The sequence below is a fragment of the Amborella trichopoda genome, chromosome 5 (assembly GCF_054954075.1).
Source record: "Amborella trichopoda isolate Santa Cruz 75 chromosome 5, AtrichopodaSantaCruz75HAP2 v2.0, whole genome shotgun sequence".
NCBI classification, from domain to species: Eukaryota; Viridiplantae; Streptophyta; class Magnoliopsida; order Amborellales; family Amborellaceae; genus Amborella; species Amborella trichopoda.
Window position 1 is genome coordinate 14,259,856 of NC_142340.1, and position 64,828 is coordinate 14,324,683.

Sequence of the window (64,828 nt, forward strand, 5' to 3'; positions counted from 1 at the left end):
TTCGCTAGTAGACATGGATTCATCAGAATTTGTAATCCAATTTGCACCATAGACTGCATTTTAATTCTCATTACTTGGGTTACTATTATATCTACTTAGTTTACCCAAAACAGAGGCTATATCAAGTCTACCATGAGATATTTCATACATTATACATCCAATGCAGTATAATTGGGAAATAGGATCATCTAATATGAAATCTATGTGATAAAATATTTGTATTGAAATTTTCATGCCATTGTTTGGGTGCTTGTTTCAAACTACACAGGGACTTTACAAATTTACAATTGTGGGTTCTTGTCCCTTAAAGGCAAATCCCTCAGGTTGCTCGATATAAATCAATGATGTAAGAATCAGATCGGACAGCTCGGTTCGACTTGTGAATCAGTCTAGTTCGTTTGAGGTCAATATTTGAACAGGTGTGGTATTTGAACTAGCTGTGAACCGGTGAACTGGCCGGTCCAAATACCAAACCGGCTGGTCCACCGGTTTGAAATTGAACAGGCCAGTTCAAATTTTGGGGTATCAAAGATGTTTTCCGCCCCCATTTTTTCGTTTTTCATAAGAAACAAAAGGTGGTTTTTATGTCCTATATAAATTATACAAGGGTAAAGCAGTAAATTTGGTAAGGTTTTCTATAAAAAAGAAAATTTAAGAGAGACTAAGAGGAATTCTATTATTTATTTATAGAAAAGGTTTATATAATGTTGCATCTTTAAAATGTAGAATTAAATATGCACATTAAAAATCTATAAAACAAGGTTGTTTTAATGTTGAAAAACCCTCTAATCGATCATCTTGGCATCGAGATGTATGAGTATGAAAAAAAAAAGAAAAGATATTGAGTCTAAAAAATAACGCATCTTGCAACACATTATCTAGACTGTCAATTTTCAAATTTTCATATGTTTATAGATTTATTTGATTTTAACCATTTTTAGAGTTTAAAATTTCATAATTAGGTATGAAAATCGATTTTCAGATAATTCTAAGATTTGTTTATATCAAAATTATGATAAAATTTGGAGGTGCGTGGATGGTTTAAGGTTGCAACCTTATAAAAAGCACACCCTCTTATTTATTATGCGATAGTTTTTTTATTCCTCTCTCTGACACAACTCTCGAACGGCAAACAGCGGCAGTCGTCCACAGCGATAGTGTTTAAATTTTATGAAGTATTTGTCTATTTGAAATTTTGAAGAGAATGTTCAAAGTTAGGGCGTAGGTCAATGTTGAAGACATGTCTTTCTTCACTGTCAAAAGACATCACAAAAAACCTCTTTCTAAAGCATAATGAATTTAGTTTTACATTAATTCTAGTCACCCCAATATCACTTTCTCAAAAAAAAAAAAACACCAATTTCAACTCAAGGAAATCGTTAAAGGAAATTAATGGAAACCTGCACAATTAAACAAACTCTCATGATAATCTGTACAAATCATGCTAAAACTGCATGTTTAATCTCTTTAGAATAAAATTTTGAGAATATCAGAATAACGAAATCTAAAACTTCAAACCTCTTTCAGACTTCAATAGTTTTCATTATTTTTCCTATTTATTATCATACTTTTCCTTTTTTTATTTTATTATTTTTTATTGATTATTTACTTTCTAAGACCGATCCAAGCGAATTGGTGCCTTCACCGGTTCGATCAGTGGTCTAGTCTTGACAATATTAATATAAATTTTTTCAACTAGTTCATCATGGGGAAAATAAGTTATGGCATCCATTTGGTGAATCTCTAGATGGTAAATCGAAGCTAAGGCACTAAGTACTCGAATGGTAGCTATTCGAGCGATTGGCGCATAGGTGTCAACAAAATCAACACATCTTTTTGTTTTAAACCTTTTATGACCAGTATTGCTTTATATTTCTCAATAGCATTATCTACCTTTATTTTCTTTTTGAAAATTTATTTATCTTAAAGGCTTAGCACGATGAGGTAAATATTATCTAGGTGTCATTCTTCAATATAGAATTTATCTCATCATTGACTACCACTTTCCAAAAAGCAAGTGTCATGTGAGGACATGGTATTTTTGAAACTTCTCTAAAAATCTTTCTTGCTTTTCATGAGTTCTAAGTTCTCAGAGTTCTCATGTTCATCAATTTTTTATTTACCAGGTCATTCTTAGCATTCATTCTACTCACCAATAAATGTGTGCCAAAAAATTCTACATCGTTGGACTTTATAATAACATTACATTCTAGTTCCAGAACTCTATAGGCTTTACGTACTCAACACAACCCACAAAAACACACTTAATAGATCTAGGTCCAAGTTTGGGCCTCTTAAGGTTAGGGAGCCTTACCAAGGTTGTGCAACTCCATGCCTTGAGGAACTTTGAATAAGATCTTTTTTCCCAAAGATCATATAGTGTAGCATTAGATATTAAAAGTGGTACCTCTGTTCAAAATATAACATGCTGACACTAAAGCCCATCCTCACAAATTAGCATAGAGGTTTGAACTGATAAGTATAGCATTCACCATATCTACAAGTATATGATTTTTCCTTTCTACTAAACCATTATATTGTAGTGTATATGAGGCAGTAACCTGGTGAATAATTATATTTCCTTCATACTATCTAGTGAACTTAAGGAAGCAATGTTCACCATCGTTATCACTTACGAAAACTTCGATTTTCAAATTCAACTAGTTTTCAGCTACTGTTTTGTAAATCTTGATCTTCTCAAATAATTCATCTTTGTTGCTACTTAAATAATCATGGGTGTATTTTGAGATATCATCAATAAAACTGACAGAGTATCTCTTCCCACCATGGGTCTGTACATCTCTCATATCACAAACATCAATGGTTATCAATTTCAATAGCCTAGAACTTCTTTCTGCTTTAGAGAAGGATTTCTTTGTGATCTTTGACCATACATATATGCCATGCAGAGTATTTTTCATATTTCTCACACTTGGGAATAAGGCCAAGAGACAATTTTCTCAAAGCATGATAATTAAAGTGACCTGCTCTACCATGCCGTAAAGAATGGGAACACAATTATGTACACAAAAAAGGAGGTATATCTCATTACGTATATTGAGTTTGAACATACCTTCGGAGGCTTGTAGCATCCCTAAAAATATACTATTTTTTGACAAGATATACTTGTCAAACTCGAAGACAAATTTGAAACCTCTCTTGTTCAAGAGGTATGTAGACTCTAGATTTCTTCAGACTTTTGAGGAAAGACTGATCAAATCTTAATACCATTTGATGCAAGTTCATTTGCTACGATTTCAAATCACAGACTCGATCCAACAACAATCCCGCCTTTGTAATCTTTACATTCAAATATATACTAATGAGACAATTCTTTCTTCCAGCATATTCTATATATGTTTATTAGGTCCTTCACAGCCAGCATTCCTGAGTGGAAATCAAAGAAAGTATTACTCAAAAGGATTCAGAATATGCTCTATGCATATATAATCATCTTCGTCCACTATTGTATTTCTTTGACTATCTGATCACTAGCATTAGGAAACGAATGCAAGCATCAGACACCATCTACCCTCAAATATCAATAGCCACATAAAACTTTCCCAATGTAATATCTTTTACAAGGTAAATCAATCACATCTTTAATGCGCACCCCGTGAAGGAAATGCATTTAGTGATGCATAAATATCGGGAAAAAAAATCACTAGGAGTTACTTTGTCTGCCACATGCTGTGTGTAGAGGTTCTTTCACATTTGTCTTGCGCAATTTTTATGCAAGTCCAAAGAGCAAACTGTGTCTAGTTTTTCAGAAGTCTTTCACTACCTATCCATACATCCCGCCCAGTGTTTTAAAATGCGGGATGTGGCCAAAAGTGGTAGGGGGGCCGATGCGGCAATGCGACCTGGATGCGTGTGAATCACGACGATGTGGTCAATAAATGTAAAAAATTTTAAAAAATCTAAAAAAATAGGTTAATGCATAGAAAAAAATATGGAGGTGAGATATGTGATAGTAGGTATTTTAGTTTAATGATTAACTTTAAAATTATTGATTGTCGGAGATTATGTATTCAGTTATCCACTATCCCCTGATAGAAACTAGAAACTCGAAACTAGCTTTATAAAACATTTAACAATCAATAACTATAAGCACAAATTTACACCATAAGCACAAAAGCACAACCATCAATTACCATAAGCACAAAATAGTGATATTACAAACCAAAAATCAAGCTCAAGAAGAGTTAATAGTTAATAACTTAATACAATCATCCATTTTGAGAGTCAATTATGAAATTTGAAGTCAAATTTTCAAATATCAATCAGAGAACTCATCTTGAGAGTTGTCATGTGCATCATCGATATCATCTTCGACGACCTCCGTATATTCTTCTTCCTCAGTCTCCTCTGAGTCAGCTTCTTCCTCCTCAACCTCTGAAGGTAATGTGCGAGTGCGACTAGACCCAGCAGCTCCTCTACTCCTTTGTGCTCTAGTGTTAGGTCGATCTTCTTCATTAGCCCCTGTTGCTAGCTCAACATCAACCCATGTAAGATCCTCACCCGCAAACACACGCTTTTGTCTTGGACCCATGGTCCACTCACTTGTGGAATCACCATCAGCATCATACAATTGAATAGGGTTGAGCTTCATGCGATTTTCATACATCTCCCTAAGCCACTCAATATACCGCACATAAATCAAATCATTCAACTTTTCTGCTCCAACTAATTTCGTTTTTTTGTATGAAGTTGTGGTAGAAAATTAAAATAAGATAAATTATATTTTAGAAATTTAGATTACAAATTTGAAATTCAAGAAATAAGGATTAAGGAATAAAAAGTAAAAGACTTACATGCTCAAATGCACTTCAATTGTGTTCACAACCAGATGAGCTACATGTGAAATTCAATACTCGAATAGCGACACATTGTAGATTTGATGTATCGCTTCCATACAATGCCCACATGCAGCTATATAGTATTTTATAATTTAGATTATAGATAAAAGTTGAGGGTAAACAAATCAATAATAGAACTATACATAAAGTCAGAGACAAGTAAGGTTACTTTTGGCCTTTACTTAGATCTGTAGTATCCTTATTTCGAGTAGCAATATTTCTTCCAAAGTTTCCCAAGGCTAACTTAAACTTAATCAATTCATGACTCTGGATCTCATCCTGGATATCTCTGTCAGGCAACAACCTCTCAAGCACATCTAAGAACTTACTATTTATTACACGATTTGACTTAATGGATGGGTGCTTGTAGTAAATAGATGAGTTTAGAAAGTAACCAGCTGAATGGAGGTGCATGTGAAGCTGGGTATCCCATCTCCTATCAATAATTTCAAATATAGCCTTGTGCATAGTTTTATCATCATTTAAAACATTCTTTTTTTCAGTTCTTGCTCTAGTCATTGCCTCATATATGTAGCCCATGGCAGGCTTCGCATCACCATCAACCAGTCGAAGGACACTCATTAAAGGGCGAGCCACCTCCAATGCAATAATTGTTTGACTCAAAAAAGATGTATTCAAAATAATTTTTTCAATCTTCCATCCTTATGCTTTGACTCTATTGTTCTGAAGTAAACATGGTCCTCAAGGCACTTTTTTGTTTGGCTTGGCTTCTAAGAGTGAGAAATGACGTGGCAAATCTAGTGATACCCGGTCTCACTAATTCTCTCTTCTTTATAAAAGACATCATCATGTTTAGGACTTTGGTGTGATTGTAAATAAATTCAACAAATAGCTCTTGAAATCACTCCACTAAATAAAGATGTTGTACATATTTCCTTAAGTATAAGATTAACACAGCGAGCTGCACAAGGAGTCCAAAACATATGCGTCCTTTTCAAAATCAATAAATGCCCAACTGCAGCGTAATTGGCACCATTGTTAGTGACAATTTGTACCACATTTTTCTCTCCAGCAAACTCGACAATTTCATCCATAAAGCGACATAAGTATGTAGCATCATGTGATTTGTCTTATGCATTAACCGACTTAACAAAAAAATATACATGTTGGGTAGTTAACCAAAAAATTAATACATGTCATTGACTTCTCATCGAACCAACCATCACACATAATAGTGGCTCCATATTTCTCCCACATTTCTCTCTCTGAGAAATCAAAATTTTATTCACATAAAATATAGCATCCTTCAACAAGGGCTCCCTAACCTCATGTAGTAAAGCAAGAACAAGTCCTGAGCCAGATTACCCAATTGCATGGACTATACATGCAAAACTATCTAAAGTTATAGTATTAAAAGGAATGTCGGCCATGTAAATCCACTTTGCAATCCACTTCATACCGACTTCCTCTGTTCTTTCTTGTATTTATTTTCAATTGTAGTTTGTTTTATTTTTTTCTCTCTCCAGAACTACAATTTCGGGGCTAAGGGTGAAAACAACATCTATAGGCCCCTTATAGAGAGGTGTTCTTCTCTCAACACCTCCACCAATATTTATAACCCTCTCTCTTAAGGTGGGAGTATGAGTGCCCATTTGCCTCATAGCAACTTCAGACATATCATCATTATCATCATCAAATAAATGTATTTCATCAAGTAATTTTTTTCTTCTCTTCATCTTTTTTCAATCTATCCAAATATTCTCTAATCTCCTTTTTTATATCATCTGTATCTTGTGAGCATGCTCTTACAATAGAAAAATTCTAACTAAATGCTCTTTTTGTCGAAAAATACCACCCATATAAGTATTTTAACGGAGCAAACATATCACACAACGGCTATCTTTCGATTTTTTTAGTTTAGCATATTTCAAAGCTGGATCCTTATTATTAGAACCTTGATAAGAAGACATTGCCCCAAAAATAAGTATAACAGTATTATTGTACAAGAAGGAATAAAAATTTACCGACTATGTGAAGCCGTGTTCGATTTTTTCACGGCTCTGAAACCCCCGATTTCTTATCACAAATTCACCGTAACATCCCCAAATCAACAATCAAAAGCATCAAATGAACACCAAGTATCAAACAACCACCAAATCGAAAATTTGAATAACAAAAAGTTTTCGTCAAATTTTTTTTTTCCCTCCATTTGATGCAAATAAAGCCACAAAAATAGTTGGAAATCTTCATTTAGGGGGTTTACTACACCCCACCCTAAGTTTTGGAAGGTCAAAAAGACCATTTTGCCCCTCCTCAAGGGGCAAAATCGAAAACATTTTTTGCAAAAGGAGATGCGCAGCGATGCAACCGCTAAGTAAAAAGCGCATATGCACCAGGTTGCGATGTGGAGACGACCACATAACGCATGATCCAACCACATATGCAACGATGCAACCGCATTTTAAAACTGTGATCGTGCCGTCTCGACCTAAACAAATCACCGAAAATCCTTTCTGCCAAACACTGAATAAACTCTCTCTCTCTCTCTCTCTCTCTCTCTCTCTCTCTCTCTCTTTATATATATATATATATATATAGGAAAAAACTGGGATTAACGCAATAACTCATATGAACATATGAGCCCAACAACCCATATTGAATCTGAACCGATTTGACGATCACAAATACCCGATAGTGCTTGAATTTTTTTTTTTTTTTTTTATACAAATCCAAATTACTTGAAATTTTACGTGTGTGTTCTTCTCATCAAAGTGCGCCTAATAAAAATATAAAAAAAAAATTTATTTACAAAAGAAATGACCACAACACGCCTTAAAACTTTTCAGGGGTATTTTGGTCAATTTGTTTCATATAAAATATTTGTTTGATATTTTTTAAAATTCATTTATTTTTTATAAACACACGTCTAAAATTTCAAGTGATTTGGATTTGTGAAAAATAAATTCAAACACTGTCGGACATCTGTGATCGTCCGATCGGCTCAGATTCAATCTGCACCATTGAACTCATATGTTCATATGAGCTAGTGGACTAATCCCAGCTTTTTCTATATATATATATATATATATATATATATATATATATATATATATATATATATATATATATATATATATATATAGGCATTCACATGAACAATTTTTTTAATTTGCCCTTCATTTGAGCACAAACGTACACTTGGCCATGAAATTTAGTTGAACGAGACAAAACACGAGCAAGGCATGGGCGGGCAATACAACCAAAACATAGTAAAGCAAATGGAAGACCTAAGTTCTGTAGCTGAAGCAACCGACGTAAAATCTTTACAGGCAGAATTTTCCACTTAGTAGATCATCACTTAGACAAAGCCAGCAAGTTCTATTCATTAACCAACCCATCAGAAAAAAATACATGGGACATGTTATCGTTTCTGCCTGTTCTGGCAAAGAATCAGAGTCCACCTGATATTTACATTCAAATAAGGGAGCATGTAGTTGCTGCACAATGATCATCGAGACAAAAGTAAAAGGGAAAAAAAAAAAAAAATTATGTATCACTATATACTCAGAAACAGAGGAGCATTTCCGCATGAACCCTTTCTCTACCGGGAGGAACAAAACTCTCAACCACTGAAACACTCTCCTATTCTTTCTGGTTACAAAATGAATTGTGTACAAAACAAAAGCTAATAACACTGTCTCTCTCTCTCTCCCTCAAGTTGCCCTCTCCTCTAGGCGTGTAAATCTAACAAACAAAACTTCATACTTGTCAAAAGAATATCAGGACTGCCAGAACTTGTTGGGGTCATTACTATACAACGATCGGTCTTGGATTTCAAGATTAGCAACATGCCAATCGATCAATCTTGCTTGGACACATTTACACACAAGAAGCACAGTTGGAAACAACCACCACCCACTTTCATCCCTGAGGCAAAATTGAAATAATGAAATAAGCAAATGTACCAATCAAGATATTTGGGATTGGTAGATACTTTTCAAGAAACTTAAACCAGCAATATAATCTGAAGATAACGATTACCCATACATGCTGAAGTTCCAAGGCTGGAAATTTGGGTGTTTTTTGCTAGACTGGGTCTTATAATGGACAAATCCACATATGAAGGCCACAACCTGTGCTTATTGGGTAATAACAAGGAGATCAAGTAAGTCAACCAATTCCTGGAGGAATATTGTATAGCAAATAATGGGACATTAATGGAAATGGAAAAGATGGAAATAAACTAAGAGGAAAGACAACATAATTTGCAAGTAGTTGAAACAAAAAGGTCACATAATACAAAAAAGTAACACAGTACACAAATACTGAAACATACATAACATAATAAATTCTGAAGATTTCCGCTTTAACTCCTAAGCATACATATTAGAAGGAAATACAGAATGCTGCCGGAGTTGCAAAAAATAATGGCTTCATCCTCAATGGATTTTCATATGCAATTCAATCCATTCAAGCAACAGTGTACAAGATCCTTTTCCTTCTCCATTTTCTTTTCATTGAGGGGCACAAATTAGAGTGGAAATTCAACCTAAACCTAATATTTGACACTGAAAGTGCCAAATAAATTGATCTTCAGTGGAAGTCCCATTTGAATGTTCGACTAGAGATGTTAGTGGGCCGGCCGCTGCGTTGGATGGGCTGCAGGAAAAAATTGTCTTCCCCTTATGTAGATTCTATCAGTCTTCTTCAAAGGGGCCCCTTCCCTACTACTTGTTGATAGGATAGGCCCTCTAGACTAGAAAGAACCTTGCTCCACTATGGATTCTTAAAATCCTTTATCCATTGTGTTGTCAAAGCCCTCGTTATTGAGTTTGCTGTTGTGAAGCCCTCTAACGAGTGCATAGCTTCAAAAGTGGACGCTATGCACAAAGCCATTGGTCAAGTCTTGTCAAAGCCCTCGTTAAAGAGGGCTTTTAGCAACTTCCAATTGTTTAGGGTGCTTTGACACCTGTGCTAGACAGAAAATCGCTCCTTTGAGGGCTGCTACCACATTGCTTCCATAGCATAGAATTGTGTTCCAATTATCTAGGGGGCTTTTATGCAACTTCAAATTTGTAGGTGGCTTTTCAAATCGGCCTTTTAAATCCCAGGGCTCAACCATGGACAAGCGGTGGGAACTACTAAAGTTGGAGTACGATAGGAGCAGAGGGAATTTGCCGTGAAGTAGTGAAATGATTAGAGATAAAAAAGAACACCAACAGCGAAATCACTCCGCTGGGCCGACACTGACATTAAGAGACGAAAGCTAGGGAGCAAATGGGATTAGACACCCCAGTAGTCCCAGCCATTTAGGGTGCTTTATTTGCTCAAAAAAAGGCTTTGCTTGTTGCGGAGGCTTTACGCATTGCACCCACGAGCGAAGCTAGGAAGACTTCTAGTTGTAGGAGGCTTTGTTTGCAACATAACAAGCGAGTGCTTTGCGAGAGCAAAAAGCTTACCAACTATGTTCAATGAAGCAAAGCATTCGCAAGAGCAAAAAGCCAACAAACCACAGCTCAAAAGCTACAAAACCTTTACCATTTAGTTTTCGACTTCTTGGGAATATATTGGCTGATGAATTAGTAGTTATTGTTCTTGTTTCTTTAGTCCCTTCATTGGTTCTGATATCTATCATATTCCTCGGATTATTCACAAGTTAGCCACAGCTTATATAGGGGAATCCATGGAGGCTCATCATTGAGTAACTTTCAAAATGAATCACAATCAAAATAGTCATTTTTAAAATAAAAATAAAAATACTTCTCAAAAAAAATAAAAAATAAAAAAGCCCATGAATATTTTTCCAATTCAGGGGTGGCTCAGGATATCCCTTGGGGTTTTGGGGAACATGATGCTTGACTAGCTTAGCAGGGCTTTGCCTCCCTGAGCTTAGTCAGCTACAACAGCTACACACCTTAGCTTAGGTTTTCTTTGCCTTAGCTTAGTCAGCTACAGCAGCTACGCACCTTAACAAGCGAAGCTACAGCGGACAGTTTTTTTCATGCCCTAATTACATGAGTGAAGCACAAAGCAGAGGTGATGCCTGACAGGTATATTAGGTTAGGGTGAGAAACATTTATACCTTCGCTCACTAAGACACACAGTTTGCTTTCGCTTCACAAGTGATGAGCAAGGTTTAGAAGTGGCTTACTTAAAAGCTGAGGTCACCTTGTCGCTTACGTTTTTAGCTATGGAAAGACAAGAACAGGAAAAGGCGACGAAAGCGAAGGTTACTTAGTAGCTTACACCGCAAGGCTAAATTAGGAACACAAACTGAATATACTTCTATCTCGTGATTTATTTTACTTAACAAGAAAAATAAATATAATAAACATGAAAAGATGTATAGTTAATGATGTAATTAAGGATGCTAGTAAGTACTGGTGGTTTCAATTTCAAACTTTGAAGGTCTGATATGTGATTTAGGAGAATATCATTTGAGGTATCAGGTTAAGGTTTTCTCTAGGTGTTCTTTTACTTAAGGTCTGTGTTTTATGAGAATCTCAATATCCTCACTAATAAATAGTAGGATTCCAGGATGTTGAACCGACAATTCCAGAACCAGTTGAATCACAGTTCTGGTTTCTAAGAAGCATCATTACGTTCAATCAAAACCATGATTTCAAAGAGATATTGCTCGAGTATTACAACTAATCTAGGAATGTTTGACAAGGGCGCCAACAATAATAACTAGTTCCGTTAAGTTATCTAAACATAATAATAATAATCGCTAGTTCCATAATGCGTGCTACTTCCATATGAACAACAGTGCTGATGGGCCAAAATCTGTCAAGAGTGACAATGTGCAGAAATCTGAATGAAGGAAACTCAAACTTGATGTACCTTTCTCTACCTTAAGCACCCCACACAAAACCCAGATGGTGCCTGCTCACCGACTCAAATCAGCTTACTAGCGAGTTATCCCACCCACAGCTTTCAACTCTTGAACCTCCCCTCCTGCAGATTTCATGGGGATGGTCTCCCTCATTCACTCATTAAATCTCACTAGTTCTCTATATAACTCTATAGTAGAAGCTTAAAGCACATGAACAATTACAATTCATAGGAATTTACAAATGAGAGGATGACTCCCTTCCTATGACCAAACACCTTAAACCATAACTAGGATGATGCTGATTGGCATCCAACAGTCCTAAACTCTTGTAGATCTTCTATACGCTTGTTTTAGTTCCTTTATTAAAATGTATTTACATATATTACAAAGGATTTTCTCAAGAGTTTTAGAGTCCTCTATCCTAGAAAACTCTAGAACCACCCACACACTTTGGAATGTACTTCATGACTATAAAACCTTTTGCTCCTTTACAGAGCTCTACCACTACAAATATATTTTGGAGCATAAGTTCGCTGCCTTCTAGAGATCTCTATCATTGGAACCTTTCCATCACTTGAAGCCACTCAAAGACATAAGGATATGCTTACAAACAGGTAGTGGAAAATTTTCACAGGATGACCAAGGGTTGTCTTCGCAGCCCTCTAATTCAGGGCAAGTAAATTAGAAGGCTCAAAAAGGAGCAGATGTCTGTTCAGGAAGACTCTAAAGGAGGTTGTTAGAAAGCATTAACAGGTTCTAAATGCAAAGAGAGAATGCCTAACGTGTGTAGGTGCCTCTAGAGTTCTCTAGGGGGTCAACAGAATTCTAGAAACATCTCTTATTTCTTGTAATATGGGCAGGAAAGAAGTTCTTAGAAATGTGAAGGTCTGAGAGAGACTATGAATGTTGGATAGATGCAATTTGGCATCATTTTAGCCATTGGTTCTAGAAGGTTTGCTGTATATAAGAAGTGATCACCTCAACTGTAAAATAATCCCCCAATGTTGCATTGTAACCCACAAGAGTCACGAAGCTCCCACTATTGACTAACCTATTGAGTTCCAAGTGAATGAGTTGGAGCAAGCATCCATGCCAAATCCACATGAAAGGGGTTTAAGAGTTAAGCATGAGCGCTGAGGATGGGATAACTGGCTAGGACAGCTGATTTGAGTTCAAAAGTAGCCACCACAAGTGCCGCATGGGTACTTGATGCAGAAAAGAGTTCGGTTACGTTTAGAAAGGGCTCTAAATAGAGTAAAGCACATCATTCGTGCACATAGATTTGCACATCTACTTCCTATCTGGAATATTAGAATTAAAAAGCAATCATACAAGTCCCCTTCCTCTCTGAAAGTTAAAGAACTGCACCTCTCAGTTGTTGAACTCCTTGTGTAATTCTGTGCCCACTTGAAACAATATGAAATAGCTCCTACAAATTGCTTTCCAAAGTCCTCGCCTCTAGGCTAAAGGGCTGTTCTCAATTGGGCGACCTCCCCTACCTAAGGGACTTTTGTTAAAGACCGCCGGATACTAGATGGTGCACTTATAGCCCATGAGTGCATCCACAAAAGACACTCCTCCAAGGCCCCTGGCCTAGTCATAAAACTTGACTGGGAGAAATCTTACAACCATGTTGACTGGTCAATCCTTGATGAGACTATGGGTAGGATGGCTTTTGGATCCACATAGAGGCAATGGATCCAAGGATGCATCTCAAATCCATTTTTTTCTATTTTGATATATGGTTCCCCCTAAAGGCCATTTTCCTTCTACTAGAGGGCTTCGCCAAGGTGACCCTCTGTCACAATTCCTTTTTGCTATCATGGCCGTAATCTTTAGCTCCTCCATCTCTAGGCTTTACCATGCTGGCCTACTCAGTGGCTTCAAATCCAGTTCTCATGGTCCCATCATCTCCCAACTTCAATACACAGACAACATTCTCTTCGTCTTCGATTCCTCTATTTAGCAAGTCGATATCCTTCTACTCTTCAATAAGTGCTTTGAACTGGCCACAGGTTTCAAGGTTAAATTGGCTAAATCAAAGACAATAGGCGTCTGCTCGGATCCTTATCTAGTGCAATTCCTAGCCACTAGATGGGGTTGTGCAGTCGAAGAATTGCCTTCTACCTACTTAGGCCTACCTCTGTGCCTAGGCATGCCACACCTGTCCCATTGGAGTCTAATTGATAAGTTTGAGAAGAGATTCACAGGGTGAAAGAGACGGTTCCTATGAAAGGCCGGCAGACGCACTCTTATAAAAGCCACCTTCGCTAACACCCCGGTATTTCAAATGCCATTATTCCACATCTCCGTCTCAGTTGCCGCAAGATTGGAAAGGAAGATGCGAGATTTTTTTTGATCAGGGGACAATGGCAGCAAATATCACCTTATTTCTTGGCCGAAACTGCGCCTGCCCAAAACTCTAGGTGGTTTAGGCATTCGCAATCTCATGCCCACAACCTGGCCTCCTAGGTAAATGGTGGTGGAGATTTGCCACCCAACCCGAATACTTTTGGAGGGAGGTAATTCGTTTAAATACTGGTATAGGATCCACAGTTGGACCCCTGCATGTAGAGCCAGCGGCAACATCGCTGGCATTTGGAGGTCGGTGCTTCACTGTCACAATCTGCTCCTCCAACACATCCGTTTCTGCTCGAGGGAAGGGAACTGTGTGATATTTTGGTCTGACATTTGGGTTGGACATGCTGCACTTAGGGAACTTTTCCCTAACTTGTTCCCCCTTGCTCAGGACCCCCAATCTTCTGTGACCTAGAACTTTGTGACCTCAGGTCCTGTGAGAACTTGGACACCTTACTTCAGAAGGCCCCTAACTGATGATGAACTCGTAGAATTCAGGGCCATGGTCGAATTGCTGCACTCGGTATTCCTCCCCCCACAAGATGAGAACAAGATTATTTTGATCACCAACAACTTCAGGCAACTTCTCTGTGTCATCCTTCTTTCGCACTTTCCCCTTTCTCCAAATCCTGCCTCCCCTCCCCTTCTGCTGGCTTCCGAAGCCTAGTTTTCCCTCGTACCACCAAGAAGCCAAGTTTTCTACTGGATTGCCATTCACAAGAGAGTCCTCACCATCGACCACATCCGAAAAAGTGGACTCCCTTGTCCCAACACGTTATGTGTTTGTACGCGGAAGAAACAAACGACCTTCCGTTTATCCACTGAAAACCGGCCTCAGCCTTATGAGCCAACTTGATGCGAATCTTCCAATAGTGTTGGGTGACTCCTCGATCGGTTCCTCACCTCTTCGAGGCCTTCCACTCAGCTTCTTGGCACAAGGCTGATCGTCTTCTTTGGAAAGCCTCTCCGTGGCAGCCACAATTTGGCTTCTTTGGATTGAAAAAAACCTTAGCACCTTCAAAGGAGGAACCCAGTTACTGCATTGATTGAGAAGGTTAGACAGCTAGTTTCCTTCTGGGCCCTGAACCATAAGTTCTTTAACGGTTACTCCTATTTAGATTTCAGTAACAATCGGCACCCCTTAGTGGTTTTGAGAACTACCAGGATCCCCCACTCCTCTCTTTGGAGACCACCGGACGGGGGTTCTATCAAGTTGAATTTTGACGGTTGCTCTCTCAGCAATCCCAGCCCCTCTGGTATAGGGGGGCTGTTTAGGACTAGTGAAGGCAGCTTTTTGTCATCCTACTCGCGACCTATAGGTGTAGCTGACTCGACTCTTGTTGAGGCCCTAGCCCTCCTAGAGGGCATCCACAAGTTTAATCCCCTTTACAGTATAGTGCTTGTGGTCAAAGGGGATTCTAGGAATGTGTCACTTGGACCTCCAACACTTCCTCCTGTCTGTGCAGACTTGACCATATTTTTTAGGAGATCTTGCATGTCTGTGGAAACTTTCAAGTCTCTTGGAGTCACAGCAATAGAGAAACAAATTTGGAAACCAATGCACTGGCTAGGGAGGCAGCTCACTCCAATTCCTTACTGGGGAACTAGGCATCCTTGCACCTCCAACTCACACAGCTTCTCTGTCTTGTTCTTATTTCTGCTGTATAGCATTTTTTGGTCGCCCTTGGGTTCTTGCATATGGCCCCTCCTCTACTGTGCCTCAATTTTTGTAAACTCTCTTATACAAATGAACATTCTAAAAAACCAAAAGAAGAAACAACATGCAATATGAGACCTGACAGTCTTGGTATGTGTGGAAATGAAGGGAACTCATCACAATGCTTTAGATCATATACTTCCACCTCCCCATTCTAAGGCTAGTAATGGGTCAGTCCTGGGCCAATCAGGGTGGGCCTGAGCCCAACCCAAAAGGTAGCTAGGCCCAGTCCTGATAAGAGTTCAAGGCCCCAACCCTTGACCTGGATAAATAGCCAGATCGCCTGACCTGGCCCCATAACTGGACAGGTAGGGCTGCCCTAACTGCAGGCACAAGTGATTAAAAATTTAAGCACCATGCTTTGAACTTGAGACCTAGAATTGCAAAAGGCAACATCTCAACCAACCATACCAAGACCTCTAAAGGCCAAATTCATTTCTTGTTATGGATACTACTCATAATTGTTTAGCATGTGGAAAAAAAATCAGTAGGAGAGTTTGTACTCAGAACTGAGTGTGACAAAAATCGGTAACTTAACCAAACAGGACTAAGCCTGACTTTTGACTTCGAATACCTTTTTTTTTTTTAGTATATAGTACTCATGGTTGTTTGACCTGGGGAAAACAAATCAGTAGCAAGACTTGAACTCAGAAACAAAAGTCAGCACCCTAACCAACCTGAACCAAGCTTGAATCTGGCCTACCAACAACTGTTTTGAAAAGATATATAAATCTGAATGGCCAGGCCAGGAACCAGCCCAATAAAAAATCGGTTCAGACATGCCCAGCCCAAGGGCCCAATATAGGGGTCCAGATCCGTCCAAATCAGGCCAGTTCAAGCAACTCAGCTCATTGCCATCTCAGAACATTCTATTAGGATTTTAACCATAAAACCATGACCTTTATGTCCCCAAGAAGATGCTTTCTATGCTGGATATGATCATATTCAGGAATATGATAGTGGGCTACTAGTATCACTATGACAATCAAGCTTTTGTTCACACTTCAGTTAACACTGGGAAGTAGACCAATAATCTGCGTCTCCATTTCCATTCCATCTTTGCCTTCTCCAATAACCTAGTAGCAAATTTCTCAAGATATGTCCACCAATGGTTTATTGGGAAGCTTATTTTCTTAATGTCACACTTGGTTCTTCAAATTCAAGAATGCAATTGCTTCTAAAACCTTAAATGCAAATAATAACACTGATGCATCTCTATGCAACAATACACGAGGACCCAAATCCTCTACAAATTTGTGACTCATAAGAATATTTATCAATCGTTGGTATATTAGGTTATGTATATGTATATGTATATATCTCATCTGTTCAATGTTGTCATTATATTATTGTATGAGAAGTTAGGCCACACCACTAATCCAAGGAGAATCATTTCTTCTCATGTTTTTTGCCGTTTGACATGGCATCAAAACACGTTAGTGATGTGTTCAGTTCATCCAAGTATCATCCATCTCCGCGATTGAAGATCAGAGGCAATAACATGCTCTGAAACAATGCCTCCAAAAGTTGCAGTCCAATTTCAAGGTCCAAGTGTCACACCAGGTTGTTAAAAACATAACAACATGCCAAAAAGAGCGGGTTGGCCATTTCCCATCAGAAAAGAAAACATTTGGCCATTTCCCATCAGAAAAGAAAACATTTGGGATTGGGAATGATTGAACAACATAAATAAGAATAGGTTTTCCCATACATGCAGGGAATCTCGTAAACCACATACGGTACTCATAGACACACACAAGGGTGCTCTATGACATCGCAGATTGTAAAAAGTTGATACCAAAGAGAAGAGAAGTCAAGATTTCCTATAATTTTCCATTCATATGTTCAATGTAATTGTGAGGGTCTACAAGTATGACGTAGGGGCATAGAATGGTGCACTCTGCCATGCTCAAGATTTGAGAGCATTCCAAGAAACCCTTTCTGACAACTGATGATATTTTCCATTACTCCAACTGCTATGAAAGAAAACGCAACAATATTCGCAAAAGCAGAAGCCCATCAAGAATGTCATCTCACTCCTTGATGTGTATACCTCATCAGCAGTAGATCCATATGTGGTGTACAGTGAAGAAGATCTTCTCCATCTCAATGAAGGGAAATGTTCCATAGTTACTCATAAAAGAAAGCTTTCTAGGAATTATTTTCCCTTAATGTTTGAAGACATTGAAAATCCCATCAAAAGTTTTGCCTAGTGTATATGAATGTCTCTATATAAACATTTTGCTAGGACTTTCTAAGGAAAAGGTTAATCATTCACGAATGTCAATAGTCAATGGATAACTGAGATGGAATGGAACCAATCAGTGCTCCTCATACTCACATATTGAGGAGGATATGTTGATAATATCAAATAATTTGTAATGAAATTTCTAATATTTTTAGTTAGATGCCATGATTGATAATTTCACCGCACATGATGATATATACCAGGAATTTATGATAGATGAAAGATCAACTGCATACTTAAACAATCCATTTTGTAAAACAATAGGAAAACAATTTATTAGTTTCTTAAATATCTCATTTGAACATACAATCAAAGATGATAGAAATGGAAAAGAAATGGTAAGATACGGAAAAGACAAAAAAAAAATACTTAACAAAGAAAAGCAGAGAACAATCAAACTGAAAAACTAGCATAAGGAATTATCTCTGAAGAGAACTAACTGCTGCTCCAAAAACGTTTTACTTTTCTGTTTGAAATTTTTAACCTTTTCTGCATTTTTACAGCTCGTGTTTAACAAAAATTAAGAACTTTTCTTCCAGCTATGCCACAGCTTGCTCATACTACACTCTTCGAGGCTTATAGCCCAAATTGCTTTACAACTAGGATTTTTCCTCTTAAAGTATGCATATGTGATATGCTCGATTACCCTAATAGATGTCACGTGATATGAATTGCTTTTTCATGTTGAAGGGACTGGAACTCAAACCATGCAGCCCTGAGGTCTCGACTTATCAAGGTTTGAGAAAATTACATAACAGAAAGCTAAAAAAATGTTAAGCTTTAGAACTTCACAAATGTACACTCGTAAGATGGAGCTGTTCGTCCAACCTACTAGGTTGCCAATCCAAATCAATCACAGTATGTAAATATGCATCCAAAAAAAATACCACCAAGCAAACAATGGTCAACATCTCCAAATACACACAATCCTAAACCTCCTAAGTCTTGGACATCCGTAATAGCTTTTAACTAATGGGCATATTACCATGTTGAAAATTTTAAGTCACAAGATATCTGCTTCTCTTGAATATTCTGAAGAAAACTAAACAGGAACTGACACATGAAGACCCAAGATCCCTTGGAGACCAGACCTAAGATGAGGGAAAACTGGAACTCTAAAAGAGTAAATAAAAGTTACTAAAAATGCAAATTTGAAGTCCAACATGCTTTCTAGGATAAACAAAATAGTCCTTGAATAAAACAGAGAAACAAAAAGATAGTCTAGAAAGATCATATCATGGTTCTCTCATTATACAGAAACAAGCTCACATGTCATGGATGCAGCACAGTCACAATTAGTTTCTAGAAGAATAGGGGATATGATTCCCTCAATATACAGAAACAAGCCCACATGTCGTGGATGCAGAAGTCACAATTAGTTTCTAGAAGAATACGAAGCATTAGATGATGAAATCAATTTTTAAAAGAATCCAAGAAGATCAAACACGGAAATAAACATCTTGGATGAATAGTATGACTCGCTATCTTTCAAATTTATGGAAGCTCCAACTAAGCAGCAAGCAACCAAATTCCATAAGACTGTGTAAGTGCAGACAATAAACGCCTGGAGGGGCAATAGCATTCACAACTTTGAAACCACTATGAATACAGAGTTTACAAGATGCCCATGATCAACTTAAAACCATCTTCACCAACTCACAAATAAATTACGGGGCAGTATACTATTTATGGCAGGGAAAGACAGAAATAGAGCAAATTGGTCTCAAACTTTAAAAGGGAACTCACCACATTAGTCAGAGAGGTAATGTTCCACAAGGCATACACCCGTGCAAGACCTGCTGATCTCCTTGGACCATGGCTGAACAGAGCATTAATTCCAGCAGGAAAAGGAGAAAGTATTCCTAAAGGAAGGATGGACAAAACTAAAAAGAAGTCCCAAAGTGAGATAGAATACAACTGAAGCAAAGTGAGTAGAACTAAACTAAAGTCTCCCAACAATATCATTGAGATGACCAACCCCACAAGATCCTGCAGGAGAAAGCAATGACATGGTGAGAGCATTGACATGGGAGCAGTTATAAAAAGAGCATTGATATGAGAGCAGTTATAAAACTCGAGTATGGAAAGACCTCAGACAATTGTGTCCAGAACAAAGTAATAATTAACAGGCACAAGCAAAGTTACCTGATGTCCAATAGGTCTTGTGTTATGCACAATAAGGGAGAAGGGATAAAATATATCTTTCTTCTCCTCGAGCATTCGCAAACTGTAAGTATCTAAAACAACTCCAGAAATTCTGTTACGCACCAAAACGTTTTCTTTACTCCGCAAAAGTCCAATCTGACTGTCCCCATCAGCATTAAATGCTCTGCAAGGTCCATACGAAATCATAATTCTAAGGTGCCAATTGCATGAACATTAACCTCTTAAGGAGAGACTCAGAACAATCCTCTCTTAAGTAGAGTATAGCACAAGAACTGCATAATGAAATTTCTAAGGGGATTGATATTTGCGCCCATATTTTTGTATTGCCACCCAATTTCTTGCTTTACCCAACGAAAAGATGCATGGGAATATCATAAAAAATATGTTGGATTGAATTCCACCCTTGTACAAAACATGGATTTCAATAAGAATGCTCATTTTCCAATAGCCACCAAAATAATTACCGTGAATGATCATATTGCAAGGCTTCACCCATTCCATCAACAGAGGCAAGTGGAGATTCTTCATCAACAGCGTACACAACAAGGCCTAACTGGCAGTAACCAAATGCAGTGGGCTGAAACTGCGCAAGGACGACCCCCACCCCATGCATGCTCAAAGCAGGATTTGCATGAGTCTGAAGCCAGCTGAGAATAGGCACTAATGTTACTCTCAAATGACCACGGCGAACAAGGCGTAATTGCGCATTGAGTCCCGCTACAAGTCGGTACCATATGGTAGGTGGAACTGACTGCATGGAGAATATTCACATAAATTCCATAAATTATAAAAACCCCAACACTTGCTTAATAGACTTTCAGAAGAGCTGCCATTCAAAGCACTTACAGATTTAAATATTGAATCCTATGCAGATGCAAAACATACCTGGCTCATTAGGCTGGTGAGGACATTATCACTGTGAAGAGAGAAAGGAGTCATGTAACTTCCATCACCTCCAAATACTAAACACATGGGAAATCTTTGGTGAAGCCGAGGAGGTAGATCAGGACGTTTTTCATCTCCCCCGAGAAAAAAATCAATATATCCTAGCATCAAATCTGGTGAAGCAGCAACCTACACTTGACAAAAGCATTAGTTTCAAAACCTGCTAATAGAAAAAATAACCATACCAAATTTACATATATAAAAAAGGTAAATTATATAAAAAAAAATGGTAAACATATTCCCGCTTTTGAGAAGGAATCCAGGGGAAGTCCCTCGAAAGCCAATATTGCAATAACGAGAGAACTAATTTCTTTTATCTATTATATGAACCACAAATAGATCCCCTCATCATTTTGATGACCAATCTGGTCCTGATAACAATGATGCCACCAGTTTTACATTTACAGTTCACAAATATATATCAATTAACCACAACAAACTTCAATGCATTTGTAGAAAACTCAAATATTCAACAATAGATCTGCCATCTATTATAATTGTAAGACTTAACCTTAAGCCCTTCATAAAGGGCACGTGAACGGCAGGATCGCAGGCATGCATGATCATATTCGGATCGAACAAATTCACGAAGTCGCTGTAACTTTTTCCGACGACGCCATTGCTGCCAGGACCAAGCAAAGGGATATGCAAGAACTGAAAGAATGCTGTATACGGAACCTTCCCACCATTGGTAAGCATCCAAGACATTAATCTCATCGACAAATCTGTTAAATGCATCCTCGTATCTGCCAAGAAAGAAACAAACTAAAACTGTAAATAAATTTTATAAGTAAACTAAGAAGACTAGTGTTGTTTACAATACAACAAGGATCAACAAATCAGAAAAGGAGTAGGATACAGTAAATTATAGTGAACAAGTTACTTACACAATCTCCATTATTTGTTCTGGAGGTGAATGGGGCAAATGCCATGGCTCCCTAAATGTGTTCGGACCCATAAAATACATCCTATGCACATGACTCTGGGATTCCTCAGCTCTGTTTGTTTCAAGCACCTGAAAGTGGCAAAAGGGAACAATCAAGAATACTCCCAAAAGAAGTCGATGGCACTAGATGGACTCATTTCTGCAGTTCGAATCCACAAGTTAATTTGAGACCCCAGAAGATCACCTCATTCAGAGATTCCAAAAAAGGAAATGAATGGTCAATTTGAGACCCATGTTGAGTTGGGGCAGGTCCGGGTAAGTCATCAGTCCCCACAAACTTCATGCGAGCAACGCTGAGCACAAGTGCCAAAAGGACAAGAAGGCCAGAGAGAAGGAGACCAAATAACCATGGGCCACCAAATGTATAAATTAACTCTTCAAGAGGTGTGTAACAATGAGGCATGTGATATCTCTCTGATATGCATTTATAGGGACAAGGAGGTCCAGAGACACCACCTGCATATAACATATTCTTTAAAAATTAGAAGCTGTACGACATTTTACAAGAATCAACAAAAGGTGATATAAAGAACTCATTAAAATGATTGCAACTAGGGCATGATCCTCGTGCGCCAGAAATCTAAAGAAGTACAATTCAGACATTGGGGACATTAGCTTTAACATGTAGGAAATCAATAAATAAAAACTGAAAAAACAAAAAAAATAAGAATATCCTCAAAAGCAGCCAAGATTCAATATGCACAGAAACTCCACAGGATATCATTTAAATTATTGCCTTAAGCAACACAGACACAAGAAACAGACTCTTCAATAAAACAAACCTCGAACATTGATATATATTGCACGATGCGGTAGCTGCTCAGGTGGACAGGGACGACAAAGAGCTTCATTAGATCCAGTAACATTTTTGAAAGTTCCTGCTGGGCATTCCTGCAGAAGGAGATAATACGAGTTATTGCTGGAAATAATAAGCTCATACCACCTACATATTACATCGCACCAAACTCTCTCATATATGAAACTGTAAAAAATTGTGGGAAGCAGCATATGAAACTGTAAAAAATTATATGAACACCAGAAACATATATAAATGCTTTCTGACATAAAACAACCGGGAACTAGGTTCTGCCATGGTACAATGTTGTCAATCATGCACGATATCAATCTTCAACTCATAAGAGGAGACCCCATTGGTGCAAAAAAAGATTCCCAAATAGGAGCTCAGACAAGGAAAGGTTTCATGATATTTTTTATTGGAACCATCAGTTGTTAACGATGTTAGTAAGTTGATCATATTGAGGCCACAATCTACAGCTCAAGAAAGGAGACTCCCATGGTACATGTTTTTTTTTTGGGGTTGGGGGGGAGGAGAAGGCACCTAAGTCAGCAGCTGAAAATTCACAATTGAGATTCTTCCTCAAACATTCATCTGACAAGTTACAAGTTAACAATCTCTTCTATGTCTGACCATCATACATGATGACTGACCTAACCAAAAATCAAGATCCCATTACCTTCTATTTTTTTTTTTTTTTTTGTCAGGGGAGGGGGAAAGTAAATCACAATGAGCCATGTTCCTTTAGAGACTCAACTTACTGTGAAGTGAATTTATAAATAATATTTTTAACAGTTATAGTTACTAGAAAACTTCACCAAGCCAAAAGTTCTATAATTTTCTAGAAGCAACAGATGATTCCCTGCTTGATGGAACAAAACACGCAAGACTCAGGTGGAGCAGATGGATATATAAAGGCCATTCAACAAATTTTCGTATCTATTTTGATGATAACTAAGACTGGCAGTCATATTGGATCCTGCAGAACATCACTGAACCCCACTTCACTTTGTGTCTCGTGTCTCTGAATCTGACAACTTATCATATCCCAAGGTTTGTAGCATTACATGCTACTACAAGTCTGGATCATTATTCAACATCTCAAAATCATAATGACTAATATGCTTTCACAATAATTTCCTTTAAACATAATATGTAAGACAGATTTTAAACATACAGCTAGACAGCTTTTTGGATAAAGCACATTGCGGTAATTAATATTATCACTATATTTGGATTGCATTTTCAATTTTTATAGACCCTTGACAAATCCATGTTCTCATGGGGGGATGCTTCTATTTGAATATTGTTCTCCCTTTTATATAGTTGGAAGAAATAACATAGAGATGTGAAATATAACTTGATCCACAATATGAATCTTAAACCATAGTTGTTGGAAACGCTTGGGAACCCGAATCATTTTTGGAACCGGAATCACGGCCGGCTAGAAGATTCATGTCTTCGGAATCGTTTACAATAGGAATTGCTAGGAACGAGGTTCCTAGTTTTGGAGAATCGTGTTTCGACCGAAATAGATCCAAGTTTCATCCACATATGGAATCGAGATTACCATCCCTCTGTAATGGACACTCCAGGAGTCAAGATTCATTAATATGCGGAATTGAGTTTCCGACATCTATGGAATCGAGTTTCTGACATATGTGGAACAAAGATATGTTGTTGTTTCAAATCATGATTTTAACATATTTGATATCAAATTTTTGAAATATATGGATCAAAGATTCCATGCTAGTTTGAGATCGAGATTTACAATAACATGGACTATGGAATGCGTTTGACGACCCCTCCTTACCAGGAATCGAGATTTCATTTTTATAGAGAAGGATGCCACAAGCACATCTTGAGCCTCATCAACTTTAGAATCTATATTGGATGTCTCTTATTAGAAGGTTTCCCAAATTTTAAAGTGATTGTATTGATGATTGAACTTACGGTCATTATACAAAAGACAAGTATTTCTAAATTATTATTTTGACTTCATTATTATAAAGAGAAAATAGGATTATGTCTACGCCATGGTTTTACTTTTAATTGTATGTGTTGTACTTACCGGTTATATTTTAAATTTAAAGTCGAGGCCATCCAGGGTGGCACAAGTAAAATAATGAAACCCTGCAACTACTAGAAGCATTCGAATGAAGATTTCTACTCCAATTGACGTAGAATCAACATTTAATCCTCGTTAGAATCCAGATTCGATATATTTCGGAACATCTACCCACAATTAATGGATTCACGTTTCTAAAGATGTGTTGGATCGAGATTCTAAAATGAAGGAATCGAGTTTCCTTGGTTCGATAAATGGTTGTTAAAGATGTGTTGAATTGATATTCTGAAACTAAGGAATCGAGTTTCCTTGGTTCCAAAAAATGGTTTCTAAAGATGTGTCAAATCGAGATTTCGAAATTAAGAAATCGAGTTTCCTTGGTTCCTAAAAAGGTTTTCGTGGAGATTCCTTATTGGACCGTGGAATCGAGTTTCGAAACCATAAACGCGAGGTCGGTGGAGAGATTCTGATAACTATGGCTTAAATTTATGAGTCACATTATGAAGTTGTGGGAGAAAGTGATTGCGCAAAGACTAGGGAATGAAACAGGTGTATCAGAAAACCAATTTAGTTTTATGCCAAGGAGTTTAACAATTGAGGCTATTTTCCAACTTAGACAACTGATTAAGAAGTTTAAGGCGAAGGGAAAATACCTACATGGTTTTTCTTGATATGAAGAAAGCTTATGATAGTATACCTCGAGATCTAATTTGGTGGGAGTTGGAAAAGAAATGAATCTCCAGATACTACATCGGCTTTGTGAGAGATATGTATGAAGGGGGGCTAACTAATGTACAAACAACTAAGAGAGTGAGTTTTCAATGAGAATAGGTCTACATAAAGAGTTGAGCCCATACCTCCTTGTCTTAGTTATGGACGACCTCAACTAGGCACCTATAAGATGAGGTATTATGGTGTATATTATTTGCAGATGACATACTTTTGAACGATGGGACTCGAAGCGACGTCAATACAAAGTTAGAACTTTGAAGGAATGCTCTAGAATATAGAGTTTTAAAATTAGTTGGTCCAAGACAGAATATATGAAATGCAAGTTTAGCAATAATAGGAGTAGTTACGATTGGCAGCCAAGAAATACCCAAAAAGAGCACAATTTTGATATCTTGAGTCGATAATCCATGAGAATGGAGAGATTGAGGAGATGTCCCATATAGAATTAGAGTTGGGTGAGCAAAGTAGAGATGTGCAACTGAAGTTGTATGTAATCAACGCACACCAATGAAGCTGAAGGAGAAGTTCTATAAGATAATTGTGAGACCAGCTTTGCTTTATGGAGTGGAATGTTGGATGGTCAAGGAACAACATACCTATAAGATGAGTGTAGCTGAGATGAAGATGTTGAGATGGATGAGTGGCAAGGCAAGAATGGATAGAATTCAAAATAACTACAGTCGAGAGAACTTAGGTGTGGCTCCAATGGGCAATAAGATGAGAGAAAGCAAACTTTGGTGGGTTGGCCATGTGCAGCACAAACCCAATACAACACCTGTTATGAAGTGCAAGTTTGTTCAATGGAAGGCTCAAAAAGGACAAGGGGTAGGCCCAAAAGGGTACGATTGAAAGTAATAAGAAAATATATAGAGACTCATAGCGTCATTGAGGGTATGGCCCTTAATAGAGCAAATGGCAGACCAGGATTCGTGTCCAAATAGTTGGGAAAAGGTTATGATGATGATGGTGGCGATGTGAAATAAAACTTGACTAAGAACTGTTAACATGGAAAGAACTTATCATACGCCACCTATTAATATCAACAAGAATAAAAAACGCAGTTTTTATAGGTAGAAATCTTGTCCAAAATAAAAATTCCATAATGAAGCACACTCTTGACGCATACAATCTGATATGAAACTCATGCATTGTCTCTAATCATGGAGACCAATGATTATAAACTTGGCGACTTGAGCTCAGACTCGCCCAAATCACTTGGATGCCACAAGGTGCTGGGTCCAATTGAAAAACCTTGGGGACCGGCCAAGCCTCACCTGTTCCAAAGGTTCTTGCATTGTTTCTTAATAGGCTAGGCCAAAACAAAGTCAAATCGGGTGACTTAGACTTGGGCCTGCCAAATTCCAAACCAAAGGCATTGTTTTTAATCATTGAAGAAAACAAACCTTGGAAGGAATGGCAAGAAATCATATTTAATAAGTAAACGTTTGAACTTTAAAGTGTCAAGAATTATGGAAACTTTCCATCCAATCAAATATCATCCAAAGGAATATCTATGGCTTATCAATGCATTGAGAACCCTAACGACCTAAAGTGTACTCCTGAATAAGAAAAATTAAGACGGAAAAAAAATTTGAAAAATCCTTCAATGGTCCACAAGACACATTAGTCTTGCATTGTCCCTCTTGAAGTCACAATCAGACTCGAGGATTTACTATCCTCAAAAGGAATGCAAGATACTAAGAATGAGCCATGCATATGATTGATTCTAGCTTACAACATGACTAAGGACCAAGGTTTAAAGACCATTCCATTTGCTAAACAACTAAAATGAGTCATAGACGATGGAAAACCAGCAAAAAAACAAGCCACAAGTCAAAATACAGCTTGAAATGCATATTTGAATACAAGTACACTCGGAACATTGATGGTGCATGTTCATTTTGAGGCTCGTAACATGCATCATTTAAGACAACATTGGCAGACACAAAGAACATCACACATAAAACCAACGTGCACAACTCAATTATTCTCTCAGAATAACACTTTTGAAATCATTCACCAATCAAAAAAATAAAGAGATTTGATTAAATTCTTGAAAATGAAATGAAGCTTTTTTTTTAGGGCGTGAAAATGAAATGAAGTTCGACATGCTATAATTCAAATCATAGTGGATGTCCAAGGTTTCAAACCATTTAGAGAAAGATTTCTGAAATATCAGAACTTTTTTTCCCCCTTTTGACTTAACATCTAAACTATCAAAAGAACTTAAGTAAAATAAAGAGTATTTCTGAATCACCTCGCAAAATATGCCAAAAAGCCCTCTTGGACATTCTTTACCAGTGACAGTTCCATTATTCCCTCTAAGCCCTCCATCTTTGCCAGTGCCTCCCCTATCAACAAACGAGAACACAAATTATAAAAAGAAAGGGCGTTGTAGGAGCTTTAAAAAGAGCAACTAATAAATTGAAGGCAATGAAAGTCAACCAACAAATGAACCCAACAAAAAACATAAGATACCCAGATTTCTATAATCATACATCAAAGGTTTGTAAAATAGCCTTGCGTGTTCACTGTTTCTGGAAACCTCTTTTGTTGAAGCATCACTATAAAAGTACTTGTTATTGGACAGGTGACTTTACTTCATTGTCAAAATCAAGTATATGCTGTGTACAGAATTGAATTATGGTAGAATTCTCTAGTATATGACTTGCCATGTATCTAAAAGACTAACTTCAAGGGAGACAATTTGTACTCTCTTTCGCGGAGGCATCAGCAACCTCATTTACGTCCCTCCATGAATGAAGGAATCCTCTAAGTTCCTATTAGGTCAAAAATATCTCTGATTATATGGTGAGGCTCCATGATGTCTTTCTCCCGGCTCACGCAAGCAATGACATTAGCAAAATCCCCTTCAATGATAACTTTCTTTGATTTAGATTCAAGAGACCTGAGACCTGCAAGTGAGGTTCTCACCTCAGCCTCAGCCTCATCCAAATAACACCTCAAAAGGGGGCCTAAGTAAGACATAATGAGCCTGTCTTGATGATCTTTCAACCATCCCAAGTCAAGCAGGCCCAGGGTTTCTCCCCTTGAGCTTACATCAAAGTTTACCTTAACTCTACCCCACATAAGGGGCTCCCAAATATGAGTCCTTTTGCTTCTTGATAATGTTCCCCTTGCTGTAGCTTGCATTACATCTCAAAGTCTAAAGCTGAGTATCCCCCAAACTCGCTCTCAGCATGCGGTCATGATATAATAGTGGCCATCACCTTATCTTGTAAGCCTCACAGGCGAGATCCTTATCGCTGAAAGATCTATTATTCCTTTCCATTCATGTCAACCCAAAGTTGCCAATATTCCCAATCTCCATAAAGTCAAGCCATTTTTTGATATCATGACCATGCATAAGTACTTAATATCACATAAAATGCCCCCTCACGCTTCTCAAAATGAAGCACAGATATATCAATGCTGAAAAGGTAGTTTTGGAATTAGCATTTCTGATACTCGTATTTGTATCAAATACGAGTATTCCATAAAAGGAATTTCATAAAAGTCATTCCATGAAAGGCATTCCATAAAAGTCCATTAAACCCGAAACTTAGAAAAAGAATATGTTTATCAAGAAAGTATAATGGGAGGAAGTATTCCAGTTACAGCTGAGGATATTTAATGGGCTGTCGATCAAAATTGATGAACCCAATGAAATTCAAAACTTCAAAAGCACAATCAGGGCATTAAAAGGAGGTCCACCTCGACTCCTAGGTGGCACATTGAGGTGGGCAAAGACCCTAGTTGTGTTGCCTAGGCTAGTTGGGGCACCTAAGGCAGGGACCCCTCTAGGCACCAGCCTAGATGGCCAAGACGGCAGGTAGATGGTCAAGGTGCCTAACCCAAACAACCCCAACCGCGGCCCACCCCCCTAACCCCCTTCTCTCTTATTCACTGTTTTTGGGGTGTCTCAATCACGAAGCACCCATCTAAGCAGCACGTTTCACTTTCTAAAACACTCTGCATAATCAAAAATGCAGATACTACCAGGTTCTTAGGTTTGCTTCAAAAGACAGCCACAAAAGTTTATTTACACAAAGAGCAAAGAGAAAAGCAATGATTGAAGTGCCATTGTCTACATATATCCAATTTTGAGGATTCGATTTCAATCTTCACAACTCAAAACTATAGATCTAAAAATACAATAGCAAATCGTCAATATCAAATAAGTAGTCTCCTGAATTTCATTAAAATTTTGAGAACACTTCAAATGTGAAACAGATAAAGGACACTCTAAATATTCATGCACTGTAGGTACAAATTCTCATAAGAATACATCAGAGACATTTAGTCGATAAGACTTCTCATAAAGTAACACTTGAAGCACTATGAAGACAAATGCCTAGAAAATAAGATACAAACCTTGCACGTATTCCACCTTTGACGCTTGCCAGGGGTATATATTCATCACCAGTGGGAATGTCAGACCAATCAAAGTGGACTCTTCCACCTCCTCCACCCCCACCACCTGTGTGACTTCCATATCCACCAACACTTGAAATCATTGCATCTTCACCAAGTGTCAATGTCCGCAAAAACAAAAGGATAGTTCCACCAGACCCACCACCAGGTCCCCCGTTAAAACCAAACCCCAATCCGAAGTCCTGGTTTCCAGCAGGCAGTTGGAAACTTTCACCATCTGCTCTAAGAGATCCACCAACAGACAAGCTTGACAAAGAATGCTCCAAGGATCCCATCACTGATACGATCGAAATGAATCAGAAAACAATTATTAGAAACATTACAACTAAGAACTGCAGTAAATTATGAATAAGAACTTCCAATAATATATTGAACTCAAACAAAGATATTTTTCCTTGAAAATTCCATCAAGTAGCCCACATTCAAGTTTATAGGTCATAACTAACTAAAACACTAATGGCATATTATAGGTGACCAGAACACTATGATTGTAGCCAGTGGACTTGGGCCTTGCTGGAGTAGATATAATGGAGAGAAGTCGTCCTAAAGGCTATGACTATATCTTGCTCGAGCCCATAGGTGGAGTAGGGAAGCTACTGTACATGGAGGAGACAAAAGCTCTCTGGTATCAGGTTTGTCGTTAACCACCAGTGGTTCCTTAGGTAGTGGAGAGAGATATTGTTGGCATTATAAGAGAGGTTTGTGTGCACGGAGAGATACAACAGCATGAAGGGTGGCAGATATCCTAGTGGGAGTGAGAGCTCAATGTTATGATCTGTCAGTGTTCTTTGCACACATCTCAATACACCAAAGCATGTCAGTTCCATTTTAAGTTGCCTTTCAGTTCTTTTAGTTAATTGATACTACTATATCTGGATGTCTTTTAATCATCCCCATGTTTCTTTTGCGCAACTTGCACACTCTTACAACTGAAAAATAATTTACCAAAAAAAAACTAAAAAATAGACAGTGGACTCAACATGAAATAAAATTTTGATAATAGCTCCAAACTTGATTCCACGATCCATATAGGACAACGACAAAGAGCAAACCCGGAATCTACCCACAAATATAGAATGCCATCAAATGCGATTCAAACAGGCTTCATATTGACTTCATCTGATAGCATTTAGAGAGCTTTCTTCCACCAGAAGTATCCTGAGAGGAACCAGGAGAAAGCATCAAGCACCAATGCTAAACCTCCACCCTCGGCCTTACTGGAGTCATGCATCCCCAAGGAGCACAAAAACCTTTTTAGGATTGCAGCTTTGTTATCCAAGAACAGGCCTCCTACTTCAGTTGGGCCCGCAATCAATGTTGGAAAAGGCAGATTCAAAGATGCCTGAGCCACAAGGGGTACTGGACACCTAGATGGCCGGCTGGCCCCAAAAGAGGAGGGGGGGAGGGAAGAAGGAAGAGTCAGAGGGGGACTCATATAAGAGGGAAAGAAAGGAGACGGAAGAGGTAGCAGAAGAGATAAGAGGGCTGAATATATATATATATATATATATATATCGAGAGAGAGAGAGAGAGAGAGAGAGAGGACAAGAAGGCAAAAGAGATGTAAAAGGTTAGGAACTGGAAAGGCGCAAGAACACTTGGAGAATAGGCCTTTGGCGTGTTTCGATTTTGGCCCTCCAATCTCTGTTGTGGTGGTGATAGAGAGACACATAACCCTGTCCTTTTGAAGAGAGAAACATGATTGTCATGGAAACATGTGACCCTTTTCTTTTGAAATAAGATACATGTTAGCTACACATAATCTAAATATCTGAATATTAACTAGTTTGCCCTAGGATTTTCATTAAGGACAATATGGTCCAATGGCGCTATTAAAGAACATGAGCCTTCCATTTCTTCTGCTTCTTCCACCCAAGCACCTTGCCATGAGGGTGCTAAGGAGGTGAGAGGTGTCTAGATGGGTGGCCAATACATGCCCACATAGTGCACTTGCCAAGGCCCCAGCAATTTGCTTGGCTGCTTGGAAAACCCAGGAAGGCGGCAGCCAAGTTTTTGAACAATGGTCACAATTACCAATATAGCTTCCCTCGAGGTTGAGTATCAACAGGCCTGAATGAGGCTTAATACTTTGCATCAAGGATCCATAAAGAAAGAGGCTTGCTGAAAGCAATTGTCTTCAGAAAAAAAAAAAGGCAAAAAATAAATCATTTTCCATTCCCTAATTGGATTTCCATCACTAATACCTTGCACTTCCTCATTGGGGCCAAGCAAATGATCGAATCATCAATTTATTTTAGCAAGATATTTGTTCCTCAAAATGGTTAGAGGACCAATCATCCAAAAGGCATTGTCTCCACTGGCATAGGGTAATGGAAACAGCTAATATAACTCAATAAGCACTGAATCTTCTGAAATTGCTGTTATATAACATGGTTTTATACTTTATGATCATTGCATATGCTTTCCAACAGATCTGCATGCAGAATTTTATTGAGCACATGGGTTTCAAAAAGGCATGCTTGTTGTGGAGCATGGGGAACAAGGCATAACTAGTTATGTGCATGATGTGTTTAGAAATCTGTCATACTAAACTGACCTATAATTTTTTTCATAACAATTTATAGAACCAAAAATCTAGACTTATCAACATATAATTTCCAAAAAAGATCAGTACCTAAACGCATGTAAAATGGTAATGCCTGCAAGGCATTAAATATTTGGGAATAAACATTAGGATCAATGGACATAGCTTTTTGCACACACACACACGATTGATGAGGACATCATGGTCTCCCATTGGACAAATATTATTGGTCATTTTTATTTAAACATTTAAGGGAAAACATGAGAAGAGTTACGGGTTTATTTTGTAATTTTGAGGGAGAGTGAAATTAAGTGTAATGTTGTTCGGTGTTATAGAGAATTCAGCAGTGGTGTAGTCCTATTATTATTTTATTTGATTAGTGGTATTATTTAAAGTTGTACAAAAGGGAGAGGGACTTCCAGCCCATTTGGGATTTATTTTTTAGAACTCTGAGAAAGAAAAACCCTAGAGGGGCTACTCGAATTCTTTGATTGAAGAAGGATTGGTAGCACTTAAAAGATTTTGCTATTCCAAGGTATTCTTCAATTTCTTTTTCTCTTTTTTCCCTTCTATTATCTCCTCTCCTTTTCTCCCTCTTTCTTTCCCTAAGGGCGTGTCTGATCTTCAAAAGAAGTGGATACCCCAAGTTCCATGGGCCCCCATGGAACTGCTGGTATCCACTTTTCAACCTTAAGGCATGTATCCACTTTACTGTAAAACTTCCCCATTATCAAACAGGTAAGTGTTGAAGTACTGGAAGGCGCGGTTTCCAGAACCACGTCTTCCATGAATCAAACATGCCCTAAACTCTTTCTCATCTCTTTTCGTACCTCCTTACCTTTCTTCCTCCTCTCTTAATGTTTCTCTCCCCCATATTTTTCCTGTTATCTTCTTTTTAAAAAAAAAAATTCTTTATCATAACCATCAAAACAGAAAATACACCACATTCAAAGAGTCCATCAAAACCTTTAAAAGAAAAAAGAAGTCCTTAAAATTAACCAAGAGAAAACATTTTGAAACTCTTAACCTCAATAGCCTCTCTGGAGTCAAAACCCAAATTTTTTACGCCTCATTAACTTCAAAACCCTAGAACTAGTCATTGAAACCATCCGAAATTAATTTAAAGTTGATCTACCCTTTTCTTCTTTCAAGGCTATAGGTCAGCTGTAAATTTGATCTGAATCAATTTTGTTTAGTCTATTTTTAAGGACATATTGCAACCCATTACGGATTCGAAATCTCAATCGCTAGGCATTAAAGCAAATTCCTAAATTGCATGTTTAATTTACACAAGTTTGTTTATTTAATTTTGTGGATGCGTAGAATTTGCTGATATTTAATCATATTTGAACTTAATTTTGAAGTATTTGCCAAACATGTTTTAGGGTCTTGCAATCGAAGATTAGTAAATGGTTGATCTTAGTTTACATCAATGAACATAGATATGATTCCCCATTAATGCATGCACAGAGTGAGATGCTAAGCACATGGAACAGATATCCCTATGGCTTGACTAGGGCCCTTAAAGCTCTCCACTGGCAAACTTCTTGAAATCCAGCCCTCTATTCCTTCATTAGAGCATTCATTACTATCAGCATATATAGTAACTTAGCAAATTGAACATGAGGAACCATACACAAGTATCATATTCCGCAAATCCTTCATGGCAAGGCAGGTAACAGAAAAAAAACAGATAATACCACAATCAACTTGTGAGCAGAAATGAAAGGACAAGAGAATTTCTCAAGTCAACATGCACCTTTAATTTCATATCTTTGAAAGCTTCCATACCTGAAGATATGAGAACGATACATTGAAGACCCTAAGAGCAATCAGGTATACCAAAGACTAACAGGCTCAATTTTTGCAAGCAAAAGCTGCACAGTTAGATGAAGCTAAAGAAACTAACAAAAGTTAAAAATTGCAGAAAACTTCCCTTTAACTCCAAGAAATCCACTGGTACATGTTGGACAAAAATTTATCATGAATGTTTTGTTAATATAATTATCACAGATAATTGTAGTAACATAGATTCAAATGCCCATTTCTCAACCACAGGACCAAAGATCAGATATAGACTTCTATTGAGTTCTTAACAAAAATGAATATATAAATAAAAGAGGAGTATGCAACAAACTCTAACAAACAATAAACCCTGAAGAACTTCCAATAATAAAACAATGAAATATATGCCCATTTAATATATAGATAGCAAGCAAGAACATACCTATGATACCCCCACCCGCAGTTGAACCAGCTAGGCTTTCATTTCCACTGCCACTTCCAAGCTCACATGGCAAAGCAGGATTTCCATAAACAGTTCCACCTTCAACATAACTATGATTATAATATCCAGCTCCGCCCTGACCACCATGGCCCCCACCACCACTAAGACCATTGCTCAAAACATTTCCTCTTCCCACACCACCTTTACAGCCTATTATTCAAAACATGCATACACACATATAAATCTACCCATCAGATAAGATTATTTTTCTTGGGTTGTGAAATACGCCAAGGGAGCATGAAAAAGAAAAAACTGACAATCCAATAATGCATTAAAAAATAATATGCACAATGCAAATTTTAAGAAAAGTACCTACCTAGACCGGACGCATCTATAATTCCAGTAGAGTGGACAACTACAGTTCTTGCTCTGTGAAAATGAACAACACTTCCTTCTATGAGTCCCTCAACAGAAATGTCCTCCACTCGACATATCTGCAAGTATGAAAGAAGACCTTATTCAAAAATAATACAATTTAAATTTCTTAAATTTTTCCTCCACAATCAACACATGAAATAAAATACAACACCTGAAGGGTGAAAGACAACGAGGAATTCACATTGCAATCTTCAGGTGGATGAAGCAGTTCGAAGGGGCAGTCCTGGCTTGTGCAATAAAGATGTGGTGTCCTGAACCAGGAAGTATCAAAACATTAAACAATTTTTCTCAGTTGCATGTGCATTAAAAATACAGAGCACCAAATACAAACTTACACATCATCTGTTGTTGCATTTTTCAGCGGACCTCTTAAAACAGATCCAGGTCCAACCTACATATAAAAATATAAAAGTTTACCCAGTAAGCATAGAACCAAGTCCAAAGGCTAAGATAAGAACCCCTAGTTCTAACCCATTTGCATATGGCTGTGCAATCATGACAAATGTATGCATATGTGAATGTGTGCAAGTGTGTTCATAGCAGCAAGGAAGTGCCTCCAAGCAAAATATCCTCCCACCTGCCACTTTTGGCAACAAAGCCCCTTCAGCACCTTTTGCATTTGATGCTTAAAATCATGGGGCAATTTCTTGGAAGGTTCCAGCATAGATCCAAGTCGAGTGTAAAGAAATTTGTGGAGCCAAGAAGTTAATGACAGGAAAAGAAAAAGGAGAGAAAAGGGGAAAGGACGAGACCCGGGGGGGGGGGGGTTAACAACTGTTTTTCTTTCGGGGAGGGTAAAACTTTTCCAAATTTTCTATAGGGAAGGTAGGTAATGGGGCAGGCGGGAAGTGGCTAAAGAGGTATCCATTGCTGTTGACCATTGATTCATCAGCTGCCGATCTTGGGGCTGACATGTTGATATGAAGGTTCGGAATTCTGAGACTCTTAGGATGGGGAGGCAGTTACATCAGGAAGAAGGTTTAGAATTGAAGGCTCAATGATGCCAATGATCAGGATCTCATTAGAATTGATGATAAGCTCTATTACCAAGGACATATCAGTCCCTGTCTAGACAAGCAAGTCCTGGAAACTTCTGGTAGAGAGGATAGATGCCACAGGGCATATGGGGCAGTTTCCAATGAGGTTTAAGACGATCATCTAAGGAAAGAGTTGTTAGTTAAGTTGAAGCATAGTACATACAAAAGGTGCTTCACTTGTGAAGGGTGAGGCTACAAAAGGTATCATGAACATCTTTTATGGGCATCCTTGAGAGAATTATTGATTTTCCATCTTTTTTTAACTTTTGCGGGCTGTCACAAATATCTTTACTGCTCAGTGATACTCCAACTACAACAGTAACTGATGTCTCTTCAAAGGCATCCAAGAAGTTAGAAAATAAGGAAAAAGACCAAGGAGAAATCACAAATTCATATAAATGCATTGTTAACATTGGTGTAGATGCTCCAGCTTAAATGTTAGTGCCCAGATATCACAAGAGATGTGCAGAAAGAGAACCTAGCATAATTGAGATTGCTATGAACTCAAACTTTGAAGTTATTACCAGGAACAACTATAGCATAAACAGCAACAAAGTTTACAAATCATGGAAATAATTGCTCCAACTTCCTCCCCCATCTACCTTCATCTTTCTCTCTTCCTTTTCTTCCATTACTTTCTTTCTGTGCATTTTTCTTTTAAGTTTTCATATACACTACTTTTGGAGCCTGGTTTTTGGCCACTCTTCTTTCTCACTCTGAGCACCCAGTTTGTAGGCTGCCTCCTTTCTGTCTCGCTCTGAACACCTGGTTTGGGGGGCCGCCCTCCCCCCTTTCTCCCTTCCTTTGTCCTGGTCTTCTTCGGTTTTCTAGGTATCTACTGGTCTATGGATCACCTTCACTACTCTGCCTAACCCCCAGTGGTTGAGTACCTGGTTTGCGGGTGGCCTCCACTTACTTTTGACACATGCACTCTTAAGGGGAGTGGCACACACACCCCACCCCAACCCCCAGAAAACTAAAAAAAAAAAAGTTGTTTCTACACATTTGGATTTTTGTATATTTTGTGGGCTGCCTTCCCTATTCTCCTTATCCCTATTACATCTCACCTTCTTTCAAATATTCTCCATCCTTTTTCTTTCAGCCTGAACTTTGATCTTTGAAGCCTTTTCTAGCTTTTTCTCCTCTTCTTTCACTCCACCAACTGATAGCAGCAAGATTGGCCGAGCAGCTGATAGAAAGTCAGCGAACCACCCGCTATTGCCCTCCCTTCTCTCTCTGATACTTCTTCTATTTCCTCTCACACTAATTCCTACTTCCTCTTCTATTTTTCCTATTTCATCTCACCCTAATTCCCCTAGCATTGTCTCTCTCCATCCCTTTCTACATCATTGGCACGAGTGGTGGAGTACCCGACATATGGATGACCAACCACTCTTTTTTTGTTTATTCTTTTTTGCTTGTAGCGAGCACCATCGTAATTCATACAGTCAATTTTTCCACTTGCTTGAGCAAATTTCATCAACAAACTACTAACAGCAATGTTGTCTTTCGACCTACAAGTACCCTAATTAGTGTATTTCTCCAGTAACCCGCTAACATGATCTTCACTATGCATTTTTACAGAGAGATCCACAACAGTTATATGATATTTTGTTTCTAGCATGGACCAAACAGTTCTACAATACAATTTCTTTTGACTAAGCCAGCTATAATATATAGTTGACACTTATGAATACTTCTGAAAACCTAGAGTCAGCTTCCTAAAAGATATACCTCATACAGAAAAATTCTAACAACAACAAATTTACAAATTCAAAGGTAATTAAAACATAGTAAAAGAGAAAGTTTGATTTCAACTAAACAAAAAATAGATGTGCTCTAAGCTTACAATCTTACATGAATATTATAAAATAATGAAAGGATAAGGCGTTGGGCCTCAATCCGATCTCCTGGTCCCGACAAATTAAGCAGACCTTGGCCATGCACTCCCAAATTTGAATTAGAATGTATGATTGATGACTCCTGATGCATGATGAGAGGGAAATAATTACAAATAGTGAAATCCACAAAGCTCATAACAAGATTTGGCATCAAACAAGTTCAAGCAATACCCTGAGAACCACTAGATTACTAGCCTCCAGCAAAGATGTTGCAACAATGGAATCTCCCCCTCCATCGATAAGCATCTTAGAGTTCCACATCAAAAGCATCTTCACAGACATACGCAGAGCACCATACACCTGAAATTATTTTGAAGAGTAATCATTTGCAAGTAATTAATTCATGATTAAAATCAAGAACAAAAAGGAAACCCAATACTTTTTAGATAGTTAAAAGAAAACCATGGTATACATCAATAAACAGACTAAAACAACATAAAACTAAGACTTCTAAATAGCACCAAGAAAAAATAGAACTTGCATCTACTGAGAATTCCTAAGATTCCACAAAGAAGCCAAGCAAAAGACAAAAGAAGCAAAGGATGAAAACATTTTCGGAGAAAAGTTTGAACATATTACATGATTGTCACTAGAGCAAAATAAATCATGACGCCTTGATATTTTGAAGAAAGGATTGGAAGTGATTTCGAGGATCACACGACCAGAACAGTCTCCATCTCATCAAGAAAAATGACTGAAGGACTAAATTTTAAATTACCAAATAATGAACCAATCGATGGCTCTAACATATATATCTGCAACATATAGAATTAATATTAAAGCTCACAGCAGCTTTTGAAGAGATAGACTTCTGCCAACACAGTATGCAGTCTTGATTGGAGCAAGGACAAAACAAGTACAAGAAGCTAAAAAATTGGGTTGTTCCAGATCATATTACACCTAAAATTAGCCAAGTTAAAACAAATATTTGTCTCTTGGAAAAACTAAGAGATATATGCGTTGAAGCAAAGAAATTATCAATATAGTAAACCTGATGTCCAAACAAGTCTTTAACGAGCCCACACAAAGCACATTGCATGCCTGGACACTACTGACACATCCTTACCACTTTCATGATAGCTGAAAGAAAGAAGGCATATCACTACCCCCCTTCATTTATGCTTGAAAGAACTCCATAAACATGAAAACAAGCACATACATTGTGAAGATATCTCTCAACCCGGCTGAATCATCTTCAAATACAACATATCTGAAGTTACAAAATACATTGCTATGCGAAACTTTTTATGCATTTTTAGCAAAACACAACAGACATGCGCTGCTTGTAACAATGCTAAGTCATAGACCATAAAGTTACCATGCAAGTGACCTCTCCTCATAATCAAAGCATGTCAACCATGAACTTAAAAGCTACACAGGAAGTTGTTTACAAATGCTCTTGTTTTTTCTTTTTTTATATATAAGAAAAGTTAACTTTATCTATGTATAAACAAAAGTACAAAAAAGAACTCCCCAAGTAGTCAACCCATAGACCAGGTGCTCAAAGCACTCGGGGCTGTTGAGAAAGAGAGATAGAGAGAGAGAGGAACTCTGACCAATGTAAGTAAGGCTTCCCACACCAAAGGAGCTGAAAGCTAAAGAACAAAAAAAAGCAAAAAAACCCAAAACAGGCTACCCACAAGTCATGAGCTCAAGTATCGAGAATTAACAGGTGGCGACCCCACCTGTTAAGCACCCTGCCTATCATAGACTGTCAGCTGAGGAAGGAGGGGGGGAAGAGAGCGCGATAACTGGCGAAAGAGGAAGAGAAGATGGAGCAGAAAAGAAAAGAGAGAATAGAGATTGAGAGATAGACAACGGAGGAAGGTATGACCTCAAGCAGATAGTAGTAGGTAGAGGTGAAGGAAGAGTATACGTGGAGCAGAAAAGAAATGAGAGAATAGAGAATAGAGATTGAGAGGTAGACAAGGGAGGAAGGTATGACCTCAAGCAGATAGAAATAGGTAGAGGTGCAGGGGAAGAGAGAGAAGAGGAGGGGCATAGAGGAAAAGGATGCAAGATAGAGGTAATACATTGAGAGACACCCTCCTTGGCCAGCACATCAGCAACAGTGTCAACTGCTGTCGACAAATTGCAGAAGATGACGTGGATGTTCCTGCAAAGCTCGTAGATATGGTCAAAAAGATGAGCTTTTCTCCAAGGTGGTTCAGAGATATTAGCAGCCCACAACATGACATTCCTACAGTCCCCTACTACTTACTATAAGGGAGTCAACACCAGGGTGAATGACGAGAGAGCATGTTAGACCCTCCAAAATAGCCATAGACTCAGCCGTGGTAAAGTCTATATTGTAGATACCCTGAAAAGAAGAGGATTTCTCCTTCGTGCTGCCCAATCTACCGCCATATCCTGAAGGCCCCAGATTCCCAAGGAAGCACCCATCAACATTAAGCTAAAGCAAACCCACAGGTGGGGAAGACCAGAGAGGCCTGGCCACCTGAGTTCTAGGGGCAAGATGCAAAATGTTGAGCCAATTCTGATTGAAATCAGCACTCGCGGAGTGGAAGACCCCTGACCCACGATATGGATTCGGCTTGATATGACCAAACAGGGCTGAGGCAGGTGATAATGGTCTCCAAAGATCCGTCCATTCCTTTCCTTCCAAAGTCCCCAGAGAAGGCCAAAAACTGATCCTACCCAAAGGAGACAACTTATCTTGGGGATTAGGGGGCATCCCAATGAGGAGGAGATGTTGTGCTGACCTCAGAGTGACCTACTGGAGGCAGAGCTGCAGGAGATAGGACCAAAGAGATACTGTTTTCCCATAGCAAGAGATGGCCAACAGTTTCTTCCTCTTGAAGGCCCATGACACAGTGGCTGGGTAGCTGCAGCCCCCTCCTTAGGAGTTGAACACCAGTCAACACCCTGCCATGGGTCAAGTTGGACCTTGTGGGCCACAGAGGCTGAAATTTTGAGTAGGAGATAGGCAGAGGAGGAGGCAGAAGGGTTGCGTAGAAGAAAATTTCCACAGGCCAAATGTTAGGCCAAATTCCCAACATTTTAGACTAAACATATGCCAGTTCAAAGCTCCGGAGAAACAGCCAAAGATTGTCCAACTGGGTGGGACAGGCTTCGCAGAAGATTACAGTGTCATCTGTGTAGAAGAGGTCGCTGATAAGTGGGCCATCTCTGGTTCTCTCGTAGAGCCTGGTAATGGCTCTGAGAAGAGTTATCCTATAATAACAAACAAGACGGGGGAGAGGGGATCACATTGGTCTAAACCCTTGAGACCGAAAAGAAGCCTTCCAGCGAGCCATTAATTGGGACCGAGAAACTGGGATTAGAAAATGTATCCCTGGATCCAAATTCTCCATTTGGAGCCAAAACCCACTTTAGACAAGATATGTCAAAAATTGACGAATCTATATGGTTGTAACCTTTTTCCAATCAAGCTTGATTGCTAAACCCTGCCTCCCCAACTGTTACGTAGAATGGATGCTCCATGTGCCAAAAGAGCACCATCAAGAATCTACCTTTCAGCAAGCAAACTCGACTGTGTTGTGGAAATGACATTGCTAAGCACCGGCTTTGGTATGGAGGTGAGGACCTTGGATGGAATCTAGTAAGCTGATTGGCCGAAAATCCTTTTCTTTTTTTTCTTTTTCTTTTTGCATCTTATCTTAGGTAGGAGGGAGAAAAAAGTAGAATTTATGCCTTTATGGATCCAGCCTCTTTCATAGAAATGGTGGAAGAAAGCTAGAGAGTCTGACGCGACCAAGTTCCAGACTGGTGGAAGATGGCTAGGGAAAACCGTCGAGACCAGGGACTTTGCTTTGTGCGAGTTCAGCCGCAGCATTCCTAATTTCACTCTCAGAGAAGGGTCGTTCTAACTTCAGACTCAGAAAGAAGGAATTTCACTCACAGCAATTTCTTGACGCATAACCACATACCCACTAAAAACACCATATAAGCACAACTACAACAACACCAATAAACTCAAAACCAGCTCTTTACCGTGGCAAAAGAAAAAAAGGAAACAAACAACAAGGCCCTTACCTTAATTACTGAATCACTCATAAGAAGTTCTTCAGCCATAAGCTCAAACTCTGAAAAAGGATAGTGAGTCAGTCCAAAGCTGAGACTTCCGCCATGTAGTAAACTTAGTTGTCCCTGGACCTGTTTAGTACGAAATAAGAATACACCATGGCAATTAGACATGCTTACAAAATCTCTAATGAAACAGAATATAAAACAATTTAAGCATAAATCAAATTGTAATCAAGAATCAAAGACAAAAAAAGTCATATATAAGGAGAAACAGAAAAAGACAAGGAAAAAAGGGCATCGAACTAGGTCATAGCATCCATCCCAATGATGGACATGGCCTGCTTTGCTAGCCAATCCAACATCTTAACAGACTCATTATCATAAATGAGAGAGAAACAGCACCAAAGGAATCCACTAAGGAAAATTTCAAAAAAAAAAAAAAAAAAGGAATCTACTAAGAAAATCTCTTCCACCACATAAGCTAGCTGCCACGAGTTATTCAACAGCCTATGGGACCAACAATTAACAATGAGCAAAACCGTCCACAAACAAAGAAATCCAAATGGGATGTCATGAAGGTCCTTAACTTGCTAAAGAGGAATCTCTCCCAAGTAGACGACGCGTCATGGTTTCATAAGGACTGCTGAAAGACATGCAAAATGAGTCCTATACACATCAACTACAGTACAAGTTGCTAATGAACTACTATCAAATTTGAACTTTGGGGAACTATTCAATGCGGGTGTCCAAACAGAGCATAGTCTATGTTGCATCCAGTGATCAAAAAATCGGCGAGCTGACTTGGAATCATCCAAGTGGCTCAGACCCCTAGGTCCCTAGTCGGATAGTCCTGAACCAGGAATGGCCCGGGTTGTCTAGAACCAGTTTATTCACTATAGAAAACAGCCCGGTTAACTATATGGACTCGGGCGTCTCTCTCATTTAGAGCGATTCTAGGGGAATAGCCCTGTCAGATATAAACCCCAAAAGTTATTCATCTGATTTTATTTTATTTTGTCTATATCTTTGATCCAGGCTCATTTGGGACAATTTCAGCCTCGTAGCCAATTTTGGATGAAATTCAAGATCCATCACAATTTTTGTGAATCAAACCCATTTTTCTTGAAAACAAAAGAGTCCAAAAATTGGGGGTTTTGTTGAATATCAACTCCAATCTCATTGATTTGCAGTGTAAACCCAACATCTCCCATGTTTATTTTTAGAGTCTTAGGGTCGATCTACAATAGGTATTTGGTTTGTGTAGATTTCATTTTTTGTTGCTCATTTTTCATTGATCGACAATATATCGATTTAAAATAATATAGTGCCAGTAAATTAAGGCCCTATTTTAGTTAGATCAAGCTATAGCTGGTCAACAGTTAGATCATGACATTTTTCTTTGATTTCAAAATTTATTCGCCTCTACAAACTCAGGAAAAAAGACATTTTTTTATTTAGCATTTCCTATAATTATATTTTTGTATCATTTCCCCTTGTCTATTCTTGAATATTCAAGAATTTTTTGTGATTATTCAGGAATCATTTGTTTATTTTTTTTGTTTTATTTACTCTGGTCATTATTTTCTATTTTTCCTAAATGATATCTCTCGTTTTTTTTTTTTAACGCTAACTGATATTTCTTGTTTACATGTATTCCTGTGTGTTACGGCTTTAGAGATGCAAATCCCGAGCCAAACACATTCAGTTTGAGTTAAAACATTACTTTTTCCCCCAATTTTTTGTGCATTATAATGCTCTCTCAATATTATTTTCAGAGGAATTAATGTTTATTTTACCAAAAATTGGGAACAAGTAATTTTTTACATTAAAATGTTTGCTGGTTTTTTGTTTTATTTTGTTGATGTAGGTTTTAAGCCTTCTATTGCAGACTTTTAGAAGTAGGCCACAGCCTAAAGAGGAGCCTCCAGCCACAGTAATAGGGTCAGAGCACATCCGAATGTAAGAAATAAAGCCTCTTTTTTGTGAAAAGAAGGTGAGTGGCAATATCAAACACTTTTAGTGACGGTGAGAGGTGAGGTCGTTCCATGCTCAATGTAACACAAGTAGTGAGGAAATAAATGTTGGCTATTATCACTACAAGGAAAAAAAGGTTCCCCAACAGAAGATGACTGAGGAGATTAGCAACCAATTAGAGGATGAGGAGTTTGAGGCCCAACTCATGCTTGTGAGGGGGTAAAATTGAAGGATATGCTCGTCAACAGAGTGGTACAGGGAGTTACCTCTGGGGCCATCACTAGTGGTACAAGGAGTCCTCAGTACAGGCTACCTCAAACCACATTGCTGCGGATAAGAGGCATGTGCTCCTAGTATTATTCAGAGTACCAATTAGGTGGAAAGGGGTGTGGCACAAGAAGCATGGGCTGGGAGGCAAGGATCACTGGGTCTTGCTGGGCGCACTTAGCCAACCAACCTTTGCTGCTTTTTTTTTTTTTTTTGGGAACTCGACCTTGCTGCTTTTATAGGGTTGAATTGGCCCTTACCTTTCTGGGCCTTCACATGAGCAGATGAGCATCAAGCTGAGCTTTACCAAATCAACATGGAAACGTGTATGTAACACCATAGCGAAGTGGTTTTACGATGTTGCGATGCTCTTCAACACAGCCAATAGAGAGTATCATGCACAGATGATCTCCATTATTGCTAATGTAAGACCTATAGTTAAGGCCCCCACTAAATATGAACTTCATGGGCTCTTTTTAGATGAGGAAGTGACTGAGGGAAGTCAGTTCCACGGGGACAGTGGAACTGTTCCATGGAATTGTGGAAGAGAACAGGGGTCACAATCATGTATTTATGGCTCAAAGGATATGAAAGGGAGAACTTCTCTAATTTCACGATGGCTTGTTGGCAGGGGACAGTGTTCTACACAAGGTAGATGCCACAGGAGCAGTGAATGCAAGCCCTTTGTAGTTTGTTGGTTAGTGGTGAGGCAAATGGGTGAGGAGTATGTAATTCAAGTTCTAATTGATCATAAGGTGAACTGCACCAGTGTAAAACTGCACCGGTGTAGGGAAGAAGTTAATGAAGAAATTGGCATGGACCCTGTGCAGCCCAGACCATTGATCTCATCTTCAAAGATATTGGAAAGCTCAAGAGCATGAAACACATTCCGGATAAGGAAAGACTATCACGAAGTTTATAGACAACGATTCCAACATCCTAGCCTTGATGAATCGGCACAATAATGGGAAGGAGCAGATTAGGCTAGGCATCACACCCTTTGTAACCTCATTCTTGTCCATGGAATCCATTTGGAGGCCATAATCAGGCTCAAGAAGATGATTGCCTCAGATGTGACCAGCATCTGAAAGCAATAGCTGAGTAGAGAAGATGTGGAATTATGGACTATGACTCAATGAACTTGGATCATGTATTTATGGAGGATCTAGCTGAGGGGTGGGTGATTGGTAGAAATGAAGGAGATAAATCTTAATACGAGGAGGGCATCAGAAGAAGAGATGGGCCACATAAGCAAGGCTAAGGAAGGAGGTGCAAATTAGCAGGGAAACATTGGAGGAGGTGAACAAGTATAGGGAAACTATAATTTAAAGAGAGTGGGAGATGCAGAAGACGATGCAGGAGATGATGATGAAGCCACTGATAAAGGATGGTGGTGACCCAAGGGTGCCTGAGTCCGAGCCTGAGCAGCAAGGCAGGCGCAAGCACAAGGTATGTACTAACATTGAGGACTTTGGATTACGAGGGGGTACCAAGTTCCACAACTAACAGACTCATTCCTCAAGCGATATAAATATGTTTAGGATGATGGTGCTCGAGGTCATGGGTTAGAAATAGGTTCCCAAGTTCCCCACCTGACAAACTTGTTCCTCAAATCGTGTTCCTCAACCAATTTGAATATACTCAAGGTGACAGTGATCAGGGTTGAGCCTCGTCATTCATATTGACTTCAGATTGTGTACTATTACTTATTTATTATTTTGAAGTGCTTCCATTAAACGCCTTACAGTTATGCACTTCATTTTGGATTGTGAAATAAATGTCTACATTCAGACAGATAAAACATCTTAGTATTGATAAATTTTGAAAATTTCATCAAATACATGATAATGTCATGGATTTTTTGAGAACTAACAGAATATACTTATAGAAATTTTCATATTTTCTCCTTTTTTTCCTTTTACGGTTTGGGTCTTACTCCCTCTGAAAACAGAAGACAAGTCACCCTTGCTAGTGTCTCAAACAGCACTGATTCCTGTGTTTTAAACACTAGCAGCAGCTACAACAACAAATAACCACCACTGTCTGTCTGATACCATACCAGACATTATGCAGAACTAGATGTAGAACTCTATTAGCTTATGCCAATCAGTGAAACTGCAATAAAATCATTGCATTAAAGTCATCTTTCAGACATCTACAACTCAGTACCAATTCAGTATGAGCCAAAACCAAAACTCAAATATTTTCATTTTTTAAGAAAAATGTCAAAATAGAAATATTAAATTTGAACATTTCAAAACCATTATACCCACCCACCCCCCTCTAACCAGGCATCTCATACTTTTCTCCAGTATATTAGGAATTGATTCCACTCAAATTCATGGTTTTGTTATGCAACTCCTATTATTATAACAAGTAAAACCATCCTCCCCTTTTTCGCTTTTAATTCAATTGTTTTCAACTTCATCATTCCCTTTGGAAGCTAGATTTGGCCTTTCATTTAGAAAAAAATTTATATGAGGTTGGCACTTTAAAATGTACAATGAGGTGCACCTCTAAAATTCTTCGAAAAAGGTTGTTTAATGCTGTAAAAGCATCGAATAGATGATCTCGACATCGAGATATATAGATATGGAGAAAAAAAGACATTTCAAGTCTAAAAATATTACATCTTGCAACAAATTATCTGGACCGTCCATTTTTACGATTTTTCATGCGTTTATAGATCTACTTGATTTGAACCATTTTTGGAGTTTAAAATTTTACAAGTAAAGATAAAAATAGATTTTTGCACCATCCTAAGAATCTTTGACACCAAAATTGCATCTCATGACAAAGTTTGGAGGTACACCTTAATTTGATTGTTTAAGGTTGCAACCTTATGCAAACCACACCCTTCATTTTATTCAGTGCTACAATTAGATGTATTACACTCAGTAGTAAAAGAAGGTATTCAATGAACTGGTGATCCAGAGGCTCCAATATTCATTGATTTATGTCAAGTGGAGAGAACTCAGGCAAGCACTGCCAATTAAGCCTTCGATATTGTCCATAGTTAAAAGCAACAAGGCTTAACAGTTAATCCTTAATCCTTATCAATTTATTCATTAGTTAATAGAGACAACGATTAAAAGCTAATCCTTATCAAGTTTCCTATTGTTCATGTTTACTGAAAACCCAAGGTTTTCAATTTCAGAATCAAAAATCGCCCAACGATATCTATACACATAAGGAAGGTCTAAATGCAATAAAACCATAGAATTATGGAAAAGGATATCAAACTATCAAAAAGATAATTTTTCCAAGCAAGCATCCCATATTACTGTAAAAACTGATAATTTCCTAAGACATGGAGTATCCTTTACCATTGTCTCTTTGGAATACTAAATTTACAGCCTTGCATGATTTACATGCCCATCGAAATGAATTAATGTGATTCCGATGATACTCAGCTTGCACAAAAAAGAGTTTGGTCTAAGGATAACTATCTCAAAATGCCAAATCCACAAACAAAACTGTTGCAATACGTTTAAGAACCATTGTCAATCCAATGTTGTCAGATTCGCTTCAAAGTCTTCTTCAGTTTGGTGGGAAAAATGAAGCAATTTAGTGCTTCAGCCTATTCGGGGAAGACTTTGGACTTTTATAAAAATTTAATATAAATAAATTAGATATTGATACATAAAATATATATTAATAATAAAAAAGTAGAAATAAATTACAAAAAAAAATTAAAATAAATAAAAATTCTTTTATCCAGATATTTCTTTGCTTAGGCTGAAGAAGCCGAAGCTTCAGCCCAAAGCAGACCCGAATCTGCCTGAAGCGACCCGAATCTGACCAAAGCGGCAACACCAGGCTTCGATTCCCTTCGGTCTAGGCCTAAAATCCAAATGCTTCGGCTGAAGCGAAGCGAATTTGACAACATTGAGTCAATCTTTTTTTATCTTCCAACTTTCAAAAGTTTAACTAATACTAATTCTTTTGTTTTTTTAATAAGTTGACTATTATACTAATTGATATTAACTTGACTTCTTGAAAAAAATTTATCTTGAAGCATATGCAAGAAGAAGCAGGGTTGAAATAGAAGGCAATAGAATATACATCAAAAATAAAAGATATATAAGAGTCACAATATCGTTAAGTTCAAAATAAGAACCATATCTTCATAGTGTGGTTAGCCGACCTCAAATAATTGGAATAAGGCTCGAATGACAATGATGATCTTCATAGTGGGATTCATACACATCCTAACTATAGAACAAGTACAAATGCAATAGCCACAAACATGGCATCTACTACCAAGCCACGCATCATAAATAAAAATATCCTCACATATTAAAAGCAGAGAAATAAGGAAACAGAAAACAGCTAACCAAAGAACAAATAGCTCACTTCCTGGAGACTTGTCATTCCACATCAAGATAAAAAGGAACACAGGATTTAGGTCCAAAATGTACCAACCCTTAAATAGAGATCAACAGCAAATTTACCATAAAATGCAAACTAAAAGTAAAGTCCTATGTCGTGAAGAGTCAAATCTATAACAAACCTGCACACGGCTCCAAAGCAGTGGAACAACCACTTTGGCAAGGTTTTTGACATAGACATTAGTCCATAAGGGCTGATTAGGAAAATCCAACAGAAGAGTGTCAGTCTGAGTTGTCATGTTATTATTGCTAACAAAGAGAGTTCGAGGAAGACAATCATAAAGAGTCCCCGCAGCACCCGCATTTTCTGGACATCCACGGCTCATTCCTCCTGCAACATTTAAGGTGGTTGTGAAATTATGAAGACTTTTGACACTCTCATGCATTCTAGTGGAAACTTCAAAATCATTAAAACTCATAAAAAGTCATGTCCAAAAAATGGGGTCCACAATCAACAGTGAGATCACCTTGGGAGACAAACCACGCAACCAAGAAATAGAATATGAAGCAGAAGTGACAGAGAGAATCCGATCCCTTCCAAAGATATATTAGATGACTTAACACATAAATATACATAATTGAATTCAACCATTTCTGAATTTAAAGCGGCACGTTTGCTTCTTTTTGACCGAGTTCCCAAACATAATCTAATTTCAAAATTCCAATTGATTTCCAGAAGTACATTCAAGTAAAAATTACAGAAAAGTTTCAAATAAAAAAAAAATTGTTATTTTCCTTTAACAGAAAATTATGAGTATAGGCAATGAACTTCATATCAATTTCATCTCAAAATAAAAAGGAAAACGAAACCAGTTCTGAATTTAAACTGATAGCTTGGCAACTTTTCATTGTTTGTGTTCATATTCTCGATAAACTCAATTTCTGTAAAATGAATATACATGTATATCTCATTCTCTGATAAATGAAACTACAGTTACAAATCAGAAGCAAAAAAAAAAAAAGGACTTACATCCAATAAGGCATTTTGAAATTTTTTCTTCAATATGATAGAGCATTAGCACCAAGACAGAGCAAGGACAACATTAGAAGTATCCCACAGGTTGAAAATCATCTGGATTATGACACCACCTTTTTCCATAGACATCAAATAGCATTTGACAAATCATTCACAACATACAAAAACTGCCATACTTAAAAAACTTTTTTCAAGTGGATAAGCTGGAATTAGAACCCAAAACCAACGTGCTGCAGTTTTCACTCACATTCTTTATCACAAATATTCAACAGTTCTCCATGGGTAGAAAACCAGGGAGAAAACAGGACCATTTATCTGTGGCTTGTTCAGAACCACAATAACCACTGAACCAGGAGACCAATTCTAATATACTAAAAGGCTGACAAGGCATTTTTAGCTCTAAAAACTATACAGGAAAAAGTCTTTCCTTAGTTACCACAGGTTTACCAATAAATATTTTGCTAGTGAGGGAGAATCAAGAGTTTGCCCTAATTTTCCAATCACATAAATTGAATCCACGAACCACTTGAACTCCAGGTAACAGATGGCAACTGCATGGTCATTGTTGGAAGGATAGAAGGGAATATGGATGCATAATACAGTTTTCACAAAATAAAATGTAGGCATAGAAGTATCAAGTTCAAAAATGACCAACTGCCATAAAATCAAAGACTTTCACTACTTATACATCAATCTGCCTCCAGAAAATCATGTAGAAATGTAGCTAATAAATATACTACTATGCTCAGTATCTAAAACTCATCAAAAATGCACATAAACTGTAAAATATAACATCCTGTAACTTCTATTAACAACAGAGAAAGTCAGCATGTGCAATGAAAACCTAGAACTACACCTTAACTAAAGGTTTTTCTAACTACCTATTTCATGTCTTATGCCAGTGGAGGAAGTAAGGGCAGGTTCAGGTCATTGATGGTGTGCATGGTCACTCAACCATAAGGACTTTAGAACAATAGGGCGGGTAACACATTTGATGAGTGGGATGTAGTGCTGCAGCCTCACCTTCCCTTCATTATAGGATTGGGGAGACTGCCACCCAATGACGAATTACCATCCCCTCTTCTATTATATACATGTACACTTACATTAAAAAATAAGAATGTTATTCTTTTAAATAAGGGTGTGGTTTGTATAAGGCTGAGGTCCTAACCAACCAAAGTAAGGCGCAGCTTCAAATAGAACCGAAACATGTTGTTTCAGTATAAGAAATTTTGTGATGGCCAGAAAATTTATTTTCATATCCAATTATAAAATTAAAAAATAGTGTACGTCAAGCAGATCTATGAACACTTGAAAATTGACGATCCAAATAATACATAACAAGATGCACTATCTCAAAGACTTCACATACATCTTGAGGTCGAGATGATCGAATTGAGGGCTTTTTAACATTGAAACACCCCCTTTTAGTAAATTATTTAGGTGCATCTTAATTTGATTGTTCAGGGCCTCACCTTTATATAAGCTTTTTCCTTTAAATAAAGGATAGGGATTTTTTTCTTGCTAGGAGAAGCAACCTGTCCCAGGAAAGGGTTCCAAGGAGGTTCAAGATCTAGTAATTTGTTCCATTAAAAAATGAACAATGCCATGGTACTCTTACAAGCAATAGAGTGCATTAGACCCAGAAAGGAAGAGGAGAATGAAGAAGGCCTTCATGGTACTCTTACAAGCAATAGAGTGCATTAGACCCAGAAAGGAAGAGGAGAATGAAGAAGGCCTTCATGGTACTCTTACAAGCAATAGAGTGCATTAGACCCAGAAAGGGAGAGGAGAATGATGAAGGCCTTCCTTTTAACAATATAACGATGGAGATAACTGCAGATAATTCTACAACAACAAAGCTCAAAGACTAGAACTCAAAGCATGCATCAATAGAGCTCAAAACTAGATCAGCCTTCTTTCCTCAGATGGTCCCCTAGTGGGGAGATAAAGATTTCTCATGGAAGATCACCTCTAGCATTGGTGCCTCCTCCCAACATGTTCCATACATTGGTGGTGGAGGAAAGAGTAGCCCGTTTTCTCGTTCATTGTAAATTTGCCAAACAACAGATGGGAGCTTATTTCTAAACCTGTGCGGTCTTCTTGGATGATGTCGGCATCCATTGACCAGCATAACGCGTGGGAGATGGTAGCTTCCCAACCCAAAAGGCCATATATTATAGAGGTGAAAAGAATGCAATGCTCTTTTTTTACCGATAGGAGGAGAAGTCAGGATGAGGTAGCAGCGACGACTCGTGTTAGTCATTTTATAGGCTCTTGCTAGAGATGTGTTAAAGCAGTGATTCAAAAAAAAATTGGGCTCATGTGAGAGAGGAGTTACAGCAGTGATTCAAAAAACTCAGTGATTAGGGCTAGGACCTGTCCAAGTCGCTCTGATCTATCAGAGTGCCCATTCCCAGTCAAAAACCCTGAGACTAGCCCAGAGTTTGACCAGGTCCTGGACCTACTGTGTAAGTTTTACACGAACTCCCATCGCGTCAGACTGATGACTCAGGCTTGAGACCCTGGCTAGTCCGAGCCCAAGTCCAGGTTTTCAACTCTGAGTAGAAAATAATTTAAGATGCAAGACTTTATGACAGATTGAGTATTAGTGATCAACAAGAACTGGCCAATAGTGACAAGGTCACTTACCAGAGGGCATACTTAAGCTGAATTTTGAAATTTGATGGTAGTTATTATGGCAACCTTGTTGCAGAGGGTTGGGTTGTATTGTTAGATAACTCAGGTAATACGACATTAACTACTCAGGACCAGCAGGTATTGGTGATGATAGAGAGGCAGAAAGTGAGGCTCATCAGAAGATCATACTTTAATTCTTTGGACCATTTATTGTTGATAGGGATTTCCTGAAAGTGAAAGGATAGGCTAGAGATAACAAGAAATTTCCATGGAGGATGTAGACAATTTGACGAGATATTGCTTCCAATGAAATATCTTTCAGAAAACATTTTCAGGAAGGCCCATGCTGGAGCATATCTATTGGCCAAACAAGAATAAAATAGGGACTAATGTTTTCGTTTTCTTCTACATTTTTTTCCTTTTTTTTTTTGATCGTCAAAGCATTGTTAGAGAGGTTTATTATTTATAGTAGCGAGGCTCTGTTACTCAGTCTACTTTTTGTTCTTTAGGTTGTCTCTCTTACTTCCCCCTCCCCCGCTTTCCAAAAAAAAAAAAATTTGTATGTCTCAGTCTGTCTGGCCTCTAGGTATAAATTGATGATAGATACACCTTAGCAAAAACGATTCACAGTTGATTATCAAGAAAAAAATTCAAATTAAAAAATAAAATAAAATAAAATAAAAAGACACCATGCGCATGTTCAATATTATGGGAAAACTGAATAACCATTAGAAGAATGAATTCATTTCCATTCAAAGTTTCAAACTGCTAAAATGACAATTCAAGGAAGTCCGCCATCAACCACTAAAGAAGAGAACATTTTAAGCTCACCATGAACCAAAATTTCGGGGTCATCATGCCTGCTGTAAACATGTATAGCAACTCTTCCACCACCTCCTCCTGCCCAACCATTACCACCAGAGGCACTTATCTTTCCACTTCCCTTCCTGCTCAAAAGGGACAAAAAATAGAAGAAATCAAAAGGTACTTTTTCAATAGATGAAAACACACATGCGCCGTCAATTTCGTAACCCCACAACTATACCATCTATCCCATAAGAAGCATCATTCCGGCAATATCGTATATGTACTTATTTGGATCAATTTACATGTGTGTGCATGCAAATGTATCCCCATATCACCTTAAAGGCATCATACATACCGTGCCTCAAGCGTACATCTTTATTATGGAAGAGAATCCTGAACAAGGATAATCTCTACCATTTTATTTACCCAATCGGATGTCTATTGGTATAGTGATGGTGACAATAATCTTAAAGTTACAGCATATCACATAGTAACAGTTGGCTTAAAAAAGACTGAGAGAACCAGTAAGCACCTTAGGATTATCATGTTTACAACATAGGCATGACCCAAGGTACACATAAATGTGAAGGTCAAGATTATGGAACAGTGGAACACTAGACACAACTATCGATATCATTAGTAGCATTGGTCAAATGATCACAACAATTGTGAATAGTTTAAGCATGCAAAGTCCTGTACAAATGACTGCCATCCCAGATGTATTAGTATAAATGCATATTAGTGTCTATATGGGTGTATTTTGTATTTATTCATGACTCATTAAAGATTTACAAGTGTTTGTACATACATTTATATGCATATATAGGAAGCCACTAAGCAACGCCTATGGGCAAAAATGAACAGTGTCTTTGCCCATAGGCTCAGCGCCGTCCAATTTTTTCGGACAACATGGAAAAATCGACCGCACTAGGTTCGGTATGATCGATTTTTCACACGAAAACGCAATGGCTCTCGTGGAGCCATTGCGACTTGTCAGGCAAAACCGCAACAGCTCTACAAGAGTAGAGCCGTTGTAGGGCGAAAGCACCATACACTTTCACCCCATGGCGTTTCTAAGACTTGTATATACATATAGGGTTATGTTAAGATGCTCACAGTATGCAGCAATTTATCATTGTACTCAATAATTTTGGACACTTCTATACCCTTTTTTATACATGAAGAATTTTTTAATAAGGGTATTTTGGTCAGGGCGTGATGTCATCCACATGGGGTGGGTGTGACATTACCCACATAGAGCATTAAATGCCACTAGTGTGTTCCATGTGGGTGATGTCACACCCAATTGGATGACATCATGCCCTCCTAATGACCAAAAATTCCTTATTAAAAAAATTCTCCATGTACAAAACAAGGGTATAGAAGTATCCAAAATTGTTGAGTACAATGATAAATTACTCCATAGTGTAAGCACCCTGACATAACCCATATATATATATACATATGTGTGTGCGTGTGTGTGTATTTATTTATTTATTTATTTATGTACTTTTTTATTTTTATTTTTATTTTTTTAAAACTGGTTAACTTGCATATATATATTATGCTATTTCACAAGAAAAGTTGATTAGCTATTTTTATAGCACAAATTTTAAGAGTTGATTAGCTATTTTTATAGCACAAATTTTAAGGGTTCATGGAGGTCTATAGTTGGTGCCATTCACCCTGTAAGCATTGTGATGGTAGCTGAGACAAGATATTCAAGAAGGTTCTCTAAGATTCATCGAGAATATAGGTAGAGGGAATGTCAATGAAGGCAAAAGAGCCTTTAAGGATAACAAAGTTCACGATGGATGATGCACAGGTAATAAGCATTATTGAAGATTATGGGTCCACTTACGCAGTAATTTAAAAGGATTAAGGGTCCACTTTCTAGTAACTATGCCGTTATATTCCATTTACAACCATAAAGATTGAAAGGCATTTGCAAGATGAATGTTGTTTGCATAGGTCGCCATTTTGTTTATGCTGGCGAATGAAAAGATGTGCAAAGCCAGTTGGATGAAATAAAAGTTCAAGGCAGTTGAAGCATCCATTTGGCAACCTTTAGATGATAATATATATTTATTTATTCATAAAAGTTGAGTTTTGTGTTGATAATAAAGAAATTTACAACATGCATGTAGCAGTATCTGTGCATAATGGGGAAGACCAATAATCCAAAAAAACAAAAGAAAAGTCCTCATTAGGACTGAATTCTATGAATAACAAAGCAATTGCCAGGAACCTTCCTTTGTGAGGGCATTGCCAACCGCATTTGATCATGCCATGAGTTCTTAAATGAGACTTGTAGGTAGTTATTGATCGCGATAATTTGGCTAACTGAACAACTACTCCAAATACCAGGAACATGGGGCCTACATTGAAGCTCATCTAATAATTTTCATAGAGTCATCTTCCACTTCAAGGGAGGACCCAACTGCCACCAAGAAATTTGACACCCTCAAACAGAGCCACTTCGTACTCCATTTTTCAGTATGTGTACAACCAATGGGGCCAAGTAAGTCAATAAGCAATCAGCTGAATGGTTTCTAAAGATATCTACCACGCCAGAGGAGCCTTGATTGCCTAAAGAGAACATATCGAAATTGAATTTGATGACCCCTAAAGGCTGGGGCATCCACATGTTAGATCTGGTGATTGCCAATGGTCTAGCACCCCCAGACACAACTCCAGTTTTGTATAAAGTCCAATCCAGACCAACCCAAGAAATAACCTTGAGATGAGGCCAACATTATTAAATAATTAAAAAGAAATAGAAATTTGAGAAGCTGATAGCCTCTTCAAATTGATTTTTCATAATCAATACTAAAAAAGGTAGTCCTTTTGTTTTGCAGAATTAAGTTATAAAGAAGAAAACGTACTAGTGCCTCATCTGGGTGGTCATTGAGATATTCCATGAAGGCATGGGGAGTTTCCACAGAATAGCTCCACTACTAATATCTTCTTCATGGGACAGCTCTATTTGCAATGCTCTTCAAAGGGTTTCAGGTATATCTCTTTCATTCTCCCAAAAATTTAAAATTAAACTTTAATTCTGCAACATATCCATTTAAATGAATCCCTACTGAAGATTAAATTCCTCTATTCCAAGGTTTAAAATTTTGGTGATCCGGATTCCAATCACCCGATCTGGATCGGATTTCGCACTACCCGTTCCAGATCATTTCATAAATCGGGAGTTGCCCGATTCCTCCTCTAGATTGTCGATTCTACTGTTGCGAATTGGCGATTAGCTACAGTAGAATTGCCGATTCCCCATGTATTTTTGAAATATGTGTTGTGTGAAAATCTATGCATGAAAACTTACCCCAATAGAATCGTCGATTCCCATGTCTTTTTGAAACATGTACCATGTGAAACATGGGCCATGTGCAATTTTAAAAAAAAAGTTATAAAGAGGGGCAGTGACCACCCCATAATCTATGGATAAAAACTTACCCCAAAGGCTGCCAGCTAATCATTGCTAAGCATGACAGGTGGTTGACGATCGGTGATGTGTGATTAACTCTCACGCCCACCTTCATCAATTCAAACATTTTAAAGAGGCTTTGCTCCTCTTAAATCCCCGATGTGGGACTTTTTTCACATTACGGGACGAAACCACCTCGGCGCAAATAAAAATTCATGTACATGACAGACTCATTTTGCTTTGTTTCTTTCTCATTTTTATTAGTAAGCAACAGTTCGTACCCCTTAGAATTACCAAAAAGACGGTTTTCTTTTGAAATTTCAGGCACCCAAAAAATGTGGAAAACTTGCATGTAATTAGAGGGATTTAAAAGATAACCTCCGTGTTCTAAATTTCTGCTTTCATTGACTACCAAAAAAATTTACGCTTTCGTTTAGTTTTATTTTATATTTTTTATTTGGATGGGGACTCTATGAGTGAAAAACAAGTGATTCAATAAATCAATTTTCAAAACACGGAAATAAAATAGATAAGTAGGCATGATCCCTATATTTACAAGTCACAATGTTATAAAAATACAAAAAAAAAATATATATATATATTAAATATGAACTGGATGCAGTAGCCAACAAATACTTAAGTATGAAACATATTTTCAAAAATTCACAATTTTTTTATGAAATAGTGAAAATATACAAAGCAATCCCCGTAATTTCTTTGGAAACATAAGAAACTAGATTTTTACAAAATTCAAGTGATTTTTTGAAAAAAAATTTAAGCCGAAACTCTCTGATCCAGAATGCCGATCCACTGATCTGACACAGTTTTTGAGGCGGCCGATCCGGGTCACCGATCCATTTTTTAAATCATTGCTCTATTCAAAAGCTTCCATAAATTCTTGTATTCAAATGCTTGCACTAAACCAATGGATCACTATGTAAAAAGGCAAAGATCAAACTTTGTTTTGAAAAGTTTGTCCTCAGTCTATCTATAGGGGAGTCGTAGAACTAAAGTGGAGACTAAAGAATGTACATATCAAGCCCGAGTCAGTGATTAAAGGATGTACACATCAAGCCCGAGCCATTAGTGTGGCAGTAAGTAACAAAGGTAAGAAGTAGAGCCAAAGAGCAAAAGGATCCTAATGCTCTCAAAATCCTTATGCATCAAGAAGCGGCATCCAGAATTATCACAAGCAATGATTTAAAATTCAGACTGAGGTCTAGACTTGCCACAGTCTCAAGCCTGAGTTCGTGGTTTGACTTGTCCGAAGTCTCCTAGTTTATGTAAAAATTAACACGGCAAGTCCGGTCAGACTGAGGTGACTCTCATGGTTTTTCATCCAGATCTGGTACCCTGTCGGCTTTGAGTGACTTTGGCATGTCCGAGCCCGAGTCACCATGTTTTCAAACACTAGTTACATGGTTGTATTGAACAATTGTATGAGTCTTGGGGAACAAGTTGGTAGACAGCAAGGGTAGGGAACATGAGTCAAGTACATTGTATGCTGAATAAGCAAAAAAACGTGCTCAAAATCAACCTCAATGTGCATGGTCATTCATGGAAGACAGGACTCATTGATGTCATGTTGACTTGAAGAACATGATTAGAATGTAGCAAGTGGACCCAAGCAATATGATCAGCAACATGAGCCGACCAGAGCTTTGAATCTGTTATGGCATTCAAACAAGGAAGTAATTCTTGTTTTTTTCCTTTTCCAAAGAGATCAAAGGATCTTCAATAAATAGGCCTTTGTTTTTTTATGACACAAAGCCATCATATCTTAGGTCTAAAAAGGTTGAGGACCCTAAACTTTCCCTTAACCCGTCCCAAGCCCAGGTAAAGGAGGTGGGTCGCGTTAGAAACCAAAGCATGCTAAAATGCACGAATGGCTCTAACAAATGCACGAAAGAAACCAAAGCATGCTAAAATCATAAAAATTTGTTGGCACTACTGCACACTAGAAAGAAACTAAAGCAGTGATTAAAGCATGAAAGTGTAATTATCATATTTTCAACAGCCTCACGGTTACAATGGCTCTACCAAATGCTCAAAAGAATGAACGAATGAATGATTTAGCTGCAATAATTGGAGCACATACTCAAAAGAACGAGCATCCATGTACCCAAAAGAAAGAATGAATGAATAAATGCAAGCTAGTTGCAATAATCCTATAATATACTCAAAAGGAACGCAGAATGAATGTAAGAAACAATGGAGAAGAAGTTACATTTTGTCCGATTTGATCATTATGCTTCCTCCCGAGCCCCCACCCCCTTTCATCCCCCCATCACCCCCGTCCGTCGCAACACTCCCATTCACATCCAACAGCTTGACTGCCTCCAGAGCCACCCTCCCCCCGCCACCTCCCCCACAATCCTCCTCACTACTCCTCGACCCTCCCTTACTCCCATAACTCCACGGGTGCGATAACGATGACCAAGCATATGCATCACCACCCCAGACATCATCAGGAAGCTTTCCCTCCCCCTCATTCAAACAACATGCCCCCCTCCCCCCATGGCCTCCACCTGCCCCATCGATCCCCAATGGGGTACCGCTCGTCTGAGGTGGTGGTTGACCCCCCAGGCCTGTAGTGTTCAGGCCCGAGCCCAGCGCTAGGGCCACAGAATCAGCTGATACTATGATTGTACCAGCTGTGACAGACGAATTTTCGAATAGTGTGAAGTCTCCTGAAATGTTGATGCTAATTGTGCAACCTGAAATCAGGCAAGAGATAGAAACTCCAGGGAGGAGTTCAAGGCTACCGGAGCCGACAATGGAGAGATCGCCATTTAGAGATAGAGAGGTGTTGAGGCGGCAGAGAGTGTCGAGGGAGCCCGAGCCTTCAAGGTCAATCTCACAGGTATTGGAGGGAGATGGAGATGGAGATGGAGATGGAGATGGAGATGGGGAAGGGGAATTAGAAGGGGAAGATGAAGGAGAAAGGGTGGGGGAGAGAGAGATTATGGAGTATTGGGAGGAGAGGGCGGTGAAGGCCGGCTTGGCTGAGGAGAGAGAAAGGGTGATAGGGGTTCCAGAGGAGAGGATGAGGAGGGCACCAAACAGAAGGACGTTGAAGACCCAGGATACCGCCATACTTTCCCTGTCTATGGAGAATTAGGGTTCAGGGTCTCATCAGGGCTTGGAAGCAATTGCAGGGATTCTTCTCTCTCCGTATCTTCACAAATGACACCTCTCCTACACCCCAGCAGATGATTCTTCCCCCTCTCTCTCTCTCTACTAGGGCTCGGATTCCACACCAGCTCAGAATCAATCACAAATGACTCCTCGCACTCTGTGGAAAACTAGGTCTCAGAATTCCATCTCAGCTCGGAATCAATAGCAAAAACCTCTCTCTTTCTCTCTCTCTATGGAGTATTGGATGGAAGGGAAATGCTACCAGGGCTTCCAGTGGTGAGCAGAGGAGCCCTTCCTGAGATCAAAAGATTCAAAACTAGGGCTCACACCTCCATCAAATCAATCACACCAAAAAGCAGTGATTCCCCTCTCTCTCTAAAAATCAAAGCAATCGCAGGTCTCTACACAAAAATGGGAAATGGTATAAGTCAGGAGAGAAAAGGTTCCATCACCTGTTCGCTATATTTCCTGTCAACCCTTCTCTCTCCACTTCTTTTTGTCTCTCTGGTTTCGGGTTCTTTCTTTCTCTCTCCTCCGTGTGTAAGTACCTTTATTATTTCATTTTATTTCTTCAATCTTTTCAGTGTCGCGCTGGCGTGGCGTGGCCCTTTTCCGTTGGGTCTCCCGACGCGGCGGTCTACTAACCTCCCTGCCTGACATCGGTCTTTCTCTTCCCGCACTCTATAACCAACTTTCCCTTTTCGGGAACGGGGTTGAGGTCGCACCGGCACCAGTACCACCTGAGCTTTAGTTACCGGTTTAGATTTTGAAAAATGGTTTGAAAGGGCTGCAACCCTATCAGAGTAAATAAAGCCTCACCTTATAACTCATCATCTCGACTTGAACATTATGACTGTAAAAGCAATTTAGGATTTGAAATTTCAAAATAGTGAATATTGTAACAAATCACCTAGACCATCCATTGCACCTTAAAAATAAGTGTTTATAGATATGCAAGATCTGTACTTTTTTTAGTTTTAAATTTTATTGTTTGTGTTGGAAATCAATTTTAGAGCCATCGTGAAGAATTTTGAACAAGAACTTGAGATGAGGCTTTATTTTGTGTTCATAAATCCTAGGCCTAAAGAAACTTTATCCTTAGATTTTTTTTCTTCTTACTTGCATATTTGTTTGTACAATATGTGGTTCAGATGTATAAAGCATCTTAAAGATGGATGCAAATAGGTGGTTTATTTAAAAACAATTGAAATTGATGGTCCTTTTTTAATAAAATTATTATTTATAGTTTTTAAAATTTATTTATTTATTCGTATTCATGATCTCCATGTTAACGAGTATATATTCTCTTCAAATTAGGATTGAATTCTATTTCAAAAATAATTTTTTTAAAGGGACTGCATTTCTACATTTGTGGGCTTGGCCGCATGCTAACCGCATCCATTTCTAAAATAAAGCACACCTTCAAATATTGTCAAAAATTATGGTTTCATTACTGGAATTCTTTGTGATAGCCTTAAAATTTATTTTTAATTTCTATTTAAAGCTTCAAAAACAGTATAGATCGAACAGATCTATGAAAACTTGAAAATCTTGGAAATTGACGATCAAAAAATATATTACAAAATAAACTATTTCCAAAACTTGAAATCCATTTTTCCTCGTGTCCATGAATCTTGAGGTTGAGATGTTCAATTTAGAGATTTTTGAGCATCAAAACGACCTCTTATAGGTGTGCCTTATATAAATTTTTACCTTTGATTGTTTAGAGTGTCACAAATTTTTGAGGTGCAGCTTAATTTGATTGTTTAGAGTGTTACACTAATAAAAACTTTTTCCTTTCTAGAAATAGGTATTTTACACTCTTCAACCCCCTTACGGTCTTCATATACATTAGCGCTACTTTCACACCCATGTGTTATATGAACAAGGTAGGTATATCATTGTCCAACACATATATGCGTATTATTTATGATAGTATTAAAATTAATCTTTCAAATACGATATGTCTCTGAACAATTTAAAACAAGTTAAATATGATTTTAATTGATAGCCGCGATGCCAAATCTTCGAGACATGTCAATCTTCCCAACCATATGATGGGACCCAAGCCTTCTACATTTATCCGTTTTAGTCACGTAGAATCAATTCTATTGAATAGACTAAGAATATTAACAAAACAGAATATATAATGGACTAAAAGTGTGGTATATCCTTAGAATTAAAATGTATAACTATCAGCACAGCTTGCTCTTGCGGAAGCATATTGTACATCTTTTACTCGAAAACATGCCTATATAGCACAACTTTTTTAATCTAAAATTATGAGAAACACATAATAATTACTAGACTATCTTTTTTATCATAAAAAAATTAAAATTTAAGTTTGGTGACTTAGTTCTGGCCATTGAAAACTTGAACAATTTCTAAATCTTAAAGCCTATGTTTTTTCTACTGCATAGAGATTTTATTTTGGAATTTTTTGGCCGAGGTTGTTCTATGAGTTGTAAAGTTTACACCCCTCAAAATTTGAGATCCGACCAATATGTAGCATGTAGTTTGCCTGAGAGATGAAATTAATAGTATCCTCCCGCGAGAGTAAGAAACCTTGTGGAATAAATGAATAGACCAGCAATCTTTTTTATACATTTCAGTGCACATCATGTCTACAACACCGCTAGTCTTCCTGCCACGTCATAGTAGGGACCCCATTTTAGAAAGAGAAAGTGCACCAATATACCAATGGTCAATGGTGTACAGGATATGGTGGTTTTTGGTGTACTCCACAATAGGGACATTCTAGGTCGCACTAGGTGTGGTTTAGCCGCACTAAACAAACCTTCATTAGTTGAAACTACAGATGAGCTCCACCGTTTGTCAAAGGGAATAAATGGTCGATGTAATTTGGTGTACCTTGTACCATACACCACACCTTTGGTGTATGGTGAACTTTCTCTTTGATAGATTGAAATTTGAAGCGAGGTGAAGCAAACTCTAAGCAATCGTTGAACTTAAGCTTTTGAAAGTCATCACATAATCAAGACTCGAAGACAAAAGATTTTATCTTCCATGGGAGTATACTATGTATTTATTCCCTCAGGTAAATCCCATCATATAAGTACTTTTAGGACCCCAAATTTTGGGAATGTAAGCTCTTAATCTTAGTTAAAAAAAAATATATGATCTGGACTCTCTATGTACTAGAAAAATAGTGCCTCAAAATTATATAGAGACTGTCTAAATTTTACAAGGACAAGATCTCAATGTCAAAGAAAAATCAAAATTCAAATTTTTTTTTTTTAAAAATAATCATTTAGTGATTCGTAAGTGATTTCCAAAATTTATACTGAAATTTTTTTTTTTTCACAAGTAGATATTGTAAATGAGAGAGTAGATATACACTATGCTCTCGCAAGACTATAGTATACTCACTTATATTCAAAATATTATTGAGTTATTATTTTAATGCTATCGAAATGTATCTCAAGTGCAAGGGAGTTTGGAACCTCGTGTAGTCCATTTGGATGATGTCCAGTGATAATGTCTGGTAATTTGTCATTCTAAATATAAGTGGTTAAGAGAATCCAGTGTCTAGATTGTTAATTTCTCAAGCATGAAATCGAACTTCCACATTTGTGACATTGATTCAAATGCTTGCTTGCGTATGAATGAACTATGTTGGACTTTTGATGAAAATAATAGTTTATGTAAGGATAAAGTTTATATAAGGTTGTGACTTTGTAGTATAGAAATAAGGTGTAGAAAAAAATATTGCGAAGTTGAAAAACCTTCTAATTAATCATCTCGACCCTAAAATATATGGATATAAAGAAGAAAAAAGAATTTCAAGTCCTACAAATGGTGAATCTTGGAACGAGTTACTTGGACCGTTTATTTTCGATATTTTCCAAGTGTTCATAGATCTGCACTCTTTTTGAAATTTTAATTTTCATAATGTACGGTTGGACATAGATTTTCAAGTTATCATAAGGTTTCCAATACTAGAACTACATCTTCCAACAAAATTTAAAGGTGTGCCTTACTATTTTAGTATAAGGCCGGTTTGCACTTACGCCTGCGTCGACACATCAAGGATATCATGTTCTTGTTTATAAACATAGATGATACTTAGCCTATTTTCATGTGTCAAAATGGGAAGATACCTTGTCCTCCCCTGTCATTGCAGTAGTCCTCTCCAATATATATAGTTGGCATCCCACAATTCCTTTTTTTAGGGACTGTTTGGTTGTAGAATTTAGGAGTGGTGTTTTTCTTTTAATTTTTAATTGACCATTAGCATTTTCGCTTGTTGTCATTCTCTATCTATGTGTGTTTAATTATAATGATTTTCATTATAAATTATAATGGAAGTAAGATAGCGTGATAGTGGTGGCGGCAGCAGTAGAGGTGGAGGTGTGGTAAAGTGCATTGGTAGTGGTGGTGGCTAGGCAATGGTGACATGGTTCTGATACATTGGTGTTGGTGGGTAAGTTGTGGTCAAATGGTAGCAGTAGAGCTATGGTGGTGGAGTAGTGATAGTGGTGGCGATGTCGTTGCTACGGCTAAATGGTAGCGACGGTTTGATGGTGATGGTGGTAGCAATTATTGGTGGCGGTAGTGGTGGAGGCAATGGTGGTAAAATAGTGGTGATAGGGGAGAGAGAGAGAGAGAGGGGGGGGGGGGGGGGGAGGAAGCCAAATTAAAATTTTATAAAAATAACATGGAGTACCTTTGTAATTATAATTTATGAATCATACATCCTTAAGGTCACATTGCTGGTGAGAAATTTTCTTACAAGCCCAAATTGCAATTTGACTTGGAAATGTTGCCTCGAGATTTTTCAAAAGTTACAAGTAGATAGAAGTATGAGACTATGTTATTGGATTCATCAAGTAAAAGCATCCATAAATGCCCTTGTTTTGTCCATGCAGAGGTGATCGTTCATGCCAATGTTATCAGGACAGATTGATGCTCAAACCGAGGAAGGGACTAGTCCACTTAAAACCAGTTTGACTGGAAGTCA

At 38.0% G+C, this 64,828-nt stretch overlaps 1 protein-coding gene across 2 annotated transcripts; it reads right to left on the reverse strand.

Moving 5' to 3' along the window:
* Positions 1 to 8,178: 8,178 nt before the first annotated feature.
* On the reverse strand, positions 8,179 to 60,644 carry LOC18421912 (uncharacterized). Of its 2 annotated transcripts, none has more exons than XM_006826700.4 (22): positions 58,937 to 60,644; positions 53,301 to 53,416; positions 48,976 to 49,184; positions 42,231 to 42,350; positions 38,385 to 38,513; positions 38,170 to 38,295; positions 35,611 to 35,666; positions 35,427 to 35,526; positions 35,214 to 35,331; positions 34,838 to 35,047; positions 30,006 to 30,342; positions 27,889 to 27,982; positions 22,818 to 22,926; positions 22,220 to 22,491; positions 21,977 to 22,104; positions 21,601 to 21,835; positions 21,030 to 21,218; positions 20,609 to 20,895; positions 20,124 to 20,307; positions 19,725 to 19,967; positions 8,868 to 8,953; positions 8,179 to 8,747 (listed from the first exon to the last, which is right to left on the reverse strand). In XM_006826700.4, the coding sequence occupies exons 1-22, from the start codon at positions 59,803 to 59,805 to the stop codon at positions 8,600 to 8,602; spliced, it is 4,365 nt and encodes a 1,454-aa protein (XP_006826763.1). In that variant the 5' UTR covers positions 59,806 to 60,644; the 3' UTR covers positions 8,179 to 8,599. The 2 variants fall into 2 exon arrangements, with proteins under 2 accessions (XP_006826763.1, XP_020518605.1); XM_020662946.2 differs by having other exon boundaries at positions 8,862 to 8,953.
* Between the last annotated feature and the right edge of the window lie 4,184 nt (positions 60,645 to 64,828).

Excerpts from the sequence above, each read along its gene's own strand:
- LOC18421912 (XM_020662946.2), bottom strand. The coding sequence starts at position 59,805 with ATGGCGGTATCCTGGGTCTTCAACGTCCTTCTGTTTGGTGCCCTCCTC. Across the intron at positions 21,836-21,976 it reads GAACAAATAATGGAGATTGT|ATACGAGGATGCATTTAACA; the intron begins GTAAGTAACTTG and ends CTTTCTTGGCAG. Across the intron at positions 20,896-21,029 it reads TCACCAGCCTAATGAGCCAG|TCAGTTCCACCTACCATATG; the intron begins GTATGTTTTGCA and ends TTCTCCATGCAG.